The sequence below is a fragment of the Symphalangus syndactylus genome, chromosome X (assembly GCF_028878055.3).
Source record: "Symphalangus syndactylus isolate Jambi chromosome X, NHGRI_mSymSyn1-v2.1_pri, whole genome shotgun sequence".
Lineage (NCBI taxonomy): Eukaryota > Metazoa > Chordata > Mammalia > Primates > Hylobatidae > Symphalangus > Symphalangus syndactylus.
This window is the reverse complement of record NC_072447.2, coordinates 30243734-30315822: the sequence shown is the minus strand read 5'-3', so window position 1 is coordinate 30315822 and position 72089 is coordinate 30243734. Positions and strand designations below refer to the sequence as shown.

Here is a 72089-nt window from a genome sequence, read left to right as displayed (position 1 = left end):
TCCTAAGTCCTCCCAATTCTTAGACCTTTTATACCTGTTTTTCTCCTTCTCTTATTCCATTTAGTTTTTCAATTCATACAAAACTATATCCAGGCCATCACCAATAATACTAAATGACAAATGTTCCTTCTAACAACCCCACAATATCACCCCTTACCACAAAATCTTCCTTCACCTTAATCTCTCCCACTCTAGGTTCCCACGCCGCCCCTAATCCCGCTCGAAGCAGCCCTGAAAAACATTGCCCATTATCTCTCCATACCATCCCCCCAAATTTTCGCTGTCCCAACACTTTACCACTATTTTGTTTTATTTTTCTTATTAATATAAGAAGACAGGAATGTCAGGCCTCTGAGCCCAAGCTAAGCCATCATATCCCCTGTGACCTGCACGTATACATCCAGATGGCCGGTTCCTGCCTTAACTGATGACATTCCACCACAAAAGAAGTGAAAATGGCCTGTTCCTGCCTTAACTGATGACATTGTCTTGTGAAATTCCTTCTCCTGGCTCATCCTGGCTCAAAAGCTCCCCTACTGAGCACCTTGTGACCCCCACTCTGCTGGCCAGAGAACAACCCCCTTTGACTGTAATTTTCCTTTATCTACCCAAATCCTATAAAACGGCCCCACCCTTATCTCCCTTCAATGACTCTCTTTTCAGACTCAGCCCGCCTGCACCCAGGTGATTAAAAGCTTTATTGCTCACACAAAGCCTGTTTAGTAGTCTCTTCATACGGAAGCGCATGAAAATCATAAGTATGCCTAAGTTGAAAAACTACATTTTCATCAAAATAACAAAAAATTATAAAACAAAGCAGACTTGAAAGAACAAAGGTGCGTAGATATGAAAGGAAGAAAAACAAAACAGAATGAAACATAGTTAATTGTGCTAAAGACTCAATAGATAAAATGAATTGAAATCTGGATACATTTGAATAGAGAACTTGTGAATCAGAAAACAGTGTTGAAGAATTTAACCTGAATATTACACAGATACTGATATCAAATATAAAAGAACAGTCACAATAAGGTTGAGGAATAAACAGGCATAATGTGAATTACGTGAGAAAAAGTGGGAAGTTGAAGAGGCAATATTTAAGAAAATATTGAACATTTTCCATAATTGACAAAAGACGTGAGTCTTCAAAACAAAGCACACTTTGAGACTGAGCAAGAGAAATAAAATACCCACCTTTAGACATATTGCAGTGGAAATGAAGAGCAGCAAGAATAAAGAGAAAATATCTTAAAAGCTACCAAATAAAAAAGACGATACAACAAAACAATTAGAGAGCAGACTTCTCATTAACAATAGTTGCAAGGAGACAATGGAGTAACGTATTCAAGCTAGAAATTTATGTGCATATACATTCTTATTCAAGAGTGAAGGAAAAATTAAAATATTTTCAGATTTACAAAGGCTATATTTATGATTCAGACTCTTGTTGAAAGAAATATTACACTATGTACATTTTCAAGAAGAGAAGTGAACACAGGTAAAATATGCCAGTAAGTTTGATGACTGAAAAAAGTAATTGTTTTGTATAAACCAAAGTAAAACTAAATTTCAAAGCAACAATAAAATGATCGAGTTGTTCAGTGGATAGAGCATGCTAAAATCTTTTCCTTTGGAAGGAAGATAAATAAAACTGACATTGTATTGCTTAGAAAATTTATATGTAAATGTTTTTAAAAGTTGATGAGTTCTAAAATAAAATAAATATAAATTAGTTAAATTCACCCAGTAAAAGACATAGACTATCAGATTAGAATAAAAATGAAAACCAAATCTGCCACCATAATTTATAAGAGAAACTCCTAAAACAAACCCATACATAAAGGGTTAAAATAAAGACCTGAAAAAAGTATATCAGATCAATATTAACCAAATTAAAACTTGGATAGCAGTGGCAATATATAAAAAGTGATTAATTTTTGTCTGTTTTTGTTATCAGCCTTCATTCTTATTGAACTCTTCTGTTAGTACCTGTAATTATTCATTATGATGTCTTAACTTAAGATAACATGCATGTTAATTGGGGTTAACTTTATTTCTGTTCCCTCTTTTCATATATAACTTACTTTCCCTGTCTCATTAAATAGCCTTGCACTTTCATAATGTTTTAAAATATTTACATTCTAAGGGAACAAAAATTCTGTCCTAAAGAACTCTCTTTTGTGCTGCCATTAACCTTTTCAGTATAAATTCTACTATCACAGGCTACATAGGAGATGACAGAGTTTTAACTTAAAACCCATTGTAAACACATTATATTGATGACATAGACTTCACACTGTGTGTGTCTATTAAATGAGTCTATAAACTTCACTAACAGAGTTGCAGGATGTTTAAGTTTGAAGATACTGCCTGATCCATCATTTTACAGAGAAAGAAGCTGAGGTTCAGAGGAGGTAAGTGACCTTCCTGGCCATACACAGCTCTAGTTTTAGAGCCCGGACTAGAGCCATCTGGTGCCCTTTACATCTAACTTCCTTAGAGATGCATTTACCATGAAGCCACTAAAGCTTAAGCTTCAGGGCCCCTCAATTGCAGAGGCCTCTTCCATGCCCCTTGCAGAACATGAGTAATGTGTTGCCATGGCCATGTAAGTTTTGTAAAATCTGTAAAAGAAAGACATTTTAAACAGGATCAGTTAAGAACACTCTCTTTCCATTCTGACTTCCCCATCACACTTCCCCCTCATGTAAAGGAGCACTGGAGTGGCCAAGGATATTGAATGTGTATAACTTCATATTATTTTTCCAAAAAGCCCCTACAAAACCTGGATCCACCTCACCTGCATTTATAATGTTAATAATACATGTTATCGATTATTCCATGACCATCCATGAACCTGCTACTTAATGCAGGAATTTGAACATACCAAAAACTTACATTAACTCTGTGCTCTGCCCCCTCCCATCCTGCCTCTCCCTCAGAGATAGCCACTATATTAATTTTGTGTTTATTGTCCCATTGTCTTTTTGTTTTGTTTTGACACATGTCATGCGCTTTAATATAAATACATGTTTTGACTTGCACTGAACTTTGTGAAAGAATATTTTACTTGGTCATCACTCAACATATTGTTGCAAGTAGTTGTGGTTCAATCATTTTCACTGCTGTTTAATATTCCATTGTGTGAATGTATCATAATTAGTTTACTCATTCTCCTGTCAATGGGCATTTGGGTTGTTTCAAAAATTTTTGCTATTTTGAAAGGTGCTGATATAAACATTTTTATAAATATTTTTGAATAACCATGTGCAAGAATTTCCTTTGGGTATATACCTTGGAGTAGAATTGCTGTTTCACAGAGTTTAAACACGTTCAACTTTATGATATAATGTTATGTTGTTTTACAAATCATTTGGAAACAATATACAATGTATGAGTGATACATTACATAAGAGACCTATTGTTTCATCTCCTTTTCAATACTTGATATTGTCAGGCTTCCTATTTTCCCAATTGTGTGGGTGTAGAATGGTATCTTTTTGTAGTCTGGCTTTTGATTTCTTTAATGACTAGTTAAGTTGTGCATCTCTTCATGTCATTTGCAATTCTTAAACAATCTTGTAAGTTAGGGATTATCATCACAATGTGATAGATATAGAAAATATGACACAGAGAGGTTAAGTAACATATCCAAGGTCACCCAGCTAGTAAGTGGTAGACCAAGGATTCATACCCAGTGTAAGCAAAGTTCTCACACCAATTCTGTTATATTAACCACCTTATTTCTTTGCTACATATGGTATGGAATAAAGAATCTTGGAGAAGTTGCTGTTCCAGGTCTTGCAAGATTGAAAACCTAATCATTGGTAAGGCTTTCTTTCCGCAAGATTCAATTAGTAGCCATTAATCCACTGAGGCTAATGTCTGTGCCCTTTGGGTATTCGAATTTATCAAAACAAGTCTCAGCAGAAGTGAAATGACCTAATCTGTGTAGTTCTCTGGGTTTGTGAAGTGGGAACATTATTCTGTTTGCTTCATGATGAATTATTGAACTAATACTTAAATCATTCCATAAATACAGAGTGAGGCTGAGGAACCAGGAGACACAGAGCTAAGAAAAAGTTGGCTTTTAATATCATTCTCTGAACCATTAATCTATCAGGAAAGAGGAAAAGATGTCATATTTTATTACAAAGATGCCTAGAATGTGCGATTAATCTAATTACAACAGTTATTATATTTTTAAAAATCAGTGCTTCCTGTGCCCTGGGCTCAATAATCCCTCCAGCCCATGAAGTGACTTAACTGGGGAGACTGGTGTTTCTATCCTGGGCTGTTCCCAAGAAGCCACAGTCCAATCAAGGTGTCTGTGAGACACCTTGAAAGAAAGGGAGCTGTGTGGGACAACCGATTTTTGTCTATCTCTCTGCTCTGCCTCAGGGACATAGGAACAGAGTAAACAAATGCTATAAATTCCTGCCCTAGGCACTGATTTTTGAAGGAATTGAAAAGACAACAACTGCAACCCTGTAGTTTTGGATGCAAAACTGTCATAGCTTTAAGGTGTCTTGCATATCCTCAGTCCGGATGCGTTCAATAACTAGCTAAGAGATAAAGAATGGGTTCCTTTGTGGGAAGTTTGAAAATAAATATGTCTGCATCTTCACTTTGTAATCTCTGGAAAAGGATGCTCACGTGTATTTAAACAAGCTGGCTCTGGGCAGCTGAAAAGGCAGGGAGAAAAGCTCACTTCATTTTTTTTTTAAATAGATTTAACGATATATAATTCATATGCTATAAAATTTACCTTTTGGAAATATACATGTGATTTTTAGTATATTCATAGAATTGTGCAACCATCATCACTATCTAATTTTAAAACATCCTAATCACCTCAAAAAGAAAGCTTGTCACTTGTATATTCTACGTGGAAGTCACTTGTATATTCTACGTGGAAGTCCTTGTATATTCTACGTGGAAGTCCTTGTATATTCTACGTGGAAGTCATGTATATTCTACGTGACTTGTCACTTGTATATTCTACGTGGAAGTCCCTTATCAGATAAATGATTTGCAAATATTTTCCCCATTCTGTGGGTTGTCTTTTCACTTTCTTGATATTATCTTTGAAGCACAAAAGTTTTTAATTTTAATAAGGTTCAATTTTTTTTTTTTCTGTTGTCACTTATGCTTTTGGTGTCATAGCTAATAAACCATCATCTAATCATAGGTCATGATTTACTTCTATGTTTTCTTATGAGTTTTATAGTTTTATCTCTTATTTTTAGGTCTATAATCCATTTTGAGTTATTTTTTTATATATGATGTGAGTTAGGACTCCAAATTTAGTCTTTTGCATGTAGATATCCAGTTGACCCAGCACCATTTGTTGAAAAGACTATTATTTCCCCATTTAATTTTCTTAGTATTATTGTTGAAATGAATTGACCACAAATATAATGGTTAATTTCTGGACTCTCAATTCTGTTCCATTGATCTATGTATCTATTCATATGTGAGTATTACACTATTTTGATTACTGTAGCTTTATAGTAAGTTTTGAAATCAAGAAATATTACTTTTCCATCTTTGTTGTTTTTCAGATTTTTTTTTCTATTCTGAGTCCCTTGTACTTCTGAATGAATTTTAGAATCACCTTGTTGATTTCTTTAAATCAACTTGAAGGAAAATTGGCAATTGCCTTCAAACAGGCAATTTGGATTTTGATAGGGATTGCATTAAATCTGTAAGATCAATTTGGGGAGTATTGTCATCTTAACAATATTAAGCCTTTCTTTTGATTCATGAACATGGTCTGTCTTTTATTTACATTCTTTTAATGATGTTTTGTAGTTTTTGGCATACAAGTCTTGTGTTTCCTTTGTTAAATTTGTTCCCAAGTATTTTATTCTTTTTGATGCTATTATAAAGGGAGTGGTATTCTTAATTTCATTTTTGGATTGTTTATAGCTAGTGTATAGAAATAAAATTGATTGCTGCATGTTGATATTATATCCTGATCAAGTATCCTGATTACTGAACTCATGTATTAGTTCTAATAATTTTTTGTGGATCCCTTAGGATTTTCTATATACAAGATTATATCATCTGCTAATAGAGATAGCTTTACATCTTCCTTTTCAAACTGGATGCATTTATTTCTTTTCCTTGCCTAACTACTCTGGCTAGAACCTCCACTACAAGGTTGACTAGAAGTAGCAAGAGCAGATATTCTTGTATTGTTTCTCGTCTTAAGCAGAAACTTTCACTATTAAATATGATTTCACTGTCAGTTTTTTATAAGTGCCGTTCATTAGCTTGAGGAAGTTCTCTTCGATTCCTAGTTTAAGTGTGTTTATTATTTTTAAAAAGTGTTAGATTTTGTCAAATGCTTTTTCTTTTGTTTGTTTGTTTTGTTTTGTTCTGAGACAAGTTTTCACTCTGTCTCCCAGGCTGGAGTGCAGTTATACAATCTTGGCTAATTTCAACCTCTGCTTCCCAGGTTCAAGTAATTCTCAGCCTCTCGAGTAACTGGGATTACAGACACGCACCACCACACCCGGCTAAGTTTTGTATTTTTAGTAGAGATGGAATTTCACCATTTTGGCCAGGCTTGTCTCAAACTCATGAATCAAGTGATCTGCCCGCCTTGGCCTCCCAAAATGCTGGGATTACAGGCATGAGCCACCACGCCCAGCTTTTTTTTTTTTTTAATTAACTTTTTTTTTTTACTTTAAGTTCTGGGATACATGTGCAGAACATGCAGGTTTTGTTACATAGGTATACGTGTGCCATGGTGGTTTACTGCATCTATCAACCAGTCATCTATGTTTTAAGCCCCGCATGCATTAGCTATTGATGCTGATGCTCTCCCTCCCCTCACCCCCTACCTGCTGACAGGCCCGTGTGTGTGTTGTTCCCCTCTCTGTGTCCATGTGTTCTCATTTTTAAACTCCCACTTATGAGTGAGAACAAATAGGAATGCTTTTACACTGTTGATTGAATGTAAATTAGTTCAAACATTATGGAAGGCAGTGTGGAGATTCCTCAAGGATCTAGAACCAGAAATACCATTTGACCCAGTAATTCAATTACTGGGTATATACCCCAAGGAATATAAATCATTCTACTATAAAGACACATGCACACGTATGTTTATTGCAGAATTATTTACAATAGCAAAGACATGGAACTAACCCAAATGCCCATCAATGATAGACTGGATAAAGAAAATGTGGTACATATACACCATGGAATATTATGCAGCCATAAAAAGGAATGAGATCATGTCCTTTGCAGGGGCATGGATGAAACTGGAAGCCATCATCCTCAGCAAACTAACACAGGAACAGAAAGTCAAATGCTTTATGTGCATCTATGAAGATGATTATGTGGATTTTGTCCTTCAGTCTATGAATATAATGTCTTAATTTACACATGTTAAGGCAAGTTTGCATTCCTGGAATAGATTAGATTTGGTCATGGTGTCTAGTCCTTTTTGTATGTTGCTGGATTTAGTTTTGTATGTTGCTGGGATTTTTTGTGTCTATTCATTTGGGGTATGGGTCTATAGTTTTATTTTTCTTTTCTTGTGACGTCTTCTTCTGGTTTTAGTATCAGGACCTCATAGAATGAGTTGTGAAGGGTTCCTTCTTGCTTTTTTTTTTTTTTTTTTTTTGGAAGAGTTTGTGAATAATTGGCATTACTTTTTCTTCCAATGTTTGGTAATATTTACCAGTGAATACATTCAAGCTTGAGCTTTTTCTTTGTAGACAGTTTTTATGATTATTATTTCAATCTCTTTACTTGCTATAAGTCTATTAAGTTTTCAGTTGTTTCTGGAGTTAGTTATGATAGTTTTTGTCTTTTTAGTATTTGTCCATTTTATCTAGGCTATGCTAATATGTTGGCACATAATTGTTCATAGGATATCCTTATAATTTTTTTTTATTTCTGTAAGGTTAGTGATGATGTCCCTTTTTTCATTCCTGGTTTTAGAGTATTCTCCTTATTTCTCTTGGTCTGTATAGCTAAAAGTTTGTCAGTTTCATTGATCTTCTTAAATAACCCACTTTTGGTTTCATTGATTTTCATTATTGTTTTTCTATTATCTCTTTCAACTATTTCTGTTCTAATCTTTATTATTTCCTTCTTTCTGCTTGCTTTGGGATTAGCTTGCTCTTCTTTTGATAACTTTTGAGGTGGAATATTAGGTTATTAACTTGAGATTGTCCTTCTTTTATAATATAAGCATTTACAGCTGTAAATTTCTCTCTGAGTACTGCTTTAGCTGTATATCATAAGTTTTGGTATGTTGTATTTCCATTATCACTCACCTCAAAATATTTTCTAATTTCCATTGTGATTTTTTTCTTTGACCTACTGGTTATTTAGGAGTGTGTTATTTAGTTCTTACATGTTTATGAATTTCCTAAATTTCCTTCTCTTATTGATTTCTAATTTCCTTTCACTATGTTTGGAGAATGTACTTTGTATGATTTCTGCTTTTAAAAAATGTATAGAGATGTGTTTTTGTGGCCCAACTTATGGTCTGTTTTTGACAGTGTTCCATGTGCACTTGACATGAACATGTATTCTGATTTTGTTGGATGAGGTGTGTTAGGTCTAGTTTGTTTACAGTGTTGCTCGAACTTTTTAAGTGAATTTTCAGATGTTCTTATACCACCATTCTGGAAGTGATTTTTCACTACAGTTAACAGAAGATAGCTTTAGTGTGATGTCCTTAAATAAAGAACAAGGATTTTCCTTAGGTTGACAATGTAGGCAATAATAAAATAACTTACTTAGCTTGCACTTATCAGTTGTTCAGTAAGTGCCTGGTCAAGATGTAACCTTGTTGTTGATCACTTCTGTGGTATGGTGTGGTTTTTCTTTGACAACTTCTCAAACTATACTTATTATGTGAAGAAGTCAAATTATTTTCCTGGCAGTATCTAATGCCAAAAGCTATGATCAAATCTTTAAGAAACCCATGAATATAAAAGAGCAAAGACTGAACTTGTGATTTTGCCACCCAGAATACATTTGGCAATGTCTGGAGATATTTTTGGTTATCAGAACTGAAGAGTGGTACAGGCATCTAATCAGTAGAGGCCAAGGATGCTGCTAAACATCCTATGATGCACAGGGCAGTCCCCCACAACAAAGAATGATCTGGTTCAAAATATCAATAGTGGCAAGATTGAGAAACCTTGGTCAAAGATTAAATCTAATCTGTGAGATCAAAAGGAAAGAAATTTTTAAATTTTATTACCAAAACCATCAAGCATATATTACGTGTCTTGATTTTGTTTCATTGAGGAAACGAATTCAGGGGCACAAGATAGAAATACATTTTTGAAGGTAATAGATGACAAACTTGAGATTCAGGATGTATTACCAAAATCAGCTGAAGAGATTAGCAGAGGACAACAGCATTAATAGAAATAGTCTCTCTTTTTTTTTTAGTGGTCACCATAATTTTATTTCTTTTTTTAAAAATATAATTTCAACTTTTACTTCACATTCAGGGGGTACATGTGCAGGTTTATTACATGGGTATGTTGCATGATGCTGAAGTTTGGGGTATGAATAATCCCATCACCCAGGTAGTGAGCATAGTACCCAATAGGTAGTTTTTCAGCCTTTGCTCCCTGCCCCCCCACAGTAGTTCCTGATGTCTATTGATCCCATCTTTATATCCATGTGTACTCAGTGCTTAGCTCCCACTTATAAGTGAGAACATGTGGTATTTGCTTTTCTTTTGCTGCATTAGTTCGCTAGGATAATGGCCTTCAGCTGCATCCATATTGCTGCAAAAGACATGATTTTGTTCTTTTATGTGGCTGCTTAGTATTCCATAGTGTATATGTACCACATTTTCTTTATCCAATCCACTGTTGATGGGCACCTAGGCTGATTCCATATCTTTTTGACTGTGAATAGTGCTGCGATGAACATATAAGTGCATGTGTCTTTTTTGTAAAATGATTTATTTTCCTTTGGGTATATATCCAGTAACGGGATTGCTGGTTCGAATGGTAGTTCTGTTTTAAGTGCTTTGAGAAATCTCAAAACTGCTTTCCACAGTGGCTGAACTAATTTGCATTCCCACTAACAGTGTGAAAGTGTTCCCTTTTCTCCACAGCCTTGTCAGCATCTGTTATTTTTTGACTTTTTAATAATCACCATTCTGACTAGTATGAGAAAGTATCTCGTAGTGGTTTTGATTTGCATTTCTCTGATGATTAGTGATGAAGAGTATTTTTTCATATGTTTCTTGGCCACTTGTATGTCTTTTTTTGAGAAACATCTGTTCACATCCTTTGCCCATTTTTTAATAATAATTATTTTTATTTTATTTTAAGTTCTGGGTTGCATGTGCAGGATGTGCAGGTTTGTTACATAGGTAAATGTGTGCCATGGTGGTTTGCTGCACCTGTCAACCCGTCACCTAGGTATTAAGCCCCACATGCATTAGCTATTGATCCTGATGCTCTCCCTGCCCGCACCTCCTGACAGTTCCCAATGCGTGTTGTTCCCTTCCCTGTGTCCATGTGTTCTCATTGTTCAGCTCCCACTTGTAAGTGAGAATATGCGGTGTTTGGTGTTCTGTTCCTTTGTTAGCTTGCTGAGGATAATGGCTTCCAGTTCCATCAATGTCCCTATGAAGGACATGATCTTATTCCTTTTTTATGGCTGCATAGTATTCCATGGTGTATATGTACCACATTTTCTTTCTTTCTTTTTTTTTTTTTTTTTTTTGAGATGGAGTCTCACTCTGTCGCCCACACTGGAGTGCAATGGCATGATCTCGACTCACTACAACCTCCGCCTCCCAGGTTCAAACGATTCTCCCACCTCAGCCTCCCAAGAAGCTGAGATTACAGACATGCACCACTATGCCTGGCAAATTTTTGTATTATTAGTAGAGATGGGGTTTCACCATGTTGGCCAGGCTGGTCTCAAACTCCTCACCTCAAGTGTTCCACCCACCTCGGCCTCCCAAAGTGCTGGGATTACAGGCATGAGCCACCACGCCATTTTCTTTATCCGATCTGTCATTGATGGGCATTTGGGTTGACTCCATGTCTTTGCTATTGTGAATAGTGCTACAATGAACATACGAGTGTGTGTATCTTTATAATAGAGTGATTTATATTCCTTTGGGTATATACCCAGTAATGGGATTGCTTGGTCAAATGGTATTTCTGGTACTATGTCTTTGAGGAATTGCCACACTACCTTCCACAATGGTTGAACTAATTTACATTCCCACCAACAGTGTAAAAGCATTCCTGTTTCTCCACAGCCTCACCAGCATCTATTGTTTCTTGACTTTTTAATAATCGCCATTCTGACTGGCATGAGATGGTATCTCATTGGGGTTTTGATTTGCATTTCTCTAATGATCAGTGATGTTGAGCTTTTTTTCATATATTTGTTGGCCGCATGAATGTCTTCTTTTGAGAAGTGTCCGTTCATGTCCTTTGCCCATTTTTAATGGGGTTATTTGCTTTTTTCTTGTAAATTTGTTTAAGCTCCTTGTGGATTCTGGGTATTAGACCTATGTCAGGTGGATAGATTGCAAAAATGTTCTCCCATTCTGTAGGTTGTCTGTTCATTCTGATGATAGCTTCTTTTGCTGTGCAGAATCTCTTTAGTTTAATTAGATCCCATTTGTCAAGTTTTGCTTTTTTTGCAATTGCTTTTGACGTTTTCATCATGAAATCTTTGCCCATTCCTCCTGAATGGTATTGCCTAGATTTTCTTCTAGGGTTTTTATAGTTTTGGGTTTTACATTTAAGTCTTTAATCCATCTTGAGTTAATTTTTGTATAAGGTGTAAAGAAGGGGTCCAGTTTTGATTTTCTGCATATGGCTAGCCAATTTTCCCAGCACCATTTATTAAATAGGGAATCATTTCCTTATTGCTTGTTTTTGTCATATTTGTTGAAGATCAGATGGTTGTAGATGTGCAGTCTTATTTCTGAGATCTCTATTCTCTGTTCCATTGGTCTATGTGTCTATTTTTATCCCAGTTCCATGCTATTTTGGTTACTGTAGCCTTGTAGTATAGTTTGAAGTCAGGTAGCATGATGCCTCCAGCTTTGTTCTTTTTGCTTAGGATTGTCTTGGCTATATGCTTTGCCCATTTTTTAATGGGGTTGTTTATTGCTTGTTGATTTAAGTTCCTTATAGATTCTAGATATTAGATCTTTGTCTGATGCATACTTTGTGAATATTTTCTCCCATTCTGTAGGTTGTCTGTTTACTCTGTTGATCATTTCTTTTGCTGTACAGAAGCTCTTTTGTTTAATTAGGCCCCACTTGTCAATTTTTGTTTTTATTGCAATTGCTTTTGAGGACTTAGCCATAAATTATTTGCCAAAGCCTGTATCAAGAAGGTATTTCCTGGGTTTTCTTCTAGGATTTTTATAGTTTGAGGTATTACATTCAAATCTTTAGTTCATCTTAAGTTAATTTTTGCATATGGTGAAAGGTAGGGATCTAGTTTCATTCTTCTGCATATGGCTAGCCAGTTATGCCAGCACTATTTATTGAATAGGTAGTCCTTTCCCCATGGCTTGTTTTTGTTAGCTTTGTCAAAGATCAGATGCTAGTAGCTGTGCAGCTTTATATCTGAGTTTTCTATTCTTCATCATTGGTCGTCTTCTCTGTTTTTGTACCAATACCATGCTGTTTTGGTTACTGTGGCCTTATAGTATAGTTTGAAGTCAGGTAATGTGATGCCTCTGGCTTTGTTTCATTTACTTAGGATTGCTTTGACTATTCAGGTTCTTTTTTGGTTCTATATGAATTTTAGAACAGTTTTTTCTAATTCTGTGAAAAGTGACATTGGTATTTTGATAAGAATACTGTTGAATATGTAGAATGCTTTGAACATTGTGGCCATTTTAGTGATATTGATTCTTCCAATCCATGAGATGAGCATGGAATGTTTTTCTATTTGTTTGTGTCACCTATACTTTCTTTCAGCAGTGTTTTTGCAATTCTCCTTGTTGGGAGCTTTCACTTCCTTGGTTAGATGTATTTCTAGGTATTTTATTTGTGTGTGTGTGTGTGTGTGTGTGTGGCTATTATAAATGGGATTGTGTTCTTGATTTAGCTCTCAGCTTGAATGTTATTGGTGTATAGAGATGCTACTGATTTTTATACATTGATTTAGTATCCTGAAACTTTACTGAAGTTGTTTATTAATTCTAGGAGTCTTTTTGTGGAATCTTTAGGGTTTTCTATGTATAGAATCATATCATCAGTGAAGAGAGATAATCTGACTTTTTCTCTTCCTGTTTGGATGCATTGTATTTCCTTCTCTTGCCTGATTACTCTGGCTAGGACTTTCAATGCTATGTTGAATAGAAGTGGTGAGAGTGGGGATTCCTGTCTTGTCCTGTTCTTAAGGGAAATGCTTCTAGCTTTTGCCTGTTCTGTATGATGTTGTGGCTGTGGGTTTGTCACAGATAGTTCTTATTAGTTTGAGATATGTTCCTTTAATGCCTAGTTTGTTGGGGGTTTTATCATAAAGGGATGTTAGATTTTATCGAAAGCTTTTTCCATGTCTATTGAGGTGATCATATGATTTTTGTTTTTAATTCTATTTATATGGTGAATCACATTTATTGATTTGCTTCTGTTGAACCAATCTTGCATCCCAGGAATGAAGCCTACTTGATCATGGTGAATTAACTTTTTGATGTGCTACTGTATTCAGTTTGCTAGTACTTTGTTGAGGATTTTTGTGTCTATATTTATCAGCAATATTGGCCTGTAGTTTTCTTTTTTCATTGTGTCTTTGCCAAATTTTGGTATTAGAGTGATATTGGCTTCATGGAATGAGTTAAGGAGGAGTCCCTCCTTGATATGGTTTGGCTCTGTGTCCCCATCCAGATCTCATGTCAAGTTTTAATCCCCAGTGTTGGAGAAGGGACCTGGCAGGAGGTGATTGACTCATGGGGGTGGACTTCCCCCTTGCTGTTCTCATGATAGAGTTCTCGTGAGATCTGGTTGTTTGGAAGTGTGTAGCACCACCCCCCCATCATGTGAAGATGTGCCTGCTTCCCCTTTGCCTTCTGCCATGATTGTAAGTTTCCTGAGGCCTCTCCAGAAGCAGAAGCCTGTACAGCCCACAGAACCAGGAGCAGATTAATCCTCTTTTCTTTATAAATTACCCAGTCTCAGGTAGTTCTTTATAGCAGTGCAATAATGAACTAATATGCTCCTCCCTCTCTATTTTTTTAATAGTCTCGGTAGGATTTATACAATCTTTTCTTTGTACATCTGGCACAATTTGGTTGTGAATTCATCTGGTCCGGGCATTTTTTTGGTTGGTAGGATTTTATTACTAATCCAACTTTGAAACTCAATATTGGTCTGTTCAGGGTTTCAATTTCTTCCTGATTCAATCTTGGGAGGCTGTGTGTTTCCAAGAATTTATCCATTTCCTCCAGATTTTCTAGTTTGTGTGTATACAGGTGTTCATGATAGTCTCTGAGGATCTTTTGTGCTTCTATGGGATTGGTTGTAATGTCACCTTTATCATTTATGACTGAGCTTATTTGGATCTTCTCTCTTTTTTCTTTGTTAATCTCGCTTGGGGTCTATTGCTCTTGTTTATCCTTTAAAAGAACCAACTTTTGGGTTTATTGATTCTTTGTATGGATTTCTGGGTTTCAATTTAATTCAGTTCTGCTCTGATTTTAGTTGTTTCTTTTCTTCTGCTAGCTTTGTAATTAGTTTATTCTTGTTCTAGTTCCTCTAGATGTGATGTTAGACTGTTAATTTAAGATCTTTCAAATTTTTTGATGTATTCTTTTAGTGCTATAAACTTTCCTCTTAACACTGCTTTTGCTGCATCCCAGAGATTTTGATATGGTGTATCTCTGTTGAAACAGTCTTTTGATAGGAAGTAATTAATTTTATCACGCAGAGATTAATCATAGAGAAGTGCTGTTTCCTTACAGACTGATAGGAACTAGAAAATTAATCAATGTATTTTCTCTGCAAAGTGGTAAATACTTAGAATACCTTTATTAAGCAAATTTCGTTTTAGGTTTCAGACTTTGTAAAGGTATTTAGGTTTCTATCATATTTTTTCTTTGTCTAATAGGTGCCTTCCATCTTGCAGAATCTATTGGTATTTATATTCCATAAGGACAATAATTTTTTTTGTTTTGCTTTGCTTTGAGTGCTTTGTTTTCTAATGTTTCCTCCATCAACTAGAAAAAGAGTAAACACAATTTTTCTATAAAGGGCTATAGGGTAAACATTTTCACCTTTGCAGCATATACAGTTCATGTTGCCACCATTCAACCCTGCTGCTGTAGCAGGAATACAGCCATAGACAATACACAAACGAATGGTCATGGCTGTGTTCCAATAAAACTTTATTTACAAAATCAGGCAGCGGGATGGATTTGACTTGCAGGCCACAGTTTGCCAAACCCTAATCTAGAAACCATCTGGTACTTACAAAATACTCTATAAACATTTGTTGGATGAATATTCACTAAGAGAACTAGCAGCTGAAAGCAACTTATGACAATTATTAATCCAGCCTAAATATTGTCTTTGGTGATGAACCAGAAAAATCAGAGCACACAGTGTTACTAACAGTTTTCTGGGTAATCCTTACAGAAAATAGCACCCCAAAATAAAACAACAGGATAAAAGTAAAAATATACTTGGAACTTAGATTTTGGACACTACCTACTCACTACCAGCAAAACTCCACTTTTCTTCCTAACTCTGCTGTTTCATATTGCATCCCTCACGTTGGCTTTGGAATGGAATGCATTGGCAAAAGAGTTTATAGGTAAAGGTAATGGCTTGTATTTCCTGAGGAAGCACAGATTAGGCAGGAAAAGCTGAGCAGAGATGAAAAATGTCATTTCTATCTTGCCTTTGTGTTAATTACTAGGAGTTAACTGCACATTTCAAGCTGATATTTTACTTATTCAACATTGTTGAAATAATTTATTTGCCATGATTATATGCATGATTTCTTTTCTTCTTTCATGATTTCTTTCCTGATTTTTGTTACTTTCTTTTTCATTATTATAAACTCTTCATATTAGTTGAATTAATATTTTTTATCATCATTTAAAAAATCACAGCATTTGACCTGTGCCACTGCATTTTGTGTGTGTGTGTGTATCTATATCTATCTGTCTCTCTCCGTCTCTCTCTACACACACACACACACACACACACACACACACACACACATATGTATGTATGTATAAAGTGGTCCTACCCCGTTATAAGCTTCTAAATCAAAGTTAAGAAACCTTGGCTTACTGGACATTTTGAGCCGAATAATTCTTTTTGGTGAAGCCTGTCTTTCATATAAATTGTAGGATGTTTATCAGCATTCCTGGCCTCTACCCACTAGGTACTAGCAGCAGCCTCCTGGTTGTGATGGTCAAAAATATTTCTAGGCATTGCCGCACGTCATCTCGAGACAAAATTGCCCCTGGTTGAGAACCTCTGTTCTAAATGAACGAATTTGTAAGATAATTCCTGTTATTGCTATGAAAGGTACCTTTGTATGAGTGGTGCTGAAATGTTTTTAGTCACTTTTTAAAAATTGGCCTTAAAGGGAAGGCCTTAAATCGTTGAACAACCAAGACAAGAACAAAAGAAATGGCTACAAGATTACTGAGAACCAACAATAAACCAGATTTACTCCATACATTATCTATTTACTCTACAAAATCCATTTTGTTGATAAAGAAATTGTGGCTCAGAAAGATAGCTTGCCCAGAACCAGAGAGTCAGTCAGTCGCAGAGCAAGGAATCAAATCTAGGTGTGTTGAGCAACTTAGCCTAAATGTTTTCTTACAGAGAGTCTCTTCTATGTTAGTTTTTCTCAATATTATCAGACCCAAATGCTACTTTATACTTTAAACAATTTTAATCCCCTGTTAACTATCTGGAAGTGAAATTTGCAGAAAATATAACTTTTTCATCCAGATAAATAACAGTATAAATTTAACATACTGTCCTGTGATATGAAAGAGAAAAAAATTTATAATAAAATGTTTTTAAACATGTAAATAATTAGCATGAATACACTAGAAGACACAATGAAGTAATCAGATTTTTACACCTACTTTTGAAAGACTTAAGATAAAAGAATATTCAACTGAATATTTTTGCACTTTTTCTTTATATTTGCCATTTTGTAATAAGTGCTAAATATTTGTATATATACCTACAATATATGCCATTTATATATACCGTGAATGAGACACCTTAAAGTGAGGTGTGTATATTGGCCACCCAAGTAACAAGAACAGTGATGTCATCAGTGGTAGAATTTTCTGAGACTCTCAACAACTAAATACAATAAAACTCAGTACAATTTTTGCTCATTTTAAACAGTAATTGCACTCTTGTAAAAATTAGTGCAAAAATTACTTTGTGTTTATACGTAAAATAGAATTACAGTGCAAGATGGGGGACATTAGTATCCCTCAATTTGGAAAAACAAAATGCCCCCAGTACAATTTGGATAAAAAGAAATTTTCCCCAGAGAGTAGGACCTTTCCATTTGCAAACAGCTGTTCAAAGAGCATAGAGATATATACCTCTCTAGCAGGATAGTACATGGGACTTTTCCTGTTCATGAGATTTGGCTTAAGTCCCAAGGATGAAAATGCTGTGTAACAAAGGCCCACACATTTCAGAAAGACTTGCAAAGAGGTGGCAAACCTAGTCCAGCAGTCATCAACCTCAATGGCCTAAAGGAGCTACAAATGTATTGGAGGGATCCAGCAGGAAACTAATGAGAGTGAAGATTTTTGTGTATTTCCTCTCTCATTCCCATAGGGGTGAGAAAAAGGGGTTCTTCCTTAACCACATTCCAAGTGAGGAGGCATCAAGAGCAGCAGTGCTTCTGGAGAGGAGACTAGAAACATAAATCATTGGTTGGATGGGTTCAAAAGGCTGAGTTGTGAGCCTTGGAGCCACCATAGAGGCTGGGAGAGTTCTAGGGGAAGCTTGACATATGTCTCCTGGAGTTGGAAGGAAGGCATCCAAATTAGTGCCTGCAGAGCAAAAACAATCTAAGAAGGGTTGAAGGTTGGAGAGGACTGGACCAGCCGGCAATTGCCAGAGAAGGAGAGGGTAGTATTGGGAGTCACCTACCCATCCATTTTGGGACAAAGAATGAAGTGGAAAAATCCTTAATTGTATAGTGAGTGTTAAGATGAATTAGGGAAATTTGGGACAATTTCAGCTCCCACAGGAGGGAATCTAACCAGAGGTCTCCCTGGCCAGCCATTTAGTAATTTAACTGAAATCTGATTATTAGAGTTACTGATCAATATGCATCGCCAACAATTTCAGTGGTTTCCATTCAGGCGACCACTTTCCCTGGGAAGAAATAATGCCCTGGCATTGAGAAACAAAGACAATCTCAAGATGATTCAATCACATTTTAACATTGATGTTTAACTTATGGCAAAAAATATAAAATGTTGATGATTCTGTACCAGACAATATGTATCAGCAGACTTCCTGGGGTCATTAATGAGATGAAGTCAAATAATCTTTTATTTTACTTAATTTTTATTTAATCTTTTAACTTAATTTTATTTAATCTCTCTCTCTTCAGAGAGAATCTGAATCAGTCAGGATTCTCTCAGAGAGGCAGAAATACAATGCATGATGTAGAGTGTGGGATTTATTACTGGGATTTGCCCTTACGCAATTGTGTAGGTTAGGGTCAGTTGTTTCTGCATCTAGAGTTATGCCATAAGTAACTGTAGGTTACCTAGACAAGAAGTTGGAGGTGAGCTAGGTATGGATGCAAGCAAAGACAAACTAGAACTAGAACTTGCATTTCTCAATCCCTCCAGCCTCAGTGCCATGGATGACCTTCAGAAGAAGCTGGCTTTGCCATGGCACTGCACACACACTTGCCTCCAAGAACTCTAAGAAGTGAAGCTGTCAGGAGCTGGATGAGCTGGTTGTTCAGCTACTGCCCAGTGTTGATAAGGTGAGCCAGCAGATTGGTGACAACCTGCCTGGCACTCTATAGCAGACCGTGAACACAGCTGCTGCTTCACTTCTCCCTTCTAAATCTCATGCAACTTTCTTTTGTGGCCAATCCTAAGCTGGAACCACAAAGGGAAGGGAATTATGGAAAGCACAGTGCAAAGCCACACAAATATCCTGCTTTCCAAAGGAAGGGCAAAAACTCACAGATAAGCATTTCCCACCATGAAATTAGTGGATGATTGTATGAGAGGTTGGCAGCAGCTTCGGGATTGTGGATGTCGGGGAATATAATTCCAGTGGATGATAAATAAAGGTAAAATGACACAGGGAGTCTTCTTTAGGGATCAGCTGAACACATGAGAAATTTCAGAAGTAGATCTAAGTACACATGATAATTTAGTACATGATAAAGAGATGTAATTCCCAGTGTTGGAGGTGGGGCCTGGTGGGAGGTGTTTGGACCATCAAGGAGGGTCCCTCATGGCATGGTGCTGCCCTGGCCATAGTGAGTGACTTTTCACAAGATCTGGCCATTTGAAAGCATGTGGCACCTTCCACCCCCACTCTGCTTGGCTGTCTTCCTCCCACTGTTGCCACGTGACATGCCTGCACCTTCTGCCCCTCCTGGCATGAGGAAAAGCTCCCCAAGACCTCCCCAGAAGCAGTTGCTGGTGCCATGCTCATACAGCCTGGTGAACTGTGAGCAAGTCAACCTCTTTTCTTTAGAAATTACCCAGTCTCAGGTGTGCCTTTAGAGCAACACAAGAACTGCCCAGCACAAGGAACAAAAGAGCCAGTGAGCAAGTGTTCTTTATGATGATTTAATTTCTCCAACATTCTTGAATACACATAGCAACTGTGAGTATATAGCTTTTCATTTTATCACAACAAAAGACTTAAAGAAGTAAGATTTTTAAATGTCAAAGGTTGCCAATCAATTGACACTTTTTTCCCACTATCTTGTGATCCCAACTGATGGCAGTGTTCGGTTGTTTCACGGTTTAAAGCCAATCACTATTCCAATGCTATTTCTTCTTGCGCTAGATCACAATCTAGTAAGTAAAAATTTCCAATTTGTTTTACAAAATACAAGAACATCACTCTTCAGTGTGATAAACAGCAATAATTGTGTGAGGCACCTAATTCATGAACTTAGATTCTGAATCAAAGTCAATCTCTTTCAAAGGAACATGCAGTAAACACAGAAGAGAAAGAGGAGGAATCTACAAGTGGCTTGCAAATAACCAGAACAAAAGAAAGACACATGTCTTGGGCTCTCTCTAGCCCCACCTCACCCCCAAATACTGAGATGGTGGACAGCCCTTTTCAATCTCTTAGTGAGGATTGCCTGAGACTTCACTAGGGCTGAAAGGACCTGCTAGCCCTGGCCCTGGCGCTAGCCCTGGCTGCCGCTCTGGCTCTGGCTTGCTCTTCCTCCTCTCTCAGAGCCTCCTCATACTGGGACTTGTAGGTACTGGCAACGGTATCATTGAGCTTGGCCACGAACTCCAGGACTTTCATTTTGCTGGTTTCAGCATGGGCCCTGGGACCCCACAGGAACTCGTGACGTGGAGGATCACTGCTGGGCACCTGCCGGTACTCCAGGTACCCTTCTCGCACCAACTCTTTGGTGACAAGCTCCTGGGGCTCCCCATAGATGAAGTGCTTCCTACCCTTATACATCCCCAACGCATTCAGGCATTCCCATATCTCTTCCTCAGTGGCACAGTTGCCATGCATGAAGATGGTGCTCAGGAGAACCATCACGAGCCCGCTCTGGGGAAAGCCCCCGCCATCGCTCAAGCTTCCTTGATTGGGAAAGTCCAGCTTGCTAACAAGCACATAGGAGTGACGGCTGGGGTCCATTTCCTTCAGGTGGAGGCCAAAGACCACATCTACGTTCTCAGCGCTTCTCCGGAGGATCTCAGGGAAGTGCTGCTTGTACTTTCTGTTGATAACCTTCAGCATGGCTTCCCTCGTAATGGGCTCTTTCTTTATATACTTGTTGAGCAGGAACTGCACCAATTCGCCCGTCTTCCTGTTCAGAAGATCTCTTTCTGTGTTCTCAGAGGAGGATGGGCCATGGAAGGAGTTGGGACTTTCCCCCTTTTGGCCCTTGGCACCTTCATCAGAACTTGTGAGTGAAAGAGCTGCAGCAGGAGAGCTGGGGTAGCTGGCTCTCTGGGACTCTTGAGGAATGCCTGCAGCAGGGAAGCTCTGGGGAGGACTCTGGCATGCAGGAGAGGAGGAGGATGGCAGCTTTTCCTTCTCTGCTGCGGTGGCTTGAGCACCCCTGAGACATCGGTCTTCACCTCGAGCTTGGCGGCGTTTCTCACGGGCACGGCGCTTACTCTCCTGACCGCGAGGCATGATGACTGTGCTCAGGGGCAGCAGGCAAGAGGGTACAGGAGGTGGGTACCTGGAGCTGGAGGAACAGAGGGTGTGAGCCCCTCAGTGGGGAGATATCACCTTAAGGAGGCCTCCATGCAGGTGTCCTTGAGGACCCTGCTCCATAGCCCCACCTGGCTTCTGTTCTCCAGGGCAGCCTGTCCCCTGGGGACCCTGGGGAGGAAGTTACAGTGCCCCTTGCCCTGCAGCCTGCCAGCCCTGCCTGGGACCAAGATCCTTACTTCTCTGTTTCCTTTGAGGGGAAACTGAGGCCATCTGGGCTTAACATCCCTGTCTGGGGCCTCAAACCTCTGACATAGGGAGGGATCCTGAGGTCCTCTTACTAATTTGGGGTCAGTGGCTCCACACTCCTCAGGGTCCTCACTATCTGAGGCCCTTCCCTTCAGGTCAAGGCCCTCACCTTCCTGAGACCCTGCCCATACCCCAAGGGGAAAGAAAGCATGAGTCCCCTCCAGCCACCCCTGTTCATGGCCTTTCTGGACTGGTAGCAGGGTCCGGACTCTCAGAGCCTCTGATGTTCTGGGTTCGGTTGCCCTGTGAGTCCTCACTTAGGCAGAATGTGGGACATGTCCCTCAGCCCACCAGATTCCTCCAGCCTCATCCCCAGGCCCTGTCCACCCTGAGCCCCCATAGGCTAGAAGTGAGGGGCCCTCTATCCGACTCCCTCTCCTGAGGTTTCCCAGGCGTGAGAGGGAAGCCAGACCTTGTGGTGCCCCCGGATCCAGGTGAGTGCTCTCCTCAGCCCTCACTCAGAGTCTTAACCCTGATTCTCATCGTTACCTGGAAAACACTCCTGTCTTAACCTGAGACTTATTCCCTCATACCAGCCCCTCCATTCTGAAATACCCCTAGGAAGTAGTGACGGTCACCTCAGCTGGCCACAAATGTTTATCAATTCCCAAGACTGGGAGCAGTGGAGATTTTCTGCGTTGGCCCCACGGTTACACATGGGTGGTCCCCTTGGTCCTCAGGGTCCTCACCTTGACTCCTGGCAAGAGCTTAACAACCTCCAGCAGCTGTCTTGAGGCTGTCCCTTTTACCCAGGCTCTTCACCTCCCTGAGATGCCCTGGGAGGAGATGCCACTCACTATGCCAACGTGCCTGGGTCTCCCAGAGGTGACAGCAGGGGTGGTGCTCTATGTGGCCTACTTCTCCCTGGGAAGGGCTCCCTCTTCTCGTTCAGTGTTCTCCCCTTGACTCCCACCAGGGACTAAGTTCTTCTTCCCACCCCACCATGAATGGGGCCTTGCCCATTGGTGCAAAGGAGCCACTTCTCTGACACACCGCCCCGACCCCTTCAGGACATGAGGAGTCACCAAATGCTAATGGCTCTGCCCATGGTTTCCCAGGGTGCATAGCAGAGCTGAGACTTTGTGTGGTCTCCTGTGTTTTGGAGTGGCCATTTTCCTCCCTCCTCGTGCAGGATTCTTTTTACCTTCACTCCCCGCAGAGCCTGGAACTCCTTTCTCCACTGACCTGGGGCAGCCAGTCTTGCAAGCAAAGCCCTCCTCTGCTGAAACCCTCCGTGCAGCCCTGTCTACTGAGGGCTCAGGATCTTCACCTTGCTGCTTGACCAGTCCTGGGACTCCATCCTCAGCTCACCACAGGCAACACCCTTCACAGCAAGGGACCTCAGATTTGGACATTCAGGGTAAGCCACATCCTCTCAAGGCTGTTTAGGGCCTTCAAGGCGTGACAGCAGGGGTGGGACACTAGAGGACCCCACTGCTCTGCCTCCGGGTTCTGAATCTGGCTCAGGGTGAGACCTCCAACTCTTTGGGACGCGACTCAGGTCGCTCCACTGACCTGAGTCAGCCAGGCCCAGGCGCAAGCTCTCACGTCCCAAAGTTGCTAGAGGGAAAAGTCACGGCATGCCCCGTCTGGCTATGCCTGCACGGGGTCTCCCAGAGCTGACAACAGGGCAGCAGAAACCTGGCTCTCTGGCTCTCCCTGGCTCTCTTGCTTTTTCCTTTTTTTTTTAATTTGTGACAGACACGGGGTCTCGCTCTGTCGCCACGCTCATAGCGTGACCATGGCTCACTGCGGCTTCGACCTGCTAGGCTCAAGCGATCCTCCCACCTCAGCCTCCCGAGTCGCTGGGACCACAGGCGCCGGCCACCGTGTCCCGCTAGTTTTTGTTCTTTTCTTTCTTGGAGAGAGAGGGTCTCGCTTTGTTGCTGAGGCTGGTCTGGAACTGCTGAGCTCAGGTAATCCTCCCGCCTCAGCCGCCCAAAGCACTGGGATCACGGGTGTGAGCTACCATGCCCGCCTCGTGGGCCTCCCATGTTTGGGAGAGGTCTCCTCATCAGCCTCAGGGACCTCATTTCGATTAGGGCCTAGGAGTCCCTCCCTCTGCAGAATCGAAGCCTCACCCTCACACCAAACCCTCCCCTCCCTGGTGCCCTCTCAGAAGTCAGCGCCACAGCCTGACTGGAGCCTCCCGCGGCTGACGGAGGTGGGTACCCGGGGGCGGGGGTTGGGGGACAAAGATGGTCGCCTTGGCTGCGTGTGGGTGGGCCTTTCAGTCCACGATCAGGGTCCTTACCTTGATACCCAACCAGTCCTGGGGTTCTGGTAGCCTGAGGTGACGTCCCTCAGACGAAGATCCTCACCTTCCGGCAGCTTCCCGGGCGGGCGGATGTCGGAGTGAGCCACATCCAACCAAGTCCCTGCTGGGTCTCCCAGGGCTGAAAGGGGGCGGGGCTCTGCTCGGGGCCCCTTTTTGCATAGAAGTCCTCTCCAGTGTACTCAGTGTCCTCTCCGGGACTCCAGTGAGTGTCCAGTTCTCCTCCCTCAGCTGAACTGCTTTTGCCTTTAGACAGAGTCACTACCCTCGTTAGAGCATCTAAGCAGAAAAAAAGGGGGCCTCAGCTGAGGCCTTTGCTATGGCTGACAAGATTAAGCATTTTTTTATTTTTGTTTTTATTTTTTGCTGATAACCATTCCCTTATGTCACTCTCGGTGCTCACCTTGATTCGAGTCAGTTTCTGGGGCTCCACTGTGCACAGCTGGGGCTTCCCCCACCAGACCAAGATTCTCCCTTCGCTGAGACCCTCCAGGCCGAAATGACAGTCACCTCAACCTGACAGCTCTTCCTGGGCTTCCCAAGTCACAGGAGAGGTAAGGATGGGGTGGCAGGAGTGGGGATGGGATGGTGTGGCAGCGGCGGTGCAGGGAAGGGGAGATGTGGCTTGGTGGAGGTAAGAGTTTTTGTCTTCCTCTGTTCTAGTGTGGATGTGTGGTTTTCTAATTCCTCCCTGAAATTCCTCACCTTGACACCTGACTAGTCCTGGAACTCAGTCCTCATGGGACTTGATGCTGCTCCCCTCTGATCAAGGTCCTCACCTTCCTGGGACTACAGAGTTGTAATCAGGATGAGCCAAATCTACCAATGACTATTCCAGAATGACAAGGGCTGTCAGCCAGGGCAGGACTCTATGGGACCCCACTGTTCTGGCTTGTTCCTTCCTTTATTCTTCATTCAGGGTCATCACCTTGGTATCTATCAGAAGCTCACAGTCCTTCCTCTACTGACCTGAGTTTGTCTTCCTGAAGTCTCTCACGCTCCTGAGAACCTTGAAGGATAATTGTGGAGATGCTCAGCCTCAGCCCTGCCTGTGGCCCTCTAGGTCTGAGAGCAGCCACAGGCTGGTCTCTGTTGGACCTCCAATATTCTGGGATGATGGTATCCTCAGTCCTCCTACGTGGGGCTTCACATCTTGGTTCCTGTCTCATTAATTGAAGGCTTCCTGGGAAATGCCAAATCCCTGCAATCTCTTTAACAGTTTTTCTTCCGCAAACTTTGCAGAGAATGGCTTCTTGCCCTGAAGTGATGAGAGATCAGGAAGCTGTAGCTCAAGGCAGGGGGCCCAGGACAAGTGGTGGGTGGTCAAAATAAAGCCAGTTGGTCTATTCCATTGCCAGACTTAGCCTCTGCTGTAACTTTGGTTCTAACAGATTGGCTTTCTCCAAGGAAGGGTAGGGCCACATGATTTTGTGAGTCCCCAGTCTTTTCAGGTGATCTGACATCACATATGTAGATGATCATGTGGTCACTGAGTATTGTCTCTTTCTCTTCCTTATTCATAGCTCTTATTTATTTTTGTATTCTTATTGCTCTGGCTATGTATTCCAAACCAGTAGTTTGTACATGGTATTTTTCTTCTTATTACTTGGTATACAATTTGGAGTAGGGAGAAGAAAAGTGAATTAAGATACACAAGTTCTGTGTCAGGCTGAGAGGAGTGTGACAGTATGGGAATAGTTTTATTTTAAGTAAACAATACTCGCCGGGTGTGGTGTCTCACGCCTGTAATCCCAACGCTTTAGGAGGCTGAGGCGGGCGGATTACCTGAGGTCAGGAGTTTGAGACCAGCCTGGCCAACATGGCGAAACCCTGTTGCTACTGAAAAAATACAAAAATTAGCTGGGTGTGGTGGCAGGTGCCTGTAATCCCAGCTTCTCAGGAGGTTGAGGCAGGAGAATGGCTTGAACCCGGGAGGTGGAGGTTGCAGTGAGCCGAGATTGGGCCATTGCACTCCAGCATGGGCGATAGAGTGAGACTCCATCTCAAGAAAAAAAAAAAAAAAAAAAGCAATACTTGCAGATGGTTAGCAAGAAAGTTCATTTTTTTTCTTACCATGGCATTCACCAACATGTTTCCTAATATTAATTTTGACCACTCACAGTGATGTACATTAAAGAGCTCTCAGAACGTTCCCCTGCCTTTGACTACAGGCCAGAGTCATGGTTCCTTTACTTCTTGTCTGGAGTGGGCATCATTTTTAATAATGGTGAATTAAGTCAGTGTTAGTTGGTGCTGCTAATCTGTGCACCACAAATGACAGTTGTTTATTTGATGGTCCTATTGGGCATGACAAGTAAGGTAAATACTAATAGTTGCCCAAAAGGCAGAATTTATTAACTCTGACACTTCCCCCCTCACTTTGGCTATTCATGCTCTGGGTCTGTGATTGTGAGAAACTGATCACATAGAGCTCTGCAAAGAGAATTTTGTGGTTTTCTCTGATTGGTTCAGACAATGCAATAGACATGAGGGATGGCAAGACAGAGAGAGAGAAATAAGGAGAGGGAGACGGGGGGGAGGGAGGGAGAGAGACAGAAGGAAAAAAAGAGAAAGAGGGGTAGGGGAAGAGGAAAAGAAAAGAAAGAAGAGAGAGAAAGAGAAAGAAAGGAGAAGAGGGGTGGAGGAAGAGGAAGAAAGGAAGGAGAGAAGGAAAGAAGAAAAGAAAAGAGGGAGGGAATGAGGGAGGGAGGGGAGGGAGGGAAGGAAGGGGGAGAAAAAGAGGGAAGGAAAAGAAAAGGAAGAAATGAAGGAAAGAAGGAAGGAATGGAGGGAGGGAGAAAGGAAGGAAGAAGGAAAGAAAGCTTTATAAAGAAGAAAAGGTCGCTGGCCCCAAGAAGCTTTATTAGTCTCATGCAGGAGTCAGCAAGTGACAGCTTTCAGGCCCAATGTGGCTCACCACCTGTATTTGCAAATGCAGATTTATTAGAACACAACCACACTCACTCATTTACATGTTATCTATGACCGCTTTCATACTACAAAGGCAAATCTAGTAATCATGACACAGACTGTATGTCGTGCAATGCCTAAAATATTTACTCTCTGGCCCTTTACAGAAAATGTTTGCCAATTCCTGATTTACTGGGATAGATCAGCATTTACACAAGTAAATATAATTCAAAGCAGGATATGATTAAAAAAAATAAGACCCATGTAGAAAGTACTGTGAGTACAGGAGCATGGGAGGGCTTCATGGAGAGAGAATACCGCAGCTGGGCTTTGGGGAATGGGTTGGATTCAGGCCAGCTGAGAGACAAGAGGACATTTTAGGTGGGGTAGTCCTCAACCCTGTCTGCTTATTGCAATTGCTTGGAGAGCTTTGAAATAGAGATGTCTGGGTTCCCCCTCCTTCCTTGAGATTCTGACTCGGCTGTTCAGGGGCAGGACCTGGGCATCAGGATATTTATTTATTTATTTATTTATTTATTTATTTATTTTTTGAGACAGAGTCTTGCTCTGGAATGCAGTGCCCCGATCTTGGTTCACTGCAGCCTCTGCCTCCCGGATTCAAGTGATCCTCCACCTCAGTCCCCAGAGTAACTGGGACTACAGGTGTGCACCAACATGCCTGACTAATTTTTGTATTTTTTTTTATAGGGATGAGGGTTTCACCATGTTGCTCAGGCTGGCCTCAAACTCCTAGGCTCAAGTGATCTTCCTGCCTTGGCATCCCAAAGTGCTGGGATTATAGGTGTGAACCACTGCGCCTGGCGGTCATCAGGATTTTTAAAAACTCTACAGGTTATTCTAAGGGCAGCCCAGGTTGAGAAACACTGGCCCAAAGAAGTGTCAGGGAACAATTAGGAGCAAGGTGTGAATGGAGGGAGTCTCTGGGTGCAGAGAGAAGGGATAGTGCAGTGGGAGATAAGCCTGGGAAGTAGGGAGTCAAATCAAGGTCAGAGAAATTAGATTTTGTCCTGGGAAATGGGGACAACAACAAAATGTGGGCATGAGAGCAACATGATCAGAGGCATGTATAAGGAAGCATAATCTAGAAAAAAAAAGTAAAGAATAAAAATAAGAGCGTGTTGGGGTTATTTGCAAGAGTTTAAGCAAAACGAGGAGCATATCTTGTTTAGGGCAGTGACATGTGATATGGTTTGGCTGTGTCCCCACCCAAATCTCATCTTGAATTGTAGTTCCCATAATCCCCATGTGTTGTGGGAAGGACCCAGTCGAAGGTAATTGAATCAAGGGGGCGGCTACCCTCTTGCTGCCCTCACGATAGTGAGTGAGTTCTCATGAGATCTGATGGTTTTATAAGGGGCTTTTCCCCCTTTTACTCGGCACTTCTCCTTCCTGCCATCATGTGGAGGATGCGTTTGCTTCCCCTTCCACCATAATTGTGAGTTTCCTGAGGCCTCCCCAGACTTGCAGAGTTGTGAGTCAATTAAACCTCTTTTCTTTATAAATTACCCAGTCTTGGGTATGTCTTTATTAGCAGCATGAGAACAGACTAATACAGTAAATTGGTACCCACAGAGACTGAGGTGCTACTATAAGGATACTTGAAAATGTGGAAGCGAATTTGGAACTGAGTAACAGGCAGAGGTTGGAACAGTTTGGAGGGCTCAGAAGGCAGGAAGATGTGCGAAAGTTTGGAACTTCCTAGAGACTTGTTGAATGGCTTTGACCAAAACGCTGAGAGTGATATGGACAATGAAGTCCAGGCTGAGGTGGTCTCAGATGGAGATGAGGAACTTTTGGGGAACTTGAGTAAAGGTGACTCTTGCTATGCAAAGAGACTGACGGCATTTGGCCCCTGCCCTAGAGATCTGTGGAACTTTGAACTTGAAAGCAGTGATTTAAGGTATCTGGCAGAATAAATTTCTAAACAGCAAATTTATTTCTAGAAAAGAAAAACCCATTTTCCAGGGAGAAATTCAAGCCTCCTGCAGAAATTTGCATAAGTAACAAAGAAACAAATGATAATCACCAAGACAATGGGGAAAATGTCTCCAGGGCATGTCACAGACCTTTGCGGTAGCCCCTCCCATCACAGGGCCCCCCTGCTGTGTGCAGCCTAGGGACTTGGTGCCCTGTGTCCCAGCCACTCCAGCCATGGCTAAAAGGGGCCAAGGTACAGCTCAGGCCCTGGCTTCAGAGGGTGCAAGCCCCAAGGCTTGGCAGCTTCTACATGATGTTGAGCCTGCGGGTGCACAGAAGTCAAGAATTGAAGTTTGAGAACCTCTGCCTAGATTTCAGAGGATGTATGGAAACCCCTGGATGTCTAGGCAGAAGTTTGCTGCAGGGGCAGGGCCCTTATGGAGAACCTCTGCTATTGAAAAGGAAGGAGTATTCCCTCATCCCCCTCACAGGTCATGCAACAGAGATGTGGCTCACTTCTTCAGTGCCCTGCTACTCAAACCCCTAGGTGGAGCATGCAGACGGGCAGGTCGTGGGGAGCGTTTTGGGGCTCCAACCCCATGGCAGTGTCTAGGGTTGTTTACAGCACCTGAAATCCCAGTGGGCATGCATTACAGTGTGCTCTTTCAGTTATATGTTAATCAGCTCAGTTAGACTCTCTGCCTTATGAAAAGGACAGAGGGCTTTCTGTATCCCAGGTTCTTGCCCTGCTGCACCAGAAAAATCAGATCACATGCGGGCTTGCAGAATGAATGCAAGGTTTTATTGAGTGGTGGAAATAGCTCTCAGTAGATGGATGGGGAGCCAGAAGGGGGATGGAGTAGGAAGGTGGTCTTCCCCTGGAGTCAGGCCACCCAGTGGCCAGATCCTCCTCTGACTGCCCTGGTCGAATTCCCCTTGGTGTCCACATTGTTCCACCATTGATGGCCTGCCAGCATCTGCTGGTGTCTGTTGGTGTGTTCTCCTGCTGGTGTGTTCCTCTCAATGTCCAGCCACTTTGTGTCTCTCAAGTTTATATGAGCACGGGATGGGGGCATGGTGGGCCAGAAAAATGCAACATTTGGATGCAAAACATTTGGATGCAAATGGAAAATGCAGCATTTGGATGCAAATGCAGCATTGGGATGAAAATGCAGCATTTGGATGCAAAAACAAGAGTGCCTGTCCTCACTTAGGTCTGTGGGCACATGCCTGAGGGTGGAGCCCTTACCAGGGACCATGGCCTTCTCTACCCAGCACTTCTCTGCCCCCCTCCCATATTACTAGGGCAGTGCAGAAGGGAAATGTGGGGTTGGATCCCCCACACAGAGTCCCCACTGGGGCACTGCCTAGTGGAGCTGTGAGAAGAGGGCCATAGTCCTCCAGACCCCAGAATGGTAGATCCACTGACAGCTTGCACTGTGCACCTGGAAAAGCCAGAGCCCCTCAACACCAGCCTGTGAAAGCAGCCAGGAGGGGGCTGTACCCTGCAAAGCCACAGGGACAGAGCTGCCCAAGGCTGTGGGAGCCCACCTCTTGCATCAGTGTGACCTGGATGTAAGACACGAAGTCAAAGGAGATCATTTTGGAACTTTAAGGTGTAATGACTGCCCTATTGGATTTCAGACTTGCCTGGAGCCTGTAGCCCCTTTGTTTTGGCCAATTTCTCCCATTTGGAACAGGTGTATTTTTACCCAATGCCTCTACCCCCAGTGTATCTAAGAAGTAATTAACTTGCTTTTGATTTTATAGGCTCATAGGCAGCAGAGACTTGCCTTGTCTCAGATGAAACTTTGAACTTGGACTTTTGGGTTAATGCTAGAATGAGTTAAGACTTTGGAGGACTGTTGGGAAGGCATTATTGTGTTTTCAAATGTGAGGATGTGAGATTTGGGAGGGTCCAGGGGTGGAATGATATGGTTTGGCTGTGTCTCCACCCAAATCTCATCTTGAATTGTAGCTCCCATAATCCCCAAGTGTTGTGGGAGGGACCTGGTGGGAGGTAATTGAATCATGGGGTTGGCTATCTCCATGCTGTTCTCATGATAGTGAGTTCTCATGAGATCTGATGGTTTTATAAGTGGCTTTTCCCCACTTCGCTCTGCACTTCTCCTTGCTGCCACCATGTGAAGAAGGATGTGTTTGCTTCCCCTGTCACCATGATTGTAAGTTTCCTGAGGCCTCCACAGCTGTGCTGAACTGTGAGTCAAACCTCTTTCCTTTATAAATTACCCAGTCTCAGGTATGTCTTTATTAGTGGCATGAGAATGGACTAATACAACATGTGACTTGGCAGATTAAGGAGTGAGGGTTAAAATTACAACAATTTGGGCATGGTATGGGCACCAATCCATGAGAATGACCCCCACTATCCAGTCCTGGAGGCCCCTGCTCTGGAGGCATTACCCTTTTGTTTCCGAATCATGGAGAAATATGGAGTCCCGGAGGAGAAGTTGAGGCTACAAGGAGGCACTTGGCCACTTGCATTAGCAGCTATTTCCTGAATACAGCCCTTGGGAAATGGTCTCTTATACCCAAGACATTTTGGAAAGACTTTTACAGACTTTGGGGTCTAGTTGGAAGTGAGTGAGCTGAGTAGAAGGAGCCAGAGATGGTTTTGAATTTAGACAATTGAGGGAATTTTTACAGCCATTGGAAGGCAAGAGGGACACAAAAAGATCTTGGGAAAGAACTGATCTCCCTCTGATGAATGGGGCCTCACCCATTAGTGCAAGGAATCCAGCTCCCTGAGCCAGCACTCCCCCTTCAGGAAATGACTTCTGCTCCGAGAAAGGGGGTGTGCTTTTAGAAATTCATTTGTTTTATATGAAAAAAAAAGTTCAACATCACTAATCATTAGAGAAATGCAAATCAAACCACAGTGAGATACCATCTCACACCAGTTAGAATGGTGATCATTAAAAAGTCAGGAAACAACAGATGCTGGTGAGGCTGTGGAGAAATAGAAACACTTTTACACTGTTGGTGGGAGTGTAAATTAGTTCAACCATTGTGGAAGACTGTGGCGATTCCTCAAAGATCTAGAGGCAGAAATACCATTTTACCCAGCATTCCCATTACTGGGTATATGCCCAAAGGAATATAAATCACTCTATTATAAAGATACGTGCACTCATATGTTCATTGCAGCACTATTCACAATAGCAAAGACATGGAATCAACCCAAATGCCAATGAATGATAGATTGGATAAAGAAAATGTGGTACATATACACCATGGAATGCTTATGCAATCATAAAAAAGGAATGAGATCATGTCCTTTGCAGGGACATGGATGGAGTTGGAAGCTGTTATCCTCAACAAACTAATGCAGGAACAGAAAACCAAACACCACATGTTCTCACTTATAAGTGGGAGCTGAATGATGAGAACACATGGGCACATTATGGGGAACAACACACACTGGGGCCTGTAGGGGGGATGTGGGGAGGGAGAGCATCAGGAAGAATAGCCAATGAATTCTCAGCTTAATACCTAGGTGATGGGATGATATGTGCAGCAAACCACCACGGCACACGTTTACCTATGTAACAAACCTGCACGTCCTGCACATGTACCCTGGAACTTAAAAGTTGAAGACAAAAAAAAATTCATTTGTTTTCATGTTGAACATGATTCAGTCCATATTCAAGAGACAGGAGTCCTGCTTTTATGTCATTTTCTTAACAAGATGTTAGCTTATCTCTTTTATATTAGACTCATTGCTTATCAATGTTGAGCCCAATGAACAGGAATGGTCCCTGCCTGTTGTGTGTTACAGTATAGTCCTGCATGGATTTCCTTCCCTCTAGTGGAAGGGACTGATGAATCTGCTCACTTTATCCACATTTTCTCCACGTCACTAAGTTTTCATTTCTTCAAACTCCTATGACTGTGTGGAGATACAAATCACGACACTATCCTCTAACTTCCTCATTTGTGAAATGAGGAGGTGTGTCTGGGCATTCTCTGCAGTGGCTTCCAACTCCAATAATTCATGCTTTTAAGAGAATATTAAATTCTCTATATTACAGTCTTTGCATTAATAAAGCTTTCTTTTCTGACATGGTAGGCAGCACGCTTACAAAGAGAGAATCCAGGCTTTCTAATCGTAAAAAGTCATCTGGACTTTGAGTAGAGCTCTGAGCAATTAACCTTGACCAACCTTAAATGTCAATTTGGCCTTTTATGGCTTGAATATCTCAAAGATTTTTGTCTACTTATCTTCCCATCTAATCCAGGAAAACTAGAGATACAGGGTCTACTTCAGACACAATTATGAATGATCTCCTTTATCTGTTTAAAGAGTTGACAATTTCAGAAAGCATTTACAATTTAATCATGGGCTGTATATGCCACACTTCGAGAGGGTGGGGTACATGGCAGAAGTGGTAAGATATCTGGGAAGCAGAGGGCCTTCTCCCCAAGATGATTCCATGGTGGTGATTGCACACTCAAGAGCTCCCTTGGCATGGCTGTCAGTGTGCCTCTCAAGGAGTTTTGTGACTGCATCTAATAGACATCTCTGGTATTACCTCTTCTCGCCTGGAGTACAGGGAGCTTGGAAAGCCCTAATCTGCATCCACTGTAGCTGTGTCATTTCTTTGTCATCAGCTTATTTTGTTCACAACTTTGCGATTGTGGTATTTCTCATGCTGCCTTATGTTTGCTGTTATTTTAAATATTCCTAGCGACTTGATCACTGGCTTAGTCATTAGGCAGACTGGCTAATAAGTGGAATTGGTGACAAAGAGAGAAAGAATTTGCTTCCTGACAACCGATCCTGCAGGAATGGATAAATGAACTAAATGCCAACTCTCCTCACTGTCTCTGGAACGCTAACCTTAGAATCAATTATTCTTTCTTCACAATAAGCAGGAGCCAAGATGGAGAGAAAGAAAAGTAGGCTTCAGGTAGGCAGTAGGCTAAACATCTGGAACTTTCAGCTAGACTTCTTCACTTGATTTGTAATTTGTACGAGCTTTCCTGCTCTCTGATACCTACGATTATCCCAGGAAACAGACACTCCCAAACTTTAGTGTTCAAGTCCTAAAGAGAGCAATTTAGAATAACTGTCAATATTATAAAAGCATATGCTCTTTGTTTCTGCAGTTCTACATATTTTTCCTACAGCAACACTTGCTCATGCATGAAATTGTGTATGCTATTCATTGCAATACGGTTGATAATAGCCAGATATTGGAAACAATCTGAAAGTTCATCAATGGGGGATAGGTAAATAAATTAGGGGCTACTATGCAGGTGTAAGAAATGAGGAAGTGCTTTATACAATAGTCCCCCCTTATCTGTGGAGGATATGTTCCAAGACCCCCAGTGGATGCCTGAAACCACAAATAGTACTGAGCCCTATAGATACTATCTTTGTTTCCTAAACGTACATCTTTATTATAACGTTTAATTTATAAATTAGGCAAGGTAGCAAAATAACAAAAACAAGAAAATCAAACAATTATAACATACTGTAATAAAAGTTAAGTGAATGTGGTCTTTCTCCTAAAATATCTTATTGTACTGTACTTAGCTTTTTTCGGACTGCAGTTATCTGTGGGTAGCTGACATGGCAGAAAGTGAAACTGTGGATAAGGGGAGACTACTGTTTACTGATATGGAAAGATCTCTAAGATATAGTATTCAGTGAAGTAAACAAGAGGCAAACAATGTATATGCTACCATTTCTGTAAAATGGTGGTGGGCTTCAGGAAAACATAGATTTGTATTTATTTGCATATGTGTAAAGAATGTCCAGTAGTGTACACAAGTAAGAAACTAATAACATAATAATGGTCACTCCTTGGAAGGGTTTGGTAATGGGTGCCAAAAACTGTACAGAGGGGACAATGGTAGCTGAGTAAGTTTTCACTGGATTCCTTTCTAGGCTTTTGGTTTTGGACCATGAGAATGGCTTACATATTCAAAAGGTAAGTACGTATTTTAAAAATTTAATGAAACACCACACCCCCAGCCTAAACACTGGCATTGTTCCAAGTCAATAGAGGGTTGGGGAATCTGCATTTTGCAACAAGCAGCCTGGCTGATTCTGATGTAAATGGTCCAAGGAACTGTGGGGCACATAGCCACAGACTACGTTCATGCAACAACTATTTTTTATTGAACGTTGGATACGTGTATGTGTCCATTTCACAAATTACGTTTTATTATATTAAAGAATAAACCTCATTTCTTCTACAACTTGAACATCCAGCTTACTATACACGGGATTTGACTTAATGTCATACAGACCACTTACAATGTGATAGAAGCATTGGAAGCATTTGTTGAAAAATAACAATTTCACTCAAAGCACACTTTATAGATAAATTTACATGGTCACAAAGTTTGCGCATTTAAAGGGATCTGAATCATTCATATTAATATTGTGAATTTCTTAAATAATTCATTTGTTCAAGGAGTCCAGGCAAAGCCAAGCCATGACATTATTTACACTAAGTACCACACCTGGAACTTGTTCTGAGTTATTTAACACAGAGTACATTTTTCAATGCAATAAATATTTACAGTTAATAGTAGCAAGTTCAATTATAATTTATGAATTATGAGTCTAATATTTAAAACATAAAATGACATTAAAGAAGTTTGTGCCGTTTATTTTTACAACTCACCGAATTGACTGTTTTACGAATTTTATTACCCAAAACCCTACCGACTTGAAGAAAGGTCATGTTTGAATCAGTAAAGCCCAGACTGCAGAAAAAAAAAAAAAACATTTTAGAAGATAATGAGTTTTACTTTCTTAATGTTGTACATGTATTATTAATGTCATTAGCTAAAATGGAAGCAAAGTTATGAAAATCTGGATTCGCAACAGGCTCAAATTATATAATGTAGCTCCAAATTGAAGTTCTGAGTTATGCCAACATTTTTAAGCTTGTCTGGGAGTTAATGAGGCCTTGAATGTACGAGGTTTTACTGTCCGTTAAAATGATTCTTTTAAAATGTCATAAAATTATGTGAGTCCTTTCATGTCATTATATGACTCTGTGAGTGAATTTTAAATTGGGGGAAAAAAGGCAAATAATCTTCTAGAAATGTGAGTTCAGAGAGGGCAGAGAGACAGTGGTGTCTGTGTTTAGAACAGGGCACCTGGGGCTAGGCACTCAGATACCTAAGTCCACATCTGAGTTTCTTATCTGTCCCCTTAGCCCAGGAGATGCTTTTCTGTTAGAGGCTATTTATGTAACCTGGGTCCCCAGACTCTAGGAAACCAACCATTGTCATATCTTACTCTATTTTGGGGAAAGTGGCGGCGTAGGTGGTTCTACCTCTACCTGACACTTTTTCTCCAACTAATTCTGATTCAAAGAAAGATGGCTAGATTAGCTGTTCTCATTTGGGTCTTCTCTCTAACTTGGTCCTCGGCAAGCTTTTTTCTCTCCTCAGACACAGAACTAGGTGGGAAATTCTTACCAGGGCTTCCAGTTGCAAGTGAATTGTGTCTCTGAGTAGGGGAGAAGGAGGGTGCGAACAACTGACGTAAGGGACTTTCTTACTCACCCACTTTGTGCTGCATTTCAGCCTCTGCCCTCAAAAATTCCTTAAACTATGTGCTCAATGCTCTTTGCATACATTCTTTGACTCTATCAATCATTAGTTCAGGTCTCTGGACAAAACCTAGAATAGGAAGTGGAGTTTTCTACTAAGTACCGTGAACTTAATTTTTCACACAGGTGGGATTTGGGAAGCAGTGCTAAGCAGTGGAATGGACATCGACATAGAGAGATCAGCTCCACACTTATACTCTGCCACTCAACTTCCCCATGTGACTTGAGGATCAGTAAGTAATTTCCCTGCCACGGCTTCATGTGCCCAGCACTGGACTTGGCACATTGTCAGTGTTTGGTGAAGTTGAGCCCCTTCCTTTCCAGCACTTCCAGAGCCACAGCACTCCATTCAGGTTTTGGTCAAATTTGGTGTATTTCTTGGCCAGTGTCTTTGCTCCCAAGGATCCCACCCTTCTTTGTCTTAGCCTTCCATTTCATTGTGGCACTGAATGTTGTGCCCACCAATATGTCTCTCCTGGGGCAGCCAACAATGACCCTGTCCACTCCCTTGTGCCAAGTTAAACAGATTCACTTTGGGGACAAGAGAATATCCTGTAAAGTGGAGAAGTGATGATCAGCACTGCTCTTCAGTATAACTGACTAGCCCATGGGAATGAAGTACAGTTAGTTCACCTCGAAACAATATGAAATCAGATTAAGCTGAACCAGATGAAATTGCCTTTTTGTAGTTCGAAAATGGCCCAATCTTAACAGTTTCATGTTTCAGCCTCATAGTTCCATGGGCCTTTTAACGTAATGGTAGATGGTCACATTTCCATAGTAAAGGATGTAAAGCAGCTCTTTGGCCAGCAGGGAAGGCTTGGATGAAATGAGGTAATGAGTATAAAAGTACTTTATAGACCATAAACACTAGGTAAATGCAGTTTTTTAACAATTAGTCATGGATGTGATTCCACAGTAATATTCTAACCCAGGGATTCTTAAATTTAACGTATGTGCAACATTGAAGCTTTTAAAAAATTTAGATACGTTCTCCTGAATGAATTTCTAATGTGAAGTCTCATAAGAGAAAAGTCTGTTCTCAGTCTGTTATTTGTTGATTGCTCTGAATATAATCAGCTGGACTTAATGCTTGGCCCCCCTGCAATATAACAAAGGGTGTCTCTGAAGGCCAAAGTTGTGGTAAGAGATTGGGAGATAGATAGTGAAATTGTCGTGTGTGTGTGTTTGGGAAGTGTGTGTCTGGGTGTGGGCTAGGAGAAATACCATCCAGATGTGGAATAAAGTAGAGCTTGGTAAGCCTTGGTTTCATTAAACAGTGTGCACAAAGCCTAGGCCCAAGAAAGATTCTTTAATCCCTTTGTTTTCAGCTGTTAATCCATTTCATGAAAATACAGCCAAAAATTAGACAAAATGTACAAAAGGTGCTCCATTCCCCCAGAAACCCAGGGATAATTCTAAGCTACTCTCTAACAATAGCTACCTCCTGTTGTGGATGTGAAGAGCACAAATGGCAAGAAAGTTTGCACCCTTCCCATCTCACCATGATACAAGCGGATGGCTCTTGATTCAGCTCCCATACAGTCAGCTTCCCAGGGCGATGGTTTCTAGCTGGCTTCCAGGAACAGTGACTTAGCCACCTTTTAGTCCACAGCTGATGCCATTCAATGTGTACTCCCCAAACAAAGTTAATCTCTATTACCAGAAGCTACTTGATGCATGAAGACACTCTGAAACAAATAACCAACTGCTGCTTTTGACATAAATGAAAACTTTACAATGCAAGGATGCTCATGTGCTATCCTCAAGTTCATTTATTTCTGTTCAGTGTTCATTTTCATAACAAGATGAGCTTGGTTCATCTGCAGCAGCCCCCAAACAGTTTATTTACCTCAGGGTTCTCCATCCTCCCGGATGGAACCAAATTGTGGACAAAGAGGGAAGTCCAGAGCTTGTTAATGAGGCAGAAGGCAGGTTCAGTGGGAGAGTGAAGGCAGTCAAAAAAAACAGGGTTTAGCCATCCACATTTATGGAGAATCATCAAATCAACAACAGGGAGGGGCCCTGTCTTCACTAAGCAGGGAGGATCATCTTGCTAAAGAATATCACTCCCAATAGCAGCTGCACCTTCCCTGCCAGCAGCAGCCGTTGGTGGGAAGACTGCTTTGTTTATTGCTTAATCTATCACTGTTGAGCTGCCTGCCTCAGGGAGGCTCAATTTAAGATAGATTGAAAGGTAGTGTCTGTCAATTGAATAAACACAGATGGTTTTCCACAGCAAAAATTGATTTTTTTTTTCTTGCCAAAGACATAAGTGCTAAACGTGATTATCTTTGGAAGCCAGGCGTGAAATGTCTCAGCTCCAGCCCCTGCCACACTCTGCTTCGGCAGAGAAGTGATACACGTGGGGACTTGGGTCTCTCTCACGTAATTTTAGGTTCCTGAGGTGGAATAAAATAATAAAATTTTGACTTGCCTAGAGAAGGGCCCAACTGTGTCCTTCCTGGTAAGAAGGTCTAAGTCAATCCATTAGCTGATTCACAAAATAGTTTTACCAGTCCTTGGTCACTGGCTGGCAAAGGCCCCTTCAATCCTTTCATTTAGGAGTCTGAAAGAAGTAGTAAGATTCAGCCGGGCACGGTGGCTCATGCCTGTAATCCCAGCACTTTGGGAGACCAAGGCGGGCGGATCACCTGAGGTCGGGAGTTCGAGACCAGCATGACCAACGTGGAGAAACCCCATCTCTACTAAAAAAATACAAAATTAGCCGGGCATGGTGGCGCATGCCTGTAATCCCAGCTACTCGGGAGGCTGAGGCAGGAGAATCCCTTGAACCGAGAAGGCAGAGGTTGCGTTGAGCCCAGATAGTGCCATTGCACTCCAGTCTGGGCAACAAGAGCGGAACTCCTTCTCAAAAAAAAAAAAAAAAAAAGTAATAAGATTTGCCTAAGGACATACAGCTACACCTAGACCTCCATCTCCTCACTCTGTCCAGAAGCTAGGAAGGAGACCACACACAATCTATGCCATGATGTTAACTGAAGGAGACAGGAAGATGAGCTCTACTCCCAAAATGTCTCTGGAAGCAGGTAGATCAGAGATGCCTGAACAAGTTATGCTAGGTATTCAAAAGGCTATACATGTTAGCAACTAACTAAGCATAGAGTCATTTATATTCAAGGGTTTTGAAGAAAGCCTAGGGCAAAATCGTGGAACACTAGTTCAAAATAACAGACGCATGGAGGTTGAAGAAGGGTGAATAAGAAGAGTATCCCTTGTATAATGAGAAGACTCAGCAGTATGTTTTCTTATGTCTCTTACAGCTCTAACTGCAAAACATAGCAAGCTCGCGGAACATCATTCATGCAAAATATTCCAAGGAGCCCCTTGAAGCAACAGAATGGTTTGTCTCCTTTCATACCACTAATGTGAACACAAATATAGAATAGTGGTTGATTTCCAAAGAGTTGTTGTTGCAAGGGTAGCAGAAGTGAGGCTACTGTGACCAAATGGGCTACAGAAAGGCTGCAGAGACAGAACTGGAGATGATGAAGTGACTCAGAATTTTAGCGATAGACGAGACCTTAGCACTGTCTTCTCAGTCTAGAGATGAAAACATGAGTCTAGACCAGTGAAATTGATAGCCAGAGTGGTATAGCTAGAGGCAGAGTTGGACTGTCAAGCTAGAAATCTTGGTTCTTTAAGCTATACTGTCTTGCTTTTCAAACTGTTCAATGTAATTATGGACTACCAGGAAAGCAGGTGTGTACAGTACAGACGAGCACGTAGCAAGCAGAATTGAGGAAGTTTCATTCTGTCTTGGTCCTAACTCCTAAACCTCCATAGACAGTGGGCACTTCTTCATATCAAGAGACGAGAATCTTTTCATATGTGCCATGTGAAAATGAGAGCCAACTGTTTGTATCTCATCTGGATAGAGAAAACCTAAATTAAAATTGTCTTAGAATTTTAATGTGTAAGGGCACATTTGTAAAATTTGAATTTATTTGAAAGTGGGTTAATATGTTTGCAACCTGTCAAAATTGCCCCCTCTGTGAGTGAAGAAAAACTCAATTCAGGGTTTCTAAAGTAAGGGAATCAAATCTTTTTAGAGCCAACTAAACTCACTTAGAAAAAGAAAAATATTTCAGCCAAGTCTTTTTCTGCACATGGGCTCTTTCATAAATACTCTTCTTAAGTAGAAACAAGTCTGTAGCTGTTTTTCAATCAGTTCTTAAAGTTAAGACCCCTGTGACTTTCTTATACATAGTCAGACAAAAAATACATGTTACTGAAATTTTATTCACTTCCTCCCACAAACGTTAGGAGAAGCATACATTAAATATAAACATGTTCCTATTTCTACTCAGATACAATCCCTTCTTTCTTACAGTCAAAGACAAATCTAAGTAAATACACTTGACTCAAAACCTATGTATCAAGAATAAATACTGTACTTTACGCATTTATAGATATTTGATTAATTAATAGCATGATTGATTTTTTTTCCCTAAAAGGATTTCTCTTCTATGGTGGAATGGCACCCTGGATGATCAAAACTGTAGCAGCAAACAAAACCTCCATCAGGTAAGAATTCAGAGTGTGAGATATCACGCACAGCCACACGTGGATCTTTATATACGTGTCAATGTGTTTGGTTGTATTTGTGCTTTGAAAGTATGCATTGAGCATTTCTTCTAGGTCCTCAGTAACAACTTTTTTAAAAAAATAAATGCTTAGGGAATTGTTTTATATTAAACTTGCTTCCATTGTTATCAACTTGGAGAGTGTCCCTCATACATGGAGCTCTTTCACAGGATTGACTTTTCATATTAGGAGTGTAAAGAAAAGTTGTTCCTTGGTTTGTGTATTACAGATATTCCTGAAAACAAAGTCAAATTATATTTCTAAAGTACTAGTGTGTGCTTAAAGAAATGACAAGGTGAAGTCTTTCACAAAGTGAGCATTCAATGTATGATTTCTCTGCTATATAAATCTGGTTGTTCATACAGTTTCTATGACATAATTGGCCACGACCATTTAACAGGGCTTGATGCTTAAAAAATAATTTTCTACTTGTTCCCTTTTCTAAAAAGGGAAGGTTTGCTTCACATCAGAAGAATAGTTCATAAGTTGAAATGAAAAACTTAAGACTTGATGGCTTCTTTCGAAATATAATGGTGATCCATCATTTGGGCCTCCCCACCCCCACCCCCACCTACACCACTCAGGAGCATTCTGAAGGGTCTTTGGAGGGCACAGACACAACAATGGATGCAATGGTTCCTGTCTAGCCATAAAGCAAAACTGTCCCTCAGGGGGCGAAATCAAGGGTCAATCTAGACATACCGCTCGTGACAGATGTTTCCATTGATGAGGCTAAAGGTGGCCACGGAGGGGTTGGTACTCTTGAGGGAGGTCATGCAGGTTGTACTCCTTCCAGTGCTGTGAGATCGGAGGATCAGGCCAGGCTGGCAACAGAGGAGCTGAGTGTTGAACTGTTTCCTGAAACTCTTGCTCAGCAGGTAGAGGGCAAAGGGGTTCACGCAGGAGTTGGTGAAGGCCAGGAGGCGGGCACAGATGCTGGTGACAAAGTGGAGCATGGAGGTGTCCACCTCAGAGTAGTGGTAGGAGCGGTACAGGTAGATGACGTGATTGGGGAGCCAGCAGAAGGCGAACAGGCCCACAAACACCAGCACTGTCTTGGCAAGTCGCTTCCGGGATTCAATCTAAGGAGAGAGTCACGTGGAGAGAGACAGAGGAACCAAGGGACAGTGTCAGAAGAATGCAGAGAGACAAAGATTCAGGCAGAGAAAGAGACAGGGAAAAACAATTAGGGCAATAGATGAGTTCACAAAGCCACAGAAAAATGTTCAATAGGAGAGGGCAAGAGAGAATCCAGTAAAATGAGAGAAAGGCAACAGAAACAGACAGAAAAGGAAAAAAAAGAGTCAGAAACACAGAAATGGATGAGCCCGGAAGCAGAAACCCACGAGGAAGAATAGAGTTAGAACATACCACTGAGAACAGATCTTTAAACAAAGTTGATTACATGTTTGAATGGATTGCAACATGAACTTCTAATAAGTGCCCCCTTTTTCCTCAGGAGAGCATTGGTGCAGTTTATCAGCCATACTACTTCATGTCTTTCTTTTCTCCACAGTTAATAATTTCTTACTCCCTCTGATGCTCAAAAAGAGCAGCCAGCTTTGTTCTTCTTCATTGGCTAAACCAAGATAACTCTCTATTATTATGATTTTAAAATCTTGAGTTATCTCTGGACTATAGTCTATAGAAAGAGACTGTGGCAAAGAGGGATGGGCATCTCCTTTTGCTCCCAACTCCATCCACTACCTCAAGGGGAAACATGTTTCTCCATAAAGAGTTTGGGGTACGATGGATGTTGGCTAATGAGAGGTTTTTCAAGTAGGAAGGTAGTTTCACTGGAAACTGCCACTCTTCCCCCACAATTGAGACAAATACATAAATAATGAACGTTAAAGGGTAAGGTCTCCAAGTGAGTCAGCTATTCACTGAAATGGAGTGGGGAGTGTTTCTTTCTGTTTTTCCATCATAGATGCTACATGATCTACACCTGGGCTAGAAGGCAAGCACTGACAAAGAGGAGGAAGCCAAAGCCCTTGCTTTCTACCATTTGTTTGTACCTCAAGGATGAAATTATGGGGTGTTATGGGGGTAAGAAAGAGAGTCTAATCATATGGAGGGCATCTTGCATGCTGGGCACTGTAGGCCTTACATATACTCTCTCTTGTAATCTTCCAATAGTTTTACAATGTAGGGATTATACGCCTATCTGATAGGTAAGAAAACTGAAGCTCAGAGAGGCTGAATACATCATGAAGCTTGGACTTGAGCCCAAATCAGTGGGAGCCTATCGTAATCAAACTACTCTTTTTCTTCAACTGGCCTCACTTTCTAGCCTCCTCTGCTTTGTCTCCATGTGGTAATCCTCTTTCTAGGCAAACAATGTGACTGGAGTTTAAAGAAGTCACATCCCCATGAGCTTCAAAGCTTTATTTATTTATTTTTAAAATACAACTCTTTTTCAGATTATTTCTCCAAAAGAAACCCACACTTGAAATATTTCAGGTTCACAACACCTCCCTAGCTTAGGTCTTTAACAGGAGAATAAGATTATAAAGAACACCTTGGGTTTCCATGGCTAGGCGTTTCCATTTAGCATCTGGCCACACATCACCCAGCTCATCTAACTGCAGATTCAAGTGTCTGTCATGGCTTGTCAGTGGGGTCCAAAAGAAATGCAAGAGATTATATCCCCAAGGAGGAAATGAATCAATCCTAAGCACCTACCTGCTTCTTGACATGTATATTTCCTTCCACGGGAAGATTGTAAGCACTCTGGATCAGATTTTTAGCAATGAAGTAGTAGTAAACAGAGATGATCGACAGTGGGATGACGTAGAAGACCAGAAAGGAAGCCATAGAGTGGATTTTGGGGTGAAGCTCATTAGAGTGTGGGTATGGGGCACAGCTAATGAAGGTCTGGTTGGTGCTTTCCTCATGGAAGGGATGGAGGTCAGAAAACACGGCCTCTGGAATGGCCAGCAGCATGGAGATGATCCAGATAAAGGCGGCTTTGAGGCAGATCTTCATCAGGGCATGAGAGGCCTGGATATCCATTGGCCGGACAATGGCTTTGTATCTAGGGCAGGAAAGAAGGATCCCCATCAGTTGCATAATATTATTCTGAATACCAGGGCCAGGACTAAGTTGAGGCAAGCGAGACACCTGGCGTACAATATTTAAGGAGGTGCTCACTTTCAGGTCCTGAGGGTGCCGACTCTGAGCTCTATGACCCTGAGAGTGAGTGCCTCCTTAAATTTTGTACTCCAAATAACCACTTGCCTCATTCTAATCTAGCCCTGAAGGATGCCTTCTCTTCTCTCCAGAAGTACCATTCTGCTCATATTCTCTTAATTTAAAGCCAATTAAAAAAATAACAAAAATTATATATATTTACTGTATACAACATGCTGTTTTAAAATATGTATACATTGTGGAATGACTAGATTGAGCTAATTAACATATACTTTACCTCACATACTTATCTGTTTAAAATGAGAACACTTAAAATCGACTCAGCAATTTTCAAGTGTGCAATACGTTGTTATTAACTATATAGTCACCATGTTGTACAATTCACACTCTTGATTTTAAGAATACCTCTCAGAAAAGCTGAATTTCCCTTTGTTTTTCTTCTTAAATCATAGAAATTAATAACAAGGCATGTTGCTGGTTAGGTTGGCTTTTTTTTTTTTTTTTTTTTTTTGGCAAAACCTTCGAGTATTCAGATCCACTTCAAGGAACCTTAAGTCATTGAATATTTTAAATATGCCTCTTTTCTTTTTCAAAGTATGCATAATAAATGGTCCCTTGAAAAAGTAATACCCAGGAGAATCCCTGTAATTTTCACATTGATTTTTCCCTTGCCTTCCTGATCTCAGCCTTATCTTCTCTTGAAGTATTTAGGTTCTTCCTGGTTTGTGAGCTATTTGTGCCCATGTCTTGGGTTGAGTATTCTGGGAAGCAGACACTGAGATGAAGTAAGATATGCAAGTTTTATTGAGGAGCAATACCTGTGAAAGGAAAAAGGGGAAGAAGTAGGAGAGGAAGAGGGAGCTTGTCAGGTCTACACCAGCGAGGATGACTAAACATCTTGGTTTACCTGGAAATTTTCCAGTTTCAGCACGGTAAATCCTACATCCTGGGAAATCTGTCAGTCCAAGCAAACTGGGATAGCTGGTCATTCTACGCCAGCCCAACAGGAAGCTTAGGAGCAAAGATTACCCAATGGGGAAGTCCTGCTTTGGGTGGAAATTGCCAGGCCCATGTATAATCACCTTGCTTAGTCATTGCATGGGGTCACCCCAGGAAGAATGTGATCTCAGTTACCACCTGGCTCAGTCACTGGGCAGCAACCACCCAAAAGAACATGAGCACAGCTTGAAAGCTGAAGTGGACCCTGAAAGAGCTGGTAGTTGGAGGCTTCAGCTGACCACACCCCCTGCAGCTGGGCAAGTCTCTTCTTCAAGGGAGGTCTGAGCAGCACATCTCCATGTCTGCACACTCCCCATATGGTCTCTAGCACAGTGAGTGGCAAGACAAGGGCACCATTATCTTGTGTACACCTGTCTGAGAACCCACTAGAGGATGAGCCTTTGGTGGGCGAAGAGTATGTCTTTTTCCATCTTGGAATCTGCCAGCACTGTGATTTGCACACACTCCACAAAAGTTTGTTCAATTGAAGATGAGCTACTATAATGTGGAAGTTGATGTGAGGGTGTTTATTGCTGAAAATGCTGTGTTTAAACTGGGCTCTACTTATTGGACTTCAGGGAAGGGGAATACTTATTTCCACTTGTTTTCATGTTGATTAGACCTCCATTGGTTTACCACTCTTGGCTGCACCCTGACTCATCACTCACTTTCCTCCTCCTACCAGGGAAGGGGGAATGAATTATTCAATGGCGAGTTTGGGAAAAAGAACCTGGCTTGTGCATTGGGCTCAGGGAGGACTATGGTTGTTTAACCGGCCCTGTCTAGAGGAATGGCAAGTGTAATATAGAAGATAAAAGAGTGTCTGCAAGTTCATTATTGCTATAGACCCGAGTTACATTCCCCAAACAGCTTTATCAAACATAGATGATGCAACTATTTTTATCATAGTCTCTCTGATTTCTTTATCTGGCTTTTTGTTCTCAAATTAGTTAGGGAAGAGAGGGCTATTTATTAAACATCCCCAAACCCCAAAATTCCAGAATACTACAGTCCTGCTCCAATGTACCTGTGTTTGCTTTATTTTTAAACAAATACAAATAAAAATTTAAAAGAAAGTTCTATTTTATTCATTAGCCACTTTAAACCTTTTCCTAGCTTAGAATGTAGGCAAGAAATTGGTATCTTTAATTAAAGGTATGAGAACATCTTCAGCCAAAGATGCATATGGCTAAAGATATCGCTAATAAATTTGTTAGAGATAAAATGATAACTAAGACTTCTATCTGCATTTTCTGGCAGATAGCAGTCATAATTACCACTAACTCTCTGAGTAAAGGTGATTCACTCAGTCAGAAACCAGAGTAAATGGCTACACTTCCTTCTCTTTTAGGAATCTTGTCTTCCTAGGTGCAAAATACCATGGGAACTATGCTCTTTTAAATTCACAACTTTTAAAATATAAAATATAGTATAAAGCATTTATAGTTTTACTAGAAAATTAATTTGAATCTGAATGTAATTAAGCCTCTAGATGCATGTGCCAGTCTTCGGGAAATATGGTGATAGAAGAAGCTGCTAAATGATGCTAGAAGGATACAATTAGCCAAATTCAGAACTGGAAAATCCTACAGGAATAATTACCCCATTTTTTTCCAACAAATGTATGGCATAGAAAATGAGGGAGAATGGTTATAGACTAACTGAAAGACACATCAACCAAATGCAACGTGTAGAATCCTTTTGGATTTTGAGTCAAACCAAACAACAATAAAAAGATATTTGTAAAATAAATATTGAAGAAAATCAAATATAAATGTATTATTGGGGATATCAAGGAATTATTTTTAATGCATTGAGTGTGATAAGGGTATTGTGGCTATGTGTTTCTTAAAAGACCTTGTTTATAAAAGACACATGCTAAAATATTTACCAGTGAAATAATATAACATCTAGTATTTGCTTTAAAGTACTGACATTCATATATCACTTGTGCAATTAAAAATAAGTTAAAATGCCTTGCAAACTATTTTCTGTTATGGTATGTTCAGAACATAGCAAATAAATGAAAGAAATCCCATTTACTAAGCTCTTGCCTTTTTCCAAGCAGAGAATAGAATCTATATTATCTCATTTATATTCCAGACAACTCCAATAGGTAGACATTATTATCTCCACTCTGCAGATGGGAAATTGAAGCTCAGTTTAAGAGGTGGTAGAGTCAACATTCAATTTAGAACCAATGTTTTTTAGAACACCATAGTTCTTTCAGAAGAGAGCTTTGGGTAAATTCTTCCTAGAGGGAGAGAAATAGACCAGATGTTTCTCAAATGTATATAGAACATACAAAATGTTTCCTGCAAGTCTAATGGTTCTGTATAGCGTGGAGCATATCGGTCTATTTCCTCTTCTAGCCTAGATTGCTCTGCCCAGAGCTCCCAATGCAGGGAGACACCACAGGGTAGTTCCTGTTTAGGAGCGATGGCTGGTTGGATTGGAGTAGATACCCGATCTAAACCAGTCAATGAACTGCCTGGCTAGCTACTAAAGAGTTTCTCTTTCTCTTAAGCTTTTAAACAGAAAAATAGAGAGAATATAGTTAGTCAGTAATAGATGCTGGAAATATAAGATTTTGATGTCAAGGAAAAGATCAGGGCAGCCATATTTAAACATGTAGAAGATGAATAAGCTGAGTAAATGGACTGAGAGAAAAAAAATGAAGCAGACATAAGAGGAGAAGCTGAGATAATGTGGCCCTAAGTCATACAGAGGGTATGGTTTCTGGCTTATGTACTAGTTTTGAATGTACAAGAGATGTCCTGTTATAATTTTCCAATACTACCATCCCCTTTTTACTTGAGTTAGTTTGAGTGGCTTCTGTTCTTTGCCAACAAAAGAGCCTTATCTAAAACAATTAGATGTGATAACCCTTTAAAGTTATCACCAGATTTAGTTCCAAGATCATTTTGCATAGATCATTCCCCACTTGCTACCCTCTGAAAGAATGAGCTGTCCACTTTCCATTGTACTCAAGAGATAGACTAGTCTATGCCTCATTCCTAAATTTTCCATTACTTTCCTGTTTCCCTCCTTCCGTCATGCCCAATTCCAGATTCTTGATTCATTTAAATCCAATCCTTCCAAATTTCAGTCTAAGTATCATCTTGATGAAGCTTTTGCTGACCAATCTAGGCCTTAATAGTTCCCATTCTTTCTCCCAACCTGTCTGACTTTTATGACAAGATTATCAACTCCTCTCATTTTCTGCTTATTATGCACTATCATGAATTGTTTGCTAGTTTTCTATGGGTATGTCTTTTCTTTTTTCATTTTTAAGTTTTGTAGGTACATGGTAGGTATATATATTTATGGGGTACATGAGATGTTTTGGTACGAGCATGCAATGCATCATAATCACATCATGTAGAATGGGGTATCCATCCCCTCAAGCATTTATCCTTAGTGTTAAAAGCAATCCAATTATACTCTTTATTTTAAAATGTACAATTAAGTTATTATTGACTATAGTCACCCTGTTGTGCTGACAAATAGTAGGTTTTATTCATTCTTTCTAATTAGTTTTTGTACCCATTAACCACCACTGCTTCCCCCCTATCCCACTATCCTTCTCAGCCTCTGGTAACCATCCTTCTATTCTCCATGTCCATGAATTCAATTGTTTTGATTTTTAAATCTCTCAAATAAGTGAGAGCATGCAATGTTTGTCTTTCTGTGTCTGACTTATTTCACTTAACATAATGATCTTCTGTTCCATCCATGTTGTTGCAAATGACAGGATCTCATTCTTTTTTAGGGCTGAATAGTACTCCACTGTGTATATGTACCACATTTTCTTTATCCAAACATCTGTTGATGGATGTTTAGTGTGCTTCCTAATCCTGGCTATTGTGAACAGTGCTGCAACAAACACGGGAGTGCAGATATCTCTTAGATATACTGATTTCCTTTCTTTTGGGTATATACCCAGCAGGATTGCTGGATCATATGTTAGCTCTATTTTTAGCTTTTTGAGGAACCTCCAAACTGTTCTTCATGGTGATTATACTAATTTACATTCTATGGGTATGTCTTTTCTACCTGACTTTTTCTTAAGTTTCCTGAGGTCAGAAGCTTACATCCTTTCCTCTTCTTTTTTTCCTGTCTCACTAAAAATGTTCCAGGTTCCTTGCTCTGCAAATCGCTTATTTCAAAGTAGGGACTCGGCAAATACTTGCTAATTAATTGATTGATGATTAGTATGTGACTTGCCGATGTGTCTCCTATTTCCAACTTCTCACAAATGAGAGAGAGAAGTTTCCTTTTTATACATTAAGTCAGTAAAAATCATTCTTCAATAGACTGACAAATTTGCTCCTCTGACAATATGGGGCTCAAACAATTGTTTCCCACTTCTGAAAACATCTGTGCTTCATTTTTCTTATGCAAACATTGGAAAGGTCACAAAACGTTCTCTGTGGCAAGATTAATTTGTCAAAGAGATTCTTGGCAAGTAGAAGTAGCTGGCTGCCACACTCTGGGTTGGAAACCTTTGCCCACAGAAAGGTATGTCTTTTATTTAAATATGGGCAGTTTGTTTATTTTTAAGGATCCAGCATTTCAGCCCTTATTTGTCCATAATTACCTACGGAAGTCTGTAGGAATTGTTGCACTACAATATTTTTAAAACTCCACCGCAATCCTAATGTATACTATGTGGAGAATACTGAGGTGAAGACGACAATTAAATGAACTAAATGGTCTCTAGGGTAACTGACACATTGCCTGCCTTAAAATTAGAATTCTACCTGATGAGATTTGACAAAACTATTAAATATCAGCTTTATTTTCTCCTGAGAATAGCACCGAGAATTTTTCTGAACAAGTAAGGCAATTATTAGCTGGCTCGTACGATGATTATAACCCAGAGCAATGGAATCTTATCTCTCTGAGTTATTACTCCACAAATGGAGAACTTACTGGTCTTTGGTGCCAATCCAACTGTTATCTTTAAGTATGTAACAGATTGCAGTTACGCTTTTCTGTTTTCTCCAGGATAAATATCTCCAATGGTCCTTTTCACCTCTTCTTAATATACTCTAGTTTCCTCTGGGCTCCAATGCAGACCTAGGATCAAGAGATGTAGTTCCTAATGGTGATTCTACCAACTAGTTGTATGGTCTTGGATGAATCGTGGACTCTGCACTTCAGTATTCTCATCCTTGAACAGGAGACAATTCTTTACTGACAAGGAGCTTGTGGGGATATGTTAACAAAATAGCTAGAAAGAACCCTCTTAGATATTAGGTATTACATTCCCCGTTACTTTAAGAACTGAGGTGCTACACTGAATGAACAAACAGAACTCACATCCCACTTCGCTATTCTACCCTCCAAAAGGGACTTGCAATTCTTAGCCTCAAGCTTTTGAGGAACCTCTAAAGAAAGGAGTAAGGAGTCTTTGTGGTAATTTCAAGTAATATTGACAACATCGATGAGGGAAGACTGGGGAGAAGTGGAATAAAGCCACATCCTGTTAGAGAAGCTAAGGAAGAGTCAAAAGGTATTCCTCCAATAAGAATGAACAAAGGAAGGAGAGCAGGGAGGTTCTAGAACTTTGGGTGGCTTGTTGCATTTGGGGAGTATTAATGTTTGGGAATCTTCACGTTGTTTACTCCAGCAGTCCTCCATCTTTTGGCTCCTTTTCTTCATTGCTTTAATTTGTGCGTGAGCATCAACTTCTTGGAAAACCTCTATGATTCGGAGAGACTGCAGAAGCTAAGCTGGGGAAAAGAAATGTCTTGGGATTTGCTTTATGGCTCAACAGGGAGAGGTAAAGTGTTGGAGAGGGGGTGAAACTTTAGTTTTTCCCACCAGGATGGGTAAAAAAGAGCAGTAATGTGGGGCAGGAGAGAATTTCTGTCCCTGCATGGAGGGAACAAAGCTTTCAGCTTTATAGCTCACAGGTCTGAGTCTCTGATCAACAGGGCATGGAGGAGTGAAGAGCTCCAGCAAAAGGGCAATTAAATAAATAATTCCCCAACTTCTCTGCTGTCAGACATGGGCAGGAATGCCTGAGGGACTAAAAGGAAAAGAGCAGAATCACTGGGGAAATAAGGGGATGGAAGGAGGGGAAGAGAAAAAAAAGGAACAAGAGAAAAAGGAAATTTAAAGATAGGAGAGAAGGAGGCAAGGGAGAGGAGGAGAGGAGACGAAAGGGGAGAAGACAGAAGAGATGGAGAAGAGAAGAAACGAACAAAAGTTACATTCCATCTAGCAACACAAGTTGAGCCAGTTCCCTGCAGACACATTCATCTGGACCTTGTCAGTCTACTCGGATGCCCAAGAAGAAGCTGGAATAAGGGTGGTGGGAGGTTGGAGGGGGAGTGGGGGCACTTAGGGAAGCATACCAACCCCCATTCTTTAACAATCCTTTAAGAACAGAGCTTTAACTAAGAAAGTAATAACAAATTGAACATATACCTACATTGTATGTATGTTAATGTATAAATTATATATATGTACTACTGTACTAATATATTAGGTACAATTTCATTCTATGTTACCAGGAATTATTGTTAATTTCATTCAGTGTGATGGTGGCATTGGGTTGTGTGGAAGACTACCCTTGTTCTCAGGAAATATACACTGAAATACTTAGGGGTGAAAGGTGAGGATGTTTGCACCTTACTTTCCAAAGCTCAGCAAAACAAAACACAACAACATACACACAGAAAGAGAGAAAAAAAAATCTAGGAAATGGTAATTGCCGAATGTGGGTGGGTATTATACAAGAATTCATAAACAAGTCAGGGAGAAAACATATGCTAAAATGTAGAATTTTTAAAAGATGAGCTAACAGTAAAATATTTTTTGTTAAATATTTTATCCTAGTTTATTGACAGTGAACCTTTTGCCATCAGAAAAGCTTATAACTATGATGTGAGTGAATGTGTCATATCTGATTAGAGCCTATACCAGGAATGAGAGAAGTGTCTTCTCTGTTATATTCATATTATTCTCTTGGGCTTGCAATTTTAATATCATCTACAATCTGTGGGGTTTTGTTTTGTTCTATTTTGTTTCAGCAGGAATATTTTTAAGCCACTTGCCCATTTGAGGAGGTTAGTTTAATTAAAACTAGATTATGCACAACACACATCACTCGGCAATGCCCTCCCTTAAGCTAAAAGTGCAAAGAAGAGTAAGGGTGTCCTATTTGAGCCTTCTAGATAGTGGGCCACTCACTCCTACTGCCTGAGCCACATGTGATAAGGAATCCTCTGATGTGGGTGAGCCTCAATTTGGATACTACATACTACTCATGTTTAATTCATCCTTGTATTAAAATAAAAATCAATATAAATAGAGGCTTTGGTACTTTCCTCCCTTACCTCTCAGATCAGGCCACACCTCTCCGGGAGCATGTGAAGTTCACTTTGGGGTTCACTGTCCCAGAAGACACTTTCCAGAAAATTTGGCTAAGGTTTCAAGGGTTGTCTTCACCCCCATATACACGCCTTGCAGTTCCCTACGGCCTGAGGCCTAGAGCAGTGTCTGGGCTCTTTAAAATATTCAGAGGCCTCAGGGCCAGCAGTAGTCATCTGAGTGAGACCTTGACCTTAGAGCCAAGGTGAAAAATGGCACCAGTGAAGGACTAGAAACCAGAGGCTGGAACAAGGCTAGAGAAAGAGCTACTGACATTGAGAAGGTACTGATCCTGGGATATGAGGGATGCAGAAGCTTAGGGACAAAATGGAAAGAGAGATGCAATTAGTTGTTGGACATCTTACGGCACTTTCTCATAAGGAGTTGGGCAACTATTGACCCTTGGGCCAAAAATGAGTTTCAGCAGAGTGATCCAATTTCAAAGCTCAGTGCTAATCCTGTAAGGGAGCCCATCAGAAAGGTATATGCAGGATGAGATATTACAGTTGCCAGTGGATATGTTTAAAATGACAAAGGAAAGTAGTAATCCATTTAATTTCAGTAGGTGTTCAAACATCCTGGCACACATTGTTCATTCCTCAAAAATGTTATGGAGGAAGAACATATATTTGTAACTTGTTAAAATTTTATGAGCCAAGATGTTTGAAAAACATTTCGAAATCCCATTTGCAAATTGTAGTTAGACACAGCCTGCAATTACTTTACTGCATAGAAAAGAAGATACACAGAGAACGGGAAAAAAAAATCACAAAGACAAAGAAAAATCAACCGTGCTCTGGGTGGAAGGGATAATAGATTCAGGGTCATAAATTGCCTTTGTAAATTGTCATTCACCTCCAAACAGATCCCGAGGCAAGGATTTAGGTGCAAGTAATTTATTCGGAAGAAGATGCCAGGAAGCATCTGCCAGGGAGGTAGAAAAAGCCAGTAAAGGGCACCACGGTGGGCAACTGGGGCACATTCTTGCTGGGAATCCCCTGAGAAACCACAGTTAACACTTTCCAGAACTGCCACCAAAGGATGAGGTGGTTGGGGTGTTTACCCACCAACTCTCATCTCTGGTTGAGAATTGTCTGTTGGTGGTAATTCTGGGGCACTTCAGCCTACCCCAAACCTTTCCTTGGCCAGAGATCACCCTTGGTCAGAGAAACACAGGAAGCCCAGCCCTCTAAGTGACCTCGGAGTTGTGCCAGGGGATATGGACACCACCACTATGTACATTTTTTCTCCTGATCCGGTCAGTTTATCAAACACATATATAGAAAATGAAATATTACAGATAATTTTCAGTTTTTAAATCTATTTCAAATCATTAAGGATAAAAATGGAATTTCTAAATTATCATAATAAAATGCATTATCATTTTTTTCCAAAATAAGAATCATTACAGCGCAAAAATACCATCATGGCATATGAGTCACTGTGTCTAATTATAAAAATTTAACAGCACTAGATTTAAATAAATGTTTGGGAAAGGTTTTATAAATGGTGAAATGGTGACCCAACTTTGTAGCTTACTGGGACCACTGGACCAGGAGGTTGATCCTGGCAGTGCTGGGGAGGCATCACCGTATGGTGCAGAGGTCCAAGAAGGGGAGAGAGGGACTGGGTGAAGACTGGGAACCCTGCACTCTAGTCCCACTTCTATGATTAACTATTTTTGTGAAAGCATGTTGTCTCCGTTTCTTTCTATTTTTTGTTATTTAACAAAAACTTATATAGTACTCACTGTGTGCCTAGCACAAAGTTCTCAACACTTTTCAAGGATTAGAGGAAGCTTTCCCTCTGCCCCTACATAACAATACTAGAAGACAGGTATTACTATTGTCATCTTTTTTTTAACACATGAAGAAACGAAGGCACTGAGAGGTTAAGTAACTTGTCCACGGTCATACAGCTAGCAAGTGGAAGAGCTGGGGTTTAAACAGAGACCATCTAGCGTCTGAGTCCATACTTTAAACTGCAAGATTTTGATGCCTCTATTTTCTTCATCTGTGAAACAGAATTAAAGATACCAACCTTACTTACTATGATGAGGATTTAAATGAGCTAAATTTTTCAAACGTACTTTGAAAAACAGCATTATTTAAATCAGGGGTGCCCAATCTTTTAGCTTCCCTGGGTTACACTGGAAGAAGAATTGTCTTGGGCTACACATAAAATACACTAACTTATTAGCTATAAAGTTAAAAAGAAATCTCAGAAAAATCTCATGTTTTAAGAAAGTTTATGGATTTGTGTTGGGCCATATTCAAAGCCGTCCTGGGCCGCAGGTGGTCCGCAGGCTGCGGGTTGGAAAACTTTGATTTAAATAAAAGGTTATTATTGTATTTCCTGAACAGGAAAGACAGTCCACTAGAATGTCAACTGGTCAAGACTTCTACGACAACCTCTTGGCTCCCTTATGAACATAAATAGCAGTCATGCTAATGGTGCACTCACTCTTTTGACTAGGAATTGTAACATGTCATAAAGAAGTCAACATATATTATTTAATTACATCATTACAAAAATTATAACAGTCCTATGATGTATTAAAAGTAGATTATCCTCTCCCCATTTTAAAGATCAGGAAACTGAAGCTTATAAAGTGATTTGTCACATAGCTGACAACTGGAAGAACCAGGGCTCAACCTCAGACATTTCTTCAAATTTAATGCTTTTGAATTTATCCCCACTATGAATAATAGTGATGTACTAAATGTGATCCCCCAAAATTAATAAATAAAACAAAAGAAAGCAAACAAAAGTAAATGACAAAGATAAGGGGACTTATTGCTTAATGGGCATAGAGCTTCACTTTGGGAAGATGAAGAAAGTTCTGGAGATGAATGACAGTGATAGTTGCACAGCACTGTGAATGTCCTTACTGCCACTGAACTATACACTTAAAAATGGTTAAAAGGGCAAATTTTGTTATGTATATTTTACCCCAATACAATTTTAAAAAGAAAAAAACAAAACAGCAAGAAAAGAAGAAAGGGAAGAAAGATGAAATAGTTTTTAAGCTTGTTATCATGCAACTTCAGGGGTATCGTAAGAACCAACTGAAATAGTCGCTTTGAGTCAGCGAAAGTATCAACAAGGAAGGTGGTTAGGAGGCATTTAGCTATTTTGAAGGACGTTTTTCATTCAAAAAAGTTATCAAACTACAAACAGCTTATTGTAAAAACTTAGTAGAGAATTCTAAAAACAAAAATCATCTGTAGGGTTTGCATGTCATGTTTTGATATATTTCCTTCCAATTTTTCCTTTTGTCTTTTGTACAGAATTGAGAGCATACAATTCTGTATCTTTTCTTAATGATCTATAGCATAAACATCTCCCAGTTTCACACAAATGCCCAAGACCCTTCTAGCAAACAGGCAGTGCTCTGCCCATGCTTCTGGGCACCATGACTTTTCAAAGAGCCTTGGTGCTCGCTAGAGGGCAACGTCCCTGCTTTCACAGGTTCTTCCTACAATTAGCTTCAGTGCAACACATCATGCTAAAATGACACAAAGCACCCCCTACTTCCCAAAAAGTAATACCTCTAGCATATACAAATCCAAATCCAAAGCATACCTTAAGCAGCTACTTTTGCATGGTCCTGTACTAGGTACACAAGAGTTTAAACAAAGCATAAGCCCTGGACACTCAGTGACATTTTGCTCATTCCATTTTGAAAATTAAGAAGGCTGATGTACCCTGAGTAACAGGAGTATCAGTTTCTTAAGAGTAGGGTCTAGGTCTTGTTCATTTTCTGCCTACTTTATTTATGAAATAAATAAATGACTAAAACTAAAAACCTAGAAATATTCATCCAATTTGTCTGGCCTGTAATGTCTTCCTTTCAGATAAGGAAATGGGTTCAAGACGCTCAAGACAACCCATTCCTCCCCTGCCATGCTCCTAGTCACACACACTACTCTCAAGCCCTTTTACCCAAAATCACTCTGGATACCAGCTTATTAGCCTTTTCCCAAGAGATCTCCTAGAGCCAAAACACTTCCTATTTCTCTAATCATTTCAAGACTAGAAAAATCACTGGGGGTAACCAAAGAAGTGATTCTCCCAAACTCAATTCCTCTTTTTGACAATTTTCAGGCAACTTGCTCACATGAACCTATAATGAAAAGACCTTAGAGAAAGCAGCACTTTGCATGATGGAGAAACATTAAAAGGAGGTGGTGAGAAGCATCTGTTTACACCTTTACTTCCCTAGTAAACAATTACCAGGCCCTGCCCTCATGTCCGCCACCCATGGAAATTGGAATCCAGCTAAACCTCCATTTAAAACCCTCTTGCTTGTTTCATTTAAACAACAGTTAGCATCACACAGGACCCAGGTCATGCTGGAAAGACACTTGGCTTAAAGACTTCAGCTTGATTCTCAATTTCACCGTTTGCTAATCGTGTGATGTAGAACCCTCATTTCACCATCTAAAAACGGGGATAATGATAAGGATTCCAAATGATCTAAAAAGTTAATGTTCATGATATGACAGTGCCTCAAAACCCTGAAGCATCACACAGATGTATGCCTCTTCTTTATAATATTCCTTAGGAAGTCTGTCCTGGCTAACTGGAAAGGGGTCATGGATTCCCCTAGGTCCCACTCCATTCAAATAGGAAATTCTCACTGCTAAATAACCACCCCAGAAAGCATGCACACTCTATATCAGGGACAGTAAACTAAGACCCACTGACCAAGTCTGGTCCACTGCCTGTTTTTATATGGCCCATGAGCTAAGAATGGTTTTTACATTTTAAATGGTGGAGAAAAAAAATCAAAAGAACATTTTGAGATATAAAAATGTCATAAAATTCAAATTTCAAGGTATATAAATAATGCTTTATTGTATCATCACCATGTATATTTGTTTACACATTGTGGCAGATTCCACCCTACAAGGGTAGAATTGAGCAGTTGCAATAGAGACTGTATGGTCCACAAAGCCTAATATGCTGCAGAAAATGTTTGCCAAAAGTTTTACCGTTTCCGTTATTCTCTGCCTGTCCATACCAAAGCTGTTGGTTCCTTCTTTAAACAGAGGTAAGCTCATTTTCCATCTCACACAGCACCGTCTGTTAGACTTATTAATTTGTGATAATGAAGACAATAGGCCACTGGCCCCTATCATTGGTCTTCCAGTACTAAGCACTCATTGCTCAGGATGCTTAGGCTAACAGCATATTTAAGTACTAATTTGGCATCTCAGGCTCTGCTTGGCACCATGGATATAATAGTTCCTGGCCATTGAGGGTTTAAAATCGAATTGGGGAAGCAAGATACATCTAGGAAAAGCCCTTAATAAGCCGTATAAGAATACTGACATAAGCCTTTATGAAGAGCTCTTAGAATAGATGCTGCTAGGTCAGCATATAAAGTGCTGCTATCCTGGTACAGACAAATGAGTCGATGTCTAATCACAAATCTGTTTCATATGTAACTATGGAATATAAAACTTAGAGGTCATAGAAGAGGAGACTGAGACCAGAGACTGAGGCCCAGCGAGGTCCCACAGCCAGTTAGCTGAGAACCAAGACTAGACCTGGGTCTCTTGATCCCCAAGTCAGCAGAGATTTTTATGTTTACTTATAGCACTTTAGATGCTCGGGTCTTTTTAAAGCACAAGTAAAGAATACTTAAAACTAAATATTGACTGTACTTGTCTTCATCCCGCAGTACATGTATTCCTTAAATCATCATTTTAACCTTCAATTTCACTTCTGTTCACAATCTAGGAAAGAAACGATGCCAAATTCTGATTTTTCTGTTTTTCTATGATGTTTCCAATCATTTAAAGTGTAAAGGGAGAAGAAAAGATAATAATGAAATTCTTAGAAATCTGTTCTGATCACTATTTATTTAAAAAGAAATAAGCATTTTCCATATGTACTCATGGAGTAACTACTGTGATTTTGTTTTTTACATAATTTTCTATTTAAAGTATTTCTCATAACAGAGGCCTGTGGCTAGTATGAAACAGCCTGACTCAATTAAAAAATCACCACCACCAAACGGAAGAAAGAAACCTTGAAAAGCTTAAAGTTGATCTGTAGTTATTCTATTTATATGTAGACAGCATGAAGAAAGAAGTGAGTCACATACACACATTATTGTCACAGTAAATTCTCCTCACATTGGAAAATAAATTCTTTATGTGACAAATTTTGCATTTTCCCCCTACTTCTTTCCCATGTAATCTTTAGCTATCACCACTGGCCAGCTGGCCTGAGTACAATACAAAAACACTATTAAAAAAGAGAAAGAAGACAAAGAAAGAAAGAAAAAGTAATAAAGATGTGAAGTTTAAAGAAATGTACCTTAGGAACATTCTGGCTCTTTCCTTCCCATGAAATTTTAGCTGTTATCAATCACTGAATAGCGAAATGTCATTTGTAGCTCCTGCTTACTGGGGCTAAAAGTCCTGGCTTAGTTTAAAGATCCCGGAGGCTTTGATGTACCTACATGCTTGGCAGTGTCCACTGCGGCAGGCATCAGTTGATATTCCTGACTTACTCACTTTGAGGTTAGCCAGAACTCACTTCTCTCACTCAAAATTGCTGAGATAATTTGAGGCTGTGAATGTTAATCCCACAGGCCTGAATAGGTAGCTCTGAATGCCTCTTTAAAGAAACTGGGATGTGTGTAGTTTTGAGGGCAGCAGATCAGGTCTTTAAGGGAGGTAGTTGTATAGGATGTACTCTTTTTGATAATGGCAAACTGGTTTGTTGCTGACCAACTCTCCTGGAAGGAAAAGTTTTAAAAATCTATTTGAAAACATCAGAGAAGTACCAAGGTAATAGGGATTTGAGAGTCCAAAATCCTGGAGAGAAATGATGTGCAAAAACGTGAAGTTGTTATTCGGCATCATTTCCCCCTTAAGGCATTAACCAAATGTCAAGCAGCAGCAGAGAAAGTGAGAGCTGAGCCGAGCTTCCAGGAGTTTTAGGATGAAGGGGGACAATAAGTAGAGTCCAGGGCCCACCAAGGAAAGAAGCCCAGGTTAACACCTCAGGCTTTTAGTTGAGAGGCCTGAAAGGGTAAGCCTCAGTGACAGGGGAAAACTAGATTAAATAGACCAACTCCCACAAAAACCAAAGTCCACCCTCCAATCTGTTCAATCCCTGACTGCATCAGATGTAATGCCACTTCCTAATTACCTTCAAGAAGCAAAAGCTAATCTCTTCTGGAAGATAATACCATCTAGAGCCTCAAATTATCTGTCATTCTTTATACATAAATAGAAACAGATTTATAGAGGTTCTACATATTAGAGTTACCAGAAAGTTATCTTAAAATATATTCGGACTAATTTGAGAAATTAGACTACAAGATGGAACAAAATGAAAATTCTAGAATTGCAATATATAATAACTGAAATGAAGAATTAAATGAAAGCTTCAGAAGCAGCCTAGACACAACTGAAGAAAGGATTAGAGAACTGAAAATGGCCAGACTGAAGTACAGTGAGAAAAAAAAGATGGCAAATACAAAAAAGAGAGTAGGAAATCTATGGGACATGACAAAATGGTGAAATGAAATTGTGCTTAAAATACTTCTCAGTAACAGAGGTCTGACTCTAGTATGAAATTGCCTGCCTTCGTAAAAGCAAAGATAATCAAAGGGGAAAACACTTTAAAAGCTTAAAGTTAACCTGTAGTTATTCTGTTTATGTGTAGCCAGGACAAAGAAGGAGAGGAAAGAGATAATGAGATAGAAGCAATAGTTGAAGTTGTAATGGTTGAGAATTTTCCAAAACTAACTAAAATCTTCAGGCCACGGATTTAAGAAATGCTATGAACTCCAAGTAGCAGAAATACAAAGGAAATCATGCCTAAGTGCATCATAGTAATACTGCTGAAAATCAGAAAGAAAGAGAAAAATCTTAAAATCAGTCCAACAGAAAAAATCAATACTGTTAAAGGAGCAACAATAAAACTGACATCTGACTGTCAGATACAGTAAGAGGACAATGAATGGCAACTTCAATGTGCTGAAAGATAAGAACTGCCAACCTAGAATTCTATGCCCACTGAAAATATCCTCCAAAAGTACATGAAACAAAGACACTTTCAGACAAACAAAGACTGAGAAAATGTGTACACTAAATGAAATACTGAAGGAAGATCTTTGGGGAGAAGTAAAGTGATCTCAGATGAAGCCACAAAGATGCAGGAAAGAATGGAGAACAACAGGAAAGGTAAATAAGCAGAATCTAAAGGTAAATATGTGAGTATATATAAAGTATGTACAAACAATAAAAATAATGTAGGTTTTTAAATCTAGAGAGAACCAAACTATAGAATCACAATAACCAACAAAAAGGCAAGAGGGTATTTTAAATGAAGTTAAAAGTGTCCTATTATTTTTGCATTGTCCAGGAAGTAGGAAAGTTCCAATCTGTAGTAGATTCCAGTAAGTCAGGGATACATGTTGTTGTAAACTCTAGGGAAGCCCCTAAAAGAAATTAAGAAGAGTCTGTATAATTAACAAACTCAGAGACAGGGGAAATAGAATAATTAAAATATCTAATTTAAAAGAAAGCAAGAAGGGAAGGAAAAAATATTATGAAACAGGTGAGACCAATGGAAATCAAACAATAAGATGGTAGATTTAAATCCAAATATATGAGTAGAATTGAATTTATGAGTGTCTGTGTTTATAGGGCAGAAACATGTAGCCAAATTACAAATAGCGAATATATTTGTGTAAAGTCACAGATGTTGTGCAAACTCACAAAATACTGACATTGATGGAGATAGCACAAAACTCATAATGTGAAGATATCCATGATAAATAGGTTACTAGGAGTCATCAATTGAATAAGTATTTAAGATTACTCAACGCAGAAGAAAACTTGAAATGCTTTGGGTTTTTACAGTCCAGATAAGAAAGAAACTTGATAATGGCTTTTCCAAGTTTGACGTTAATCCTAAACATATATATGACACTACCAATAATGAGATATGAAGCTGAAAGAAAGTTTTTCTAATCTCTCATTAATAAAAAGCCAATTTTAATCAACCATGCTAGAAGACTGACCTCCTCCTTCTGTTTTCTCTATAGAAATGGATTTTACCAAATAATGTCATTTTAAAGGGAGACAAATGAGGATGAAGCCAAAATATTTAAGAAAACAAGTATGACAGAGGTGTGTCAGACAGTTATTTAATAGATATTATATTCTTTTTCTGGATTTTATGATGTTGGTGAAATTTAGCAGCTTATTTAAATGTGATTTATTATGATTCCTAAATCTAATGTGTGATTTCTAAAGGTTTTAAAATATCCACTTCTCTTCCTAATTTTGTAGTCATAATTTTATTTGGTTTTTCTTTAAAAATGCCCCCACCCCAAGAGTCCCCATAAAATCTGGATAAACTCTTGTCATCTAGGGTTGGAACCATTGTTCTCCTGCAGTCACTCTGTTAATCATGAAAAGTAATGAGCAACATGATTTACAGACCATAATCCAGTATTCTGGGTTTACCCAGTAAGACCTACTAGAATTCATTCATTCCTTTATTCCTCTCTTCATGCATCCATCCATTCATCAATTCAACAAATGTTTATCAAGCATCTACTACAGGTTAGGGACTGTTCTAGTGTCAGAGAATACACCAAAGAATGAGATGGCCTCCCACTTTTTTGGAGCTTATATTCTAGTGGTGGCAGACAGACAGTAAACAAACAAATGAACAAAATAATTTTCAAGAAAATAATACTGGATGATATTTACCCAAAAGAAATGAAGACATATATCTATACAAAAACTGTACAAGAATGTTTATGGCAGATTTATTCATAATCACCCAAACCAAAAACAACCCTAATGCTCATTAACTGGAGAATGGATAAACAAAATGTGGAATATCCATACAATGGAATCCTTCTCAGCAATAAAAAGGAATGGATTACTGATACGTGCAAAAAAGTGAGTTAAAAGAAGCCAGACTTAAAATAGCTACATACTATGTGATATCATTCACATGACATTCTGGAAATGATCAGTGGTTGCCAGGATCTGTAGGTGGAGGAAGGAGATAGATTACAAAGGGGCACGAGAGAATTGGGGGGTGACGAAAATGTCATCTATCTTGACTGTGCTGGTGGTGGTAGTGATGTGACTGTATGTTTGTCAAAATTCATACAAATGTAAAAAATTTATTGTATATAAACTACGCCTCAGTAGACCTGAAAAAAAGAAATTGGATTATGGGGTAGTATTGGTTATTTCTTCAGATCGAATGGCCAAGGAAGACCTCCTACAGGAAATGATGTGTAATATGTGAAAGGAACTTCTTCAAAATCCCTTGTTCTGTTATTACTAGGAGATAAAAAGAAGAAATGGAGAATTTTTTTCTTTTATTCTGAAAAACATGTGTTTTAATTAAGAGAGAATTTATGCAAACCCCACACATAGGAGGACTTACAAGTTCAAAAATGTAAATTTAGCCTATTTTCAAAGGATGTTATTGACAGGCACAGTTCAAAAAACCTCAGCAGGAAGCCCTTTCAGGCTATACTCTATGTTTCATGATCAAACTTGTGCTTTCTTTTTTGCCTCTATGCATATTGTTGCCAGAAATTATACTTAATTAGTCACATAAAAGCCTAACACTTTAAAAGATAACATGTGAGAGACAAGGTCAAAGTTCTTTGCTGCCCTTCTCTCCCGATCCACTTGAAAGAGCCTTGCTGGGAAACCTCACTTCAACAGCACCTGCCCTCTCATCACTCCCAGAGGCTGCTGGCAGCTGTGGTAGTTCCATTGCCACGGAGAGACATGAGTTGAGTTTCCTTCCAGATAGGGGCAGCACGTGTTTCAGAAAAATCAAACGATACAGAAGTTATGAACTGGCAGCTTATGTAAACTGGTTCCAACAGAGGGACTTTCTTGTAAAGCATTTCTAGAAAAAGAAATGATATTATGTAAGTCTTCTCTTGTGAGAAAGGGGCCAATCTCCTTGCAATCAATGAAGCTGGGCCTCTAGAATGGTAGAGGAGCCTTTGGAATTACTGGGGTGACCCCATTAGAAGGGGATTTCCTTCAGAAGGGTATGTTTTGGCATCAGTAGCTCCCACTGTCCAGAAAAGGGAAATGGAATCAGACTCTGTGTTTGATGGTTTCTGAAGAAAAGTTTCCAGTTCCCCTGAAGGAATTAAGACTTGGAATGAGGATGAAAGGGTTCTTTCTAATCTGAGTCCATGCTGAATTTGTTGTGACCAAGCAAAATGCCATCACCTCTTTTGGTCTCTGTGTCAAACAAGGGTGTGAACTTCAAGATGACTTTTACTTCTAGCTGCTGGACTTTATCCTTTTGTCGCTGCTCAAACATCAACCACGGTGTAGTTATTGTACTCTTACTGAATGCAGAGTGGGCCTGGCTACTGTAGAAGACACAGAACCCTACGAACCACCCCATATGATTAAGGAAGTATAAAACACATCTCTAACAAAGACCTAGTAGTACAGGATAGATTTGGCATTTAATGAACAATACAGGCAGAAACATCTTAGGAAGGGAAAAAAAATCAATGAAAGCAAAAGATCAGGGAATGCTTCATAGAAAAGAAAGGACTTGAACTATCCCTTGAAGGATTGATAGGATTTGGGTAGATGGAAAGAATAGGGCCCAGTCATCAGAGAAGGGGAAATGAAGTTTGAGAGGGGAGAATCTGGTGGCACATGTGGGAGGCAGTGAGAGGAGTTTGGCTGGAGCAGTGTTTGTTCTGGCAAGTCTTGGGACAGGAGGATATAAAAGAGAGACTGGCAGCTGGAAGAGGACCTACAGGAAAGAATGGAAGGATCAGGCACAAGTTCACAGTGCAGACCTGGGAAGCTGACCCCTCACGTCTTTGGAAAGCCTCAAAACCTCACCAATGGGATGCCTAAATTCCCCAAGCCTGTGACTACAGATGATATGGGGCTGCTTCATTTCTTCCCTCTTCACTGGTGTGTCTTCCAACAGAAGATATTTCACAGACAGAAAGAGCCTGTGCAGCTGGAAGGCATTTGATATTTGCCTATCTGAGGAATTCCTGATACCCTCTGTGAGAGAGAGGAGCAAACGTGTATCCTGGGGAAGAAATTTGGACCCCAAAGCATATAGCAAACTCTTTCCTAAACTGTCCAATAGAGCCCTCTGCAATGACTGAAATGTTCTGTGTCTCCACTGCCCAAAAGAGTAGCCACTAGCCACATGTGGCTACTGAGCACTTGATGTGTGGCTGGTGTGATGAGGAAATGAAATTTTCCATTTCATTTAAATTAAATGCAAATTTAAATAGCCACATGTGGTTAGTGGCTACCAAGTTAGACCATACAACTCTAGATGTCGGGAAAGCTACAAACCATGTCATCACATACATTCCTTGCAGAAAATTCAAAGAATCTGTACTTCAAGAAGTTTGCAGAAATATAACACCTTCCTGTTTCTTTCCACATTCCAAGTAACAAAGAAACTTATAACCAGTCTTTCCACAGAATCAAAGAAGAATCATGTTACAGTGGAACCGCCATATCCATCTGTCCTTAGAATCCATTCTGCCAGCCCCATTCTAGTAAAAATAACATTGAATAATAGCACTGAAGCAGTCTTAATATAACTTGGGCATTATATATGTTGTCAACATTAAATTCAGCTTTAAACCTTACACTTACTGGAAAAGAAAACACAAACCACTCTCACCCTTTTTCTGTTGAGGGTCCAATTCAGGTCTCAAATTTCATTTACATAATAATGAGGCACCTAGCACAAAGGTGGACATCTAATAGGAAGGACCAGTATGTAAAAAATATCTCCATCTATCCAACCATTCATCCATCTATCCACCCATCTGTCCACTCATACATGTAACCCACCCAACCAGCCAGCCAGCCATCTATCCATCCATCCACCCATCTATTTATCCCCTGAATCTATTTACTGACTCACAAAAAAATAGTTTTTCTTTCATCTACCCAGATAATGAGAGCTTAATAGAGAAGAGATGAACAGGTGACTATGTGATACATAATTGTTGTTATTATTATTATTATTTTGAGATGGATTCTTGCTCTGTCATTCAGGCTGGAGTGCAGTGGCACGACGTCGGCTTACTGCAACCTCTGCCTCCTGGGTTCAAGCGATTCTCCTGCCTCAGCCTCCCAAGTGACTGGGATTACAGGCTCCTGCCACCACACCCGGCTAATTTTTGAATTTTTAGTAGAGACGGGGTTTCACCATGTTGTCCAGGCTGGTCTCGAACTCCTGACCTCAAGTGATCCATCCACCTTGGCCACCCAAAGTGCTGAGATTACAGGCGCGAGCCACTGCGCCCGGCCAATACATTATTTTTAAGAGTATGCTTTCGGATTAATCCTCAAAATAGAATGAAGAATAAGAATGAGGAAAATTGTATGCATTAACTAAACATAATTTTAATTAGTCAATATTTATTGATCACCCATTTGGCACAAGAAAACTTGAGGGGCACTATGGAAGATTTAAGAATATATTAAAAATCTCTGCCTTCAACATTCTTAATAATCTACCTAAAAAATGTAAAGCAATGGATATACGAGAGGCTAAAATAAACAGACAAACAAAACACTTCAAAACAGCAATATAAAATGTGTCACAAGATAATTCATGTCTCAGATAATAAGTCTGATATTTCAAGAGGGTCAGGAAATTTGAGCTAGAATGGCTCAACTTAGGGCTTTAAGGAGGAGATTTGAATCAGATTCTGAATGATAGATAAGAAGATAGAAAAAACAATCGCAAGATTTTAGAACTTGAAGGGACCATAGAAATTGCCTAGCTCAATTCCATCATTTTATAGATGATTAAACTAAGGTCAGAGAGTTAAGTGACTTAGTCCCACTTTCTCATATGGGTAGTAATGGCAGGAAAATGTCTAAAATGCAGGTTTGTTGATACTCATTCCAAGCCCAAATGCCACATGGGATGAGGAATACAGTCTGTATTTAGGAAAGGAGAAAGCATTCTGGAGAGTGGGTGGGACACAGCACAAGCCAGGAACACATCAGTGCAACCACTGTGTATGAGGATATCAGTGTGTGTGTAAGGACAGAAAGCATGGGAGGAGAGGGAGGATGGGGATCAATACTGAAGGTGCTTGAATGCAAACCTACAACTGCTCAGCTGTGCAAATCCCCAGAATTCTGGTTTCTGGGACTGCCTTGAAGTCTCCCTTTTACCTGGTGATGCCAGTGTAAACTTTTCTAGAAACCTGATATTCTTTTCATATTGACAAAGACTCGAATTCACCCGGTGAGGGGGGGAACTGCAGAACGGAAGCTGGAATGAGGACTGGCAACGCTGGGCAATGTACAGGGGGCAGGGATGGATGGTTATCACTATGTGCCCCACTCATGCCTCAGAACCCTGAATTCAGTAGATTTAGGACAGGGCCTAGGAATCTGTATGTTTTTAAAGCTCCCCTGTGATTCTGGTGATCATCTGGTTTGGAGGGTCTTCTGGTTCATTCACTTTTTCACCAATCTACCTAATACAGACTACCACCTTGAAAACTGACAATATTTAGTAAATATAGGCCCCTATAACCCAGCAATTTCACTCGCAGACATATATCCAAGAGAAAGAAACACTTATGTTCCCCCAAAGACATGAATAAGAATGTCCAGAGCAGGTGCAGGTTATCATCATCCCCAAACAAAAACCAACCCAGTGTCCATCGGTATTAGAACGAATAAATAAACCAAAGCGTATTCATACAATGGAACACCACACACAATTAAAAAAAACAAACCGCACTGTTACACGTATTACTACGGGTGAATATCACAGAGATAATGATAAGCATAAGAAGATAGATACAAAGGAGTACTTGCTATATGATTCCATTTATATGAGATTAAAGAACTGGCAAAAATAACCTATGGAGACTGGAATCAGAATAGTGATTGCCTCTGTATGGGGGTATTAACTAAGAAAGGGCATAAGAGAAACTCTGGGGGATGCTGGAACTGTTCTATATCTCCATCTGGTTATGCAGTTCTATACACATATGTAAAAATATATTGAGCTGTTACTTGTTCAGTTTACTGTGTATATGGATTACATCTTGTTGACAAGAAAAAATAATATAGAATATATATTCGCCCTGCCAACCTCATGAGATATAAGATAGAAGAATCCCATTGCTTTCAAAAATGAGATGAATAGAAAAAAAGTACAGTCTTAATCATTTAGCTCAATACCTATTCTTTCTATTGGAATTGGTTAGATGCACTACCTGTGATTCAGGTGATCCATCAGCTTTTTAAAGACTTAGCAAAACACAAAAAGTTGGCTATATGGGAGCTTCTAGTAATTTCTGAACTTGGCAAGGACAGGCAGTAACTATAAACTTACTGGCAACACACTGGAGCTGCGAAGGAGTGCAACCTGGCTTTTGAAAGAGCTTTCCCTTTCTGCTGATGGTGAACTTGGTCTGCTTTGAAACTCCAGAGAAGAGCTCCCTGCAGCTGCATCTTCACAGTCCATGCCCTCACTTTCCTTTCTGTTTTTCTCCCCAAGAAGAGAGTAAACACCATCTGTACCACTGCACTCCCCAGCCCAGAAACCAAAATCTCTCCTTCCTTCCCATTAAGAAAATTACCCTCATCCTGAAGAGCCCTCGGCCATTGGTAACAAGCCACAGCCCTTCTGCCAGCTCCAGAGTTTGCCAGCCCTGAATCAATACATGAAACTGTCTGTGGTCATTGGTATCTGTGGGCAGATGTGCAGGGTACGATGTGCGAGCCGAAGGGGAATGGAGGGAATGGAGAAACTGTGTCCAGTCGGTACAATGTGCAAACCTTACTTCTGTGCTATTACTTTTCAGACTTTGAAAATGTCGTGTGCTGGGCAGTGTGCTTCAGGTAGCTAAGCATAAACACATGTCTATAAATACTGATAACACTATCTTTATTTGTCCATTACTCAACAAAGCCAGATCACCTGAGGACTGTTTGTTCCTCTACAGAATGAGAATCCAGCACCACATGTATTAAAATGTGGGACATTTTCTTCAAAGTATAAACTTTCAAGAGCATCGTCTATGTCTTTTCCAGAACACTCTCAAATCCTTCTGTATCTTTAACACATAACATACAGTTGATTATAAGTGAAAAATTTATAGTCTCAGGTTCATTGCAGCAGTTTTTCTGGGTTTGACCATACGGTCTATGCTGTGTCTGAAAGTCTATTCATTACTATGTCCAATTTCCGGAACACAGAAGTACATAAAGTATGTTCAGTAATTTATGTGAACAACCTGCAGCTATTTCTTGACTTGTTAATTCAGGTAAGTGTTTCTTACATGCTAGACACTTGATAAATGTTCAAAGAATGAATATAAAGTTTTAAGACTGAATAAACTCAAACTTTTATGCAATGTGCTCACACAAGAAATGCAGTTTGCAAATATGTATATTTCCCAGAATAAAAAACTGTAGTGAACTCCCTCTTCCTCCCCACAATAAGCCCCAAAAACATGGTATATGAAGTATTGTCAATAAAGATATTAAAATTAGAAATCAACCTTGAATAGAGCTTTCTCCAGAAAATTTTAAAAACTCAAATAATGCTTGATTTCATTTAAGAGAGACTTAGAAAAACCGGCATACAATTGTTCTATCACAGAAAGCCAAATACAAAATCAGCTGTGAGAAAAGTTAAACTGTCTGAGGAAAATGAATTTCAGAGAAATGAGGCTTACGGTTATTTCTGAAAGAACAACGTTTTGAAGAAATCCAGTGGAACTTTCCTGTTCTCTGAGGGGTTTGAATTGCTTCTAAAAAACATTTGCCTGAGGTTTAAACTCTATCGGGTGTGATTGTCTTTCTCGCTGGTCAATTAATTTTGCAAGGAGGGAGAAGTTAGGAAAAGGCAACGCTAAATAGATATGTCTCCAGAAAAAGGCACCTCAGTTTTCTGCTTAGAGATTTTTTTTTCTCATCTGTCTCCTTCCGTCCCCATCATTCACTTTTCTTTCTTAAACCAATATGTTACACTCAAGAAGTCGTACCCAGAATAAAAACCTGCCTGGAAGGGAATCCGTGTTTGAGTAAAACTTCCCTTGTGCAATCAGCTCCCTGTCCCGACATGGTAGTTCATTTACCCAGGCGTCTATCACCCTTGGAGAGCATGTAACTTTCAGCCGGTACTTACCTGTCTGCCGAGAGCGCCGTGAGTGTGAAGACAGACACCCCAACAGAGGTAAGCTGTATAAAGGGGATCAGTTTGCAGCCAATCCTGCCAAATAGCCATCTGTCAGCCAGGTACCTGCTGGCATCCACTGGAGCACACGTTATTAGGAGGAGCAGGTCTCCCAAAGCCAGGCTGGAAATGAACAGGTTTGGAACGTTTCGCATGGACTTGACTGTACAGAAGATCTTGATCAAAGTGATGTTGCCAATGAGGCCTATCAGAATGATAACCCCATAAACTGCAGGGATGACATAGAGGATCCCCGGGTGGGACCAGTCATCGTTCACGGGGAGATCCGCACTGTGATTGGAGATATTGCAGTGCATGAAATGGTCCACTTCCAAGTTCAGAAGGAAACAGTCATTTAGAGCCATCTCTAGATTTTTTTTCCCACCTAAAAGTTCCCTTAGATGCTATTTCTTAACTATTGATTTTGCAACCGAGTGAAGATGAAGATGAGATCTATGCCGGGCTCTTTGTCTTCTTTAATAAAAATACTCTGAGTACATATATACTAACTATGGTATTCAAAACTCTCTGTCACTATTTTGACACTGGTGCTTCTCTGGCTTTCACATGACCAGTGCAATACAACTCTAAATTCAATAAGTTAACAACAACAAAAACTTAGCCACAGAAAGGCTTAGAATTAAACCCAGTCTGTATTGGTTCTTTCTACCTCCATTCTAGTCTGAGTCTCCCTGGCTGCAGTTTACTAAGAACTTTTGGCCTGCTATTTTCCCACAGCGTCTTTCCTGATATTTAGAATCTGGAGGTTTAAAGTGGGTAGAAAAAAACTGCACTGAGAAATCCTCAAATCCTATAGGCAGGATGCTTTGCACGTCACTGGCTTCACCAGCAAACGGCAGCTCCGCTGAGCTGAGGCTCTGAAGAGGAACCAGTGTTACTCATAGACAGAGAATGCCAGCCCCCTGCTGGACACTTCAATCACTGCCCAGTTGCCTGCTTTCTCCAGATGAGAAGCAACAAGCCGACTGCAGTTCCCACCTAGCTTAACAGATACCTTTGGCTTCTCATGTAAGCACATAGCACCTAGGGTAGGTATTTAATAAATGTTGCTAGCATTCTGCAAAGGCACTGGAAATCTTTCTGATACTATCCCCATGAATCCAGATGGGGATTTACATCCCATTTTCTCATTTTTTCTAATTCATTAGAATGGCATGTCAATATTGCTATCAAATGAGGTCTGTCTTTGAATTAAGTGCACACTGATGCACAGGGTGTCCATGTGTGAGTTACCCACTCAGTCTTCCCACTGCCTCTTTGAACCGGGACTGCCCCTCAGAAACACATGCACAGACTCACACCTTAAACCTTCAGCAACTGACATCTGGAAAAGCCAGAAGCACAACGCACACATGCTCTTTCCTGTAGATTTGCCAAGCCATTCCCATTCTGTTTACCAGGGAGAAATTAAATTGGGAACCAGCTGTATTCTTAACTCTCAATGATCAATAGTCTTTTCCAGAAAAATGGGTCTTTTCTCATCTGATCTAAAAATTTTATGAATCGGCATTTTGATGCAGCTATTTGCATTTTTTAATTGAATGTTCGCCATGTTTTATAGCAAATATCCTCTTTATAGCCCTGTGTGGAAAATAAAGAACTACAAAAGAGTGATACAATACCGAGGAATTGAGTGGGTGGTAAAAGAAGTAAGTTATCATTGAAGGAGTGCTAGAAAAAGCTTAATTGAGGAAGTGCTATTAGAATCAGGCTTAGATCTTTAGCCAACAACTTCTAAATACATTATTAGAGTGCATCTTTATGACTTATGTGAAGCCAGCGCTTCCAGGTACATGACGTGAAGCCACTCACTAACAGGTAAAGTCTCATTTTTCAGAACCCATAAGGAATAACAAAACTTGCACTTACCATGCCAGGGCCCACAAAGAAAGCCCCCCAGCCGTGTTGTTATGGACATTTCCAGTGGCAGGTTCCAACACTGAGGCTGCTGCCATGCTTTCTATGTAAATATGAAAGGCTCAGCGCCCCTCTCTGCCAGCAGGAGGGAGACTGACGCTGCATGGCTAGAGGTGGAAGAGCTTCTCGGCAGAGATCAGTATCACCAGTAACGAGCCAATAGCCATGAGCCCAGTGGTGTTGATTAGTTGCTAGCAATATAGCTTAATGATACAGTACGCAGGCTCTGCTTCAATCCTGGCTCTCTCATTTATAATCATGGCAAGTTACTTAGTGTCTTAAGCTTCAGGTTCCTCATCTGCAGAGTGAGGAGAACTTGTGAAGTTAGATGAAATGATTCATGTTAAGATTGCATAATAT

General features: G+C 40.2%; 2 protein-coding genes and 1 long non-coding RNA gene across 5 annotated transcripts; 1 reads left to right on the top strand and 2 right to left on the bottom strand.

Annotated features, from left to right (window-relative positions):
- Window positions 1–20266: 20266 nt before the first annotated feature.
- Window positions 20267–24054, bottom strand: MAGEB17 (MAGE family member B17). Its single transcript, XM_055268592.2, has 2 exons — window positions 23941–24054; window positions 20267–21405 (listed from the first exon to the last, which is right to left on the bottom strand). The coding sequence occupies exon 2, from the start codon at window positions 21354–21356 to the stop codon at window positions 20346–20348; it is 1011 nt and encodes a 336-aa protein (XP_055124567.1). The 5' UTR covers window positions 21357–21405; window positions 23941–24054; the 3' UTR covers window positions 20267–20345.
- On the top strand, window positions 23048–41247 carry LOC134735971 (uncharacterized). The gene is made up of 5 exons (XR_010119598.1): window positions 23048–24515; window positions 34724–34766; window positions 36534–36640; window positions 39692–39771; window positions 40886–41247. It is a non-coding gene; the product is annotated as an uncharacterized lncRNA (long non-coding RNA).
- On the bottom strand, window positions 34939–70581 carry GRPR (gastrin releasing peptide receptor). 3 transcript variants are annotated; one of them, XM_055268286.2, is made up of 4 exons: window positions 69744–70561; window positions 43701–44052; window positions 41718–42097; window positions 34939–35550 (listed from the first exon to the last, which is right to left on the bottom strand). In XM_055268286.2, the coding sequence occupies exons 1-4, from the start codon at window positions 70154–70156 to the stop codon at window positions 35433–35435; spliced, it is 1263 nt and encodes a 420-aa protein (XP_055124261.1). In that variant the 5' UTR covers window positions 70157–70561; the 3' UTR covers window positions 34939–35432. The 3 variants fall into 3 exon arrangements, with proteins under 3 accessions (XP_055124261.1, XP_055124262.1, XP_063490639.1); XM_055268287.2 differs by having other exon boundaries at window positions 34939–42097; window positions 69744–70581; XM_063634569.1 differs by lacking the exon at window positions 34939–35550 and having other exon boundaries at window positions 40651–41951; window positions 69744–70519.
- Between the last annotated feature and the right edge of the window lie 1508 nt (window positions 70582–72089).

Excerpts from the sequence above, each read along its gene's own strand:
- MAGEB17 (XM_055268592.2), bottom strand. The coding sequence starts at position 21,356 with ATGCCTCGCGGTCAGGAGAGTAAGCGCCGTGCCCGTGAGAAACGCCGC.
- GRPR (XM_055268286.2), bottom strand. The coding sequence starts at position 70,156 with ATGGCTCTAAATGACTGTTTCCTTCTGAACTTGGAAGTGGACCATTTC. Across the intron at positions 44,053-69,743 it reads ACGGCGCTCTCGGCAGACAG|ATACAAAGCCATTGTCCGGC; the intron begins GTAAGTACCGGC and ends TTCCTGCCCTAG. Across the intron at positions 35,551-41,717 it reads GGAAACATCTGTCACGAGCG|TCTGGGCTTTACTGATTCAA; the intron begins GTATGTCTAGAT and ends TTTTTTCTGCAG.